General features: G+C 50.0%; 1 protein-coding gene across 1 annotated transcript; it reads left to right on the top strand.

Moving 5' to 3' along the window:
- The first annotated feature begins 2,152 nt into the window (after positions 1-2,152).
- Positions 2,153-46,069, top strand: SNPH (syntaphilin). Its single transcript, XM_029612773.1, has 4 exons — positions 2,153-2,215; positions 3,753-3,929; positions 36,839-36,988; positions 44,069-46,069. The coding sequence occupies exons 1-4, from the start codon at positions 2,172-2,174 to the stop codon at positions 45,195-45,197; spliced, it is 1,500 nt and encodes a 499-aa protein (XP_029468633.1). The 5' UTR covers positions 2,153-2,171; the 3' UTR covers positions 45,198-46,069.
- Positions 46,070-69,504: the final 23,435 nt, after the last annotated feature.

Below are 69,504 nucleotides of genomic sequence, written 5' to 3' on the forward strand. Positions count from 1 at the left end.
GCCTGCCTACCCTCCGACTGCTTCAAAGACCTCAGCTTCTTCCTGACCTGCCTGCCTGCCTCAAGACCTCAGCCTGCCTTTGACCTCGTCTGACCTCTGGTACCTGACGCCTGCTTTGCTGACCATTCCTCGGACTGACCTATGGATCTTGACCTTTGCCTACCTGACCTCGTCTCCAGATTCTGGCTTTGTTCCTCGCCTTGTCATCACCAATTCTGTTCTGGTTCTCCTTGCTCCAACCAGCAGCCACCTTTGAACCCGATCGCGCTCCCCCTGTGTCCGTGGGCACGCCGGACTTTCATTCTCTCAGGAGACCCTGCGAGGCCCACCTAAGTCCAAGCAGCCCGGGTCCCTACAGGCTCCTCCCAGGGGGGGACCTCAGGCTTCCAGTGGTGAAGCTCTTCCAAGCCTCTGTCTCATCCAGTGCTCCGCCCCCTGGGGGCAGTTGCCTCCTGTTCCCTTTCAGGAGGCGTTCCACCTCTACCCCAGGACAAGGGTCCACCCCAAGTGCAAAACCTAATATGGAACCCAACATTGTGTAGTTATAGCATGGGTTTTTTTTCCCTATATGCATCACCTTGCACTTATCCACATTAAATTTCATCTGCCATTTGGATGCCCAATTTTCCAGTCTCACAAGGTCTTCCTGCAATTTATCACAATCTGCTTGTGATTTAACTACTCTGAACAATTTTGTGTCATCTGCAAATTTGATTATCTCACTCGTCGTATTTCTTTCTAGATCATTTATAAATATATTGAAAAGTAAGGGTCCCAGTACAGATCCCTGAGGCACTCCACTGTCCACTCCCTTCCACTGAGAAAACTGTCCATTTAATCCTACTCTCTGTTTCCTGTCTTTTAGCCAGTTTGCAATCCACGAAAGGACATCGCCACCTATCCCATGACTTTTTACTTTTCCTAGAAGCCTCTCATGAGGGACTTTGTCAAACGCCTTCTGAAAATCCAAGTATACTACATCTACCGGTTCACCTTTATCCACATGTTTATTAACTCCTTCAAAAAAGTGAAGCAGATTTGTGAGGCAAGACTTGCCTTGGGTAAAGCCAAGTGATGTCCTTTCCTCGGGCTGTGGGTGTTGAGTTGGGGGTGCTGGCCCCTCTGGGACATGAGGTTAGAATTAGGGAGCCATTTCCTCACTTGGTGTCTGGGGGTGGTATTTCTCATATGATATCTGGGCTATGGGATGGAGTTGGGGTGCTGACTCCTCACTTGGTGTCTGGGGTGCTCTTTTCTCCTATGATATCTGGGCTGCTGGGGTGGAGTTGGGGTGCTGACTTCTCACTTGGTGTCTGGGGGTGCTCTTTTCTCCTATGACATCTGGGATATGGGGTGGAGTTGGGGTGCTGACTCCTCACTTGATGTCTGGGGGTGCTCTTTTCTCATATGATATCTGGGCTGCTGGGGTGGAGTTGGGGTGCTGACTCCTCACCTGATGTCTGCAGGGCTCTTTTCTCATATGATATCTGGGCTGTGGGATGGAGTTGGGGTGCTCTCAGTGTCTTGTCTCTTTGCTGCTGCTATTGAGCTCCCTGGGGCTGCCTCTGGAGACTTTAGGAGCACTGTTGCCTGTCTCTGCTTTTGAACTAGATCTGCAGGCAGTGACTGGAAGGAAGTTCCTTGGATGTGGCCAGAGAGATTGTGACAGCACTGCAGCACCTTGCAGCTACAGGTCACCCCCTTCAAATCCAGCTCAGACTGCTGGGGCTGGAACAGAAAGCCTGTCCGTTCAGTTTCAGGGAACAGAGGAGGAAAGTTCACATCACAGCCCCTGCGAAGTCTCTGCGTCCAGTTTGTGAAGAGGACAGGAAGGGAGAGTAGCCAGTCTCTCTGGGGCTTGCGTTGGCAATTTATTTTCTTGCGTACTTATGTTTCAGGCTGTGCAGGGTTTCCCCTGTTCCCAGGGAGCTCTCAGTCTAAGGGTTTTCTCCCGTTCTGCTTCGTGAATGGAGCCCTAAGTTTGTGACTTGGCCACAGTGGTCAGATTTCAGTCCTGGCATCCCTGGTTCTGTTCCTTGGGCTGCTTTAATTCGCATCTTGTGCTCCTCCCTTTTCTCAGGCCTGCAAGCTGCTTTCTCATGTTCCTCCTTTTTCTCTTTCTAAGCAGGATTGCTCTTCCGCTCCTGGTACTGACGAGGCACAGCACTGTCATGTCCTTGCCTGGTAATCGAAGACCATCTACTGCCTCTCGAAGGTGAGACTCCAGAGGGGGCTGCAACCCTCAGCTGGCCCGGCTCCTTTACATTTTCAGCTGAATCACAATGAGCCCTGATTCACAACTTCTCCTCGCTAAGCCCAGTCAGTGCAAGAGTGGTCCTTGGCCAGGGGCCACACACCAGGGCTCTCCCTAGAATCTTGCAATCGTGCCCTAAGCCCAGCCACGAGGGAGTCCTTCCCAGCCCCATCAGGGGATGTGAGCGCTGCTTCTGCAGCACACCTGGCCTCAGCCAGTTCTGAGAACTGAACCCAGATCTTCCACAAGGCTGCACACTAGGGATGTGCAGACAAAAAGTTTATGTTCATAAGTCCATAAGTCGAAAAGGGGGGTCAATTTCGGTCAATATGGACATATGGAGAATTCCATAAGTTGAGTCTATGTCCATATGTGCACCGGTTCCCTAAATAAAAATTTAAACCCCTCACCCTCCTTAATCCCCCCCCAAGACTTACCAAAACTCCCTGGTGGTCCAGCGGGGAGTCAGGAAGCCATTCCTCTATTCCTTTGCGAGGAGCATGTGACGGCCGCGTCACATCGATGACGCGGCCGTCACGTGGTCCACCGCGGTTCCGCTCCCGGACCCCTCCTTGGACACAAACGGAACTTTTGGCCAGCTTGGGGGGGCCTCCTGACCTCCCCAAGCTGGCCAAAAGTTCCGTTTGTGTCCAAGGAGGGGTCCGGGAGCGGAACCGCGGTGGACCACGTGACGGCTGCATCACTCCGACGTGACGCGGACGTCACGTGCTCCTCGCAAAGGAATAGAATAATGGCTTCCTGACTCCCCGCTGGACCACCAGGGAGTTTTGGTAAGTCTTGGGGGGGGGATTAAGGAGGGTGAGGGGTTTAAATTTTTATTTAGGATCAACGATCGCGATTTCCAACGTATTCAGCATAGCTATGTTGAATAAGTTGGAAATCCGATCGTTTTCGCCTCATCACTTTTTTAAGTTAAAAAAAAAAAAAAAAGTAGCGTTTTACATATAAGTTCAAAACGAATGCACACCCCTACCGCACACAGTGCTGACGGTTAGCCAGAGAGCTCCCAGGGCTACAGTGCAAATCCCCTCCTCTACCAGCGCCTTTTCCTTCACAGTCACGCTGTCGGACAGGGGGTCCCTAGCTGCCTCCCTCCTGTTTCTTTTCCTGTGCTCGGGTGCAGAGCCAACCCAAGGGAACTGCAGGATTCCTTTAACATGTTTTAAATAATTATAAGAGTTCATGGGGAAAAACCCCTCACAGGGCAGCTTCCCACACCCCCCTGCAATGCCCATTCAGATTCAGATTTACATGGAGAGAGAGAGGGCACAATCTGCCAGCGGTGCCCGCCTCTGCTCAGTGTTTGTGGGAAGGAAGGATGGGCTTCCTCTGCTTTGGGGTGAAGCTGTACAGCCCCGAGAATTTGTCTGCACTGCTTTATTCCTGCTATTCAGTGTTGGAGAGGAGGATGTGTGTCTGCTTTTATTTTGTACTTTTTTGTGTTTTTGGTTACTTGGTCATTTTATGGAAGGAACAGGTTGTCCTCAATCTTTAAGTCGTCATCACCATCTGCATCTGAGAAACAGGCTCTTCTCCCTGCCTGCAGGCGGCCCTCCCCACCCGTGACAGTGAGAGACACCTATGGCACGTCTTCTCTGAGCTCCAGCAGCAACTCTGGCTCCTGCAAGGGCAGCGACAGCAGCCCCACACCCAGGTAACACCACCCTCGCCTGAGGAATGACCACACCCAGGTAACACCATCCCCACCAGAGGAGTGACCACACTCAGGTAACACCATCCCCACCAGAGGAGTGACCACACCCAGGTAACACCATCCCCACCAGAGGAGTGACCACACCCAGGTAACACCATCCCCACTGGAGGAGTGACCACACCCAGGTAACACCATCCCCACCAGAGGAGTGACCACACCCAGGTAACACCATCCCCACTGGAGGAATGACCATACTCTCGTAGTACTACCTCCACCTGAGCAATGACCACACTCAGGTAGCACCACCCTCACCTGAGGAATGACCACACCCAGGTAACACCATCCCCACCAGAGGAGTGACCACACTCAGGTAACACCATCCCCACCAGAGGAGTGACCACACCCAGGTAACACCATCCCCACTGGAGGAATGACCATACTCTCGTAGTACTACCTCCACCTGAGCAATGACCACACTCAGGTAGCACCACCCTCACCTGAGGAATGACCACACCCAGGTAACTCCACCCCCACCAGAGGAGTGACCACACCCAGGTAACACCATCCCCACCACTGGAATGACCACACCCAGGTAACACCATCCCCACCAGAGGAGTGACCACACCCAGGTAACACCATCCCCACCAGAGGAGTGACCACACCCAGGTAACACCATCCCCACTGGAGGAATGACCATACTCTCGTAGTACTACCTCCACCTGAGCAATGACCACACTCAGGTAGCACCACCCTCACCTGAGCAATGACCACACCCAGGTAGCACCATCCCCACCGGGCGAATGACCATACTCTGTTGTACTACCTTCACCTGAGCAATGACCACACTCAGGTAGCACCAAGCTCACCTGAGGAATGACCACACCCAGGTACTACCACCTCCACCTGAGCAATGACCACACTCAGGTAGCACCACCCTCACCTGAGGAATGACCACACCCAGGTAATACCAACCCCACCACTGGAATGACCACACCCAGGTAACTCCACCCTCACCTGAGGAATGACCACACCCAGGTAACACCACCCTCGCCTGAGCAATGACCACACCCAGGTAACTCCACCCCACCTGAGCAATGACCACACTCAGGTAACACCAACCCCACCACAGGAATGACCACACCTAGGTAACACCATCCCCACTGAAGGAATGACCATACTCTGGTAGTACTACATCCACCTGAGCAATGACCACACTCAGGTAGCACCACCCTCACCTGTGGAATGACCACACCCAGGTAACTCCACCCCCACCAGAGGAATGACCACACCCAGGTAGCACAAACCCCACCACAGGAATGACCACACCCAGGTAACTCCACCCCCACTGGAGGAATGACCATACTCTGGTAGTACTACCTCCACCTGAGCAATGACCACACTCAGGTAGCACCACCCTCACCTGTGGAATGACCACACCCAGGTAACTCCACCCCCACCAGAGGAATGACCACACCCAGGTAGCACAAACCCCCACCACAGGAATGACCACGCCCAGGTAACTCCACCCCCACTGGAGGAATGACCATACTCTGGTAGTACTACCTCCACCTGAGCAATGACCACACTCAGGTAGCACCACCCTCACCTGTGGAATGACCACACCCAGGTAACTCTACCCCCACCAGAGGAATGACCACACCCAGATAACTCCACCCCCACCTGAGCAATGACCACACCCAGGTAGCACCATCCCCACCGGACGAATGACCATACTCTGGTAGTACTACCTCCACCTGAGCAATGACCACACTCAGGTAGCACCAAGCTCACCTGAGGAACAACCACACCCAGGTAGCACCACCTTTGCCTGAGAAATGACCACACGCAGGTAGCACCACCCTTGCCTGAGGAATGACCACACCCAGGTAATTCCACCCCCACATGAGCAATGACCACACCCAGGTAACACAACCCCACCTGAGGAATGACCACACTCTGGTAGTACTACCTCCACCTGAGTAATGACCATACTAGCACCACCCTTGCCTGAGGAATGATCATACCCAGGTAGCACCAACCCCACCTGAGGAATGACCACACCCAAGTAAGAATATAAGAACATAAGAACATGCCATACTGGGTCAGACCAAGGCCCCATCAAGCCCAGCATCCTGTTTCCAACAGTGGCCAATCCAGGCCATAAGAACCTGGCAAGTACCCAAAAACTAAGTCTATTCCATGTAACCATTGCTAATGGCAGTGGCTTTTCTCTAAGTGAACTTAATAGCAGGTAATGGACTTCTCCTCCAAGAACTTATCCAATCCTTTTTTAAACCCAGCTATACTAACTGCACTAACCTCATCCTCTGGCAACAAATTCCAGAGCTTAATTGTGCGTTGAGTGAAAAAGAACTTTCTCCGATTAGTTTTAAATGTGCCCCATGCTAACTTCATGGAGTGCCCCCTAGTCTTTCTACTATCCGAAAGAGTAAATAACCGATTCACATCTACCCATTCTAGACCTCTCATGATTTTAAACACCTCTATCATATCCCCCCTCAGCCGTCTCTTCTCCAAGCTGAAAAGTCCTAACCTCTTTAGTCTTTCCTCATAGGGTAGCTGTTCCATTCCCCATATCATTTTGGTAGCCCTTCTCTGTACCTTCTCCATCGCAATTATATCTTTTTTGAGATGCGGTGACCAGAACTGTACACAGTATTCAAGGTGTGGTCTCACCATGGAGCGATACAGAGGCATTATGACATTTTCCGTTTTATTCACCATTCCCTTCCTAATAATTCCCAACATTCTGTTTGCTTTTTTGACTGCCACAGCACACTGAGCCGACGATTTCAATGTGTTATCCACTATGATGCCTAGATCTCTTTCTTGTGTGTTATCCACTATGACGCCTAGATCCACTCTCACCTAAGAAAAGACCACAGCCAGGCAACACCATCCCCATCTGACCAATGACCACATCCAGGTAACACCACACCCACCTGAGTAATGACCAAACCCAGGAAGCACTATACTCACCTGAGGAATGTCCACATGCAGGTAGCATCACTCTAACTTGAGGAATGACCACACCCAGGTAACACCTCCCCCACCTATGCAATGACCACACCCATGTAGCACCACCCTTGCCTGAGGAATGACCACACCCAGGTAATTCCACCCCCATGTGAGCAATGACCACACCCAGGTAGCACCATCCCCACATGAGGAATGACCACACCCAGGTAGCACCACTCTCACCTAAGAAATAACCACAGCCAGGCAACACCACCCCCATCTGACCAATGACCACACCCAGGTAACACCACACCCACTTGAGTAATGACAACACCCAGGTAACACCACACCCACCTGTGTAATGACCACACTCTGGTAGTACTACCTCCACCTGAGCAATGATCACACTCAGGTAGCACCACACTTGGCTGAGGAATGACCACACCCAGGTAACTCCACCCCCACCTGAGCATTTACCACACCCAGGAAACACCATCCCCACCGGAGGAAGTACCATACTCTGGTAGTACTACATCCACCTGAGCAATGACCACACTCAGGTAGCACCACCCTCGTCTGAGCAATGACCACACCCAAGTAGCACTATCCCCACTGGAGGAATGACCATACTCTGGTAGTACTACCACCACCTGAGCATTTACCACCCCCAGGTAACACAACCACACCTGAGTAATGACCACACTCTGGTAGTAAAACCTCCACCTGAGTAATGACCACACTCAGGTAGCACAACTCTCGTCTGAGGAATGATCACACCCAGGTAGCACCATCCCCACCTGAGAAATGACCACACCCAGGTAACACCACACCCACCTGAGTAATGACCACACCCAAGCAACACAACCCCACTCGAGTAATGACCACACTCTGGTAGTACTACCTCCACCTGAGTAATGACCACACTCAGGTAGGACCACCCTCACCTAAGAAATGACCAAAGCCAGGCAACACCATCCCCATCTGAGCAATGACCACACTCTGGGAATACTACCTCCACCTGAGTAATGATCACACCCAGGTAGCACCATTCCCACCTGAGGAATGACCACACCCAGGTAGCACCACTCTCACCTAAGAAATGATCAAAGCCAGGCAACACCATCCCCGTCTGAGTAATGACCACACCCAGGAAGCACCATCCTCACCTGAGGAATGTCCACACCCAGATAACACCTCCCCCACCTATGCAATGACTTCACCCAGGTAGCACCATCCCCACTGGAGGAATGACCACACCCAGGTAGTATTACCTCCACCTGAGTAATAACCACACTCAGCACCATCCCCACCTGAGTAATGAGCACACACAGTGTTGCGGTCCCGGTCACGACGGTCGCGACCCGGCCCTTACCTCCTTGGTCCCATTCCGCCTCTGAGAGCCTGCGGCCTGTTTCGCGGCATCCCCACGGGGAAGACGCCACCGAGAAACCCTTCCTGGACGCCATTTCCTTAGGCACGCACACGCGCGCAGCAGCAGCCTCGCTTATGAAGGCCTTTTCCCGCCACTGAAGGCTCCGCCTTACCCCTGACGTCAGACGCCGCGGCCTATGTAAGGCCGCCGCAGAGCCCAGAACTTTGCCTTGCATCGGGGTTCCTTGTGGTTCCCAGTTGCTCCAAGCCCCAGATCGTGCTATTGCGTTAGCAGCTCCATTCCTGCCTAAGACTTGCTACGCTTCTGTGTCCAAGTCCTGTCTTTGTTTCTGCCTGGTTCCAGTACCTGTCCTGCTTCAGTTCCAGCTTGGATCCAGTACGCTTCTGTGTCCAAGTCCTGTCTTTGTTTCTGCCTGGTTCCAGTACCTGTCCTGCTTCAGTTCCAGCTTGGATCCAGTACCTGTCCTGCTTCAGTTCCAGCTTGGTTCCAGTACCTGTCCTGCTTCAGTGCTTGCCTGGTTCCAGTAACCTGTCCTGCTTCAGTTCCAGCTTGGATCCAGTACCTGTCCTGCTTCAGTTCCAGCTTGGATCCAGTACCTGTCCCGCTTCAGTGCTTGCCTGGTTCCAGTACCTGTCCTGCTTCAGTTCCAGCTTGGTTCCAGTAACCTGTCCTGCTTCAGTGCTTGCCTAGCTCCAGTAACCTGTCCTGCTTCAGTGCTTGCCTAGCTCCAGTAACCTGTCCTGCTTCAGTTCCAGCTTGGATCCAGTACCTGTCCCGCTTCAGTGCTTGCCTGGTTCCAGTACCTGTCCTGCTTCAGTTCCAGCTTGGTTCCAGTAACCTGTCCTGCTTCAGTGCTTGCCTAGCTCCAGTAACCTGTCCTGCTTCAGTTCCAGCTTGGATTCAGTACCTGTCCTGCTTTAGTGCTTGCCTGGTTCCAGTACCTGTCCTGCTACAGTTCCAGCTTGGTTCCAGTACCTGTCCTGCTTCAGTGCTTGCCTGGTTCCAGTACCTGTCCTGCTTCAGTTCCAGCTTGGATCCAGTACCTGTCCCGCTTCAGTGCTTGCCTGGTTCCAGTACTTGTCCTGCTTCAGTTCCAGCTTGGTTCCAGTACCTGCTCTGCTTCGGTGCTTGCCTGGTTCCAGTAACTTGTCTTGCTTCAGTTCCAGCTTGGATCCAGTACCTGTCCTGCTTCAGTGCTTGCCTGGTTCCAGTACCTGTCCTGCCTCAGTTCCAGCTTGGATCCTGTACCTGTCCTGCTTCAGTGCTTGCCTGGTTCCAGTAACTTGTCTTGCTTCAGTTCCAGCTTGGTTCCAGTACCTGCTCTGCTTCAGTGCTTGCCTGGTTCCAGTACCTGTCCTGCCTCAGTTCCAGCTTAGATCCAGTACCTGTCCTGCTTCAGTGCTTGCCTGGTTCCAGTAACTTGTCTTGCTTCAGTTCCAGCTTGGTTCCAGTACCTGCTCTGCTTCAGTGCTTGCCTGGTTCCAGTACCTGTCCTGCTTCAGTTCCAGCTTGGTTCCAGTACCTGTCCTGCTTCAGTGCTTGCCTGGTTCCAGTAACCTATCCTACTTCAGTTCCAGCTTGGTTCCAGTAACTTGTCCTGCTTCAGTTCCAGCTTGGTTCCAGTACCTGTCCTGTTTCAGTGCTTGCCTAGCTCCAGTAACCTGTCCTGCTTCAGTTCCAGCTTGGATCCTGTACCTGTCCTGCTTCAGTGCTTGTCTGGTTCCAGTAACCTGTCCTGCTTCAGTGCTTGCCTGGTTCCAGTAACCTGTCCTGCTTCAGTTCCAGCTTGGTTCCAGTATCTGTCCTGCTTCAGTGCTTGCCTAGCTCCAGTAACCTGTCCTGCCTCAGTTCCAGCTTGGATCCAGTACCTGTCCTGCTTCAGTTCCTGCCTGATTCCGGATCCCTGCCTGCCTGCTTCAGTTCCAGCTTCCGTGATCTCCTAAGTCCCAGTGGCCGGGCTCCTTCCGGGGGAGCTCCGGCTTCCAGGGTGAATCCCCTAAGTCCCGAGCGGCTGGGCTCCTACGGGCTCCTCCTGGGGGAGTACCAGCTTCCTGGGTGAAGCTCACCATCCATCGCCTGCCTGGTATCGGCCTCCCGGCCTGCCCTCAAACAGAGACTATAGTCCATCTCTCCCCAGTCTCCCGCAGGCCGGCCCAAGGGTCCACTAAAACAGCTAATTCACAACAGATTGCAAGGCCATGGACTCAGCCGAGGTACCAGGACCCCAGGATCTTCCTGGGTTGGCGCTGCAGCTACAACAGCAGCAGCAATACCTGGATGTCCTGGTCGGTTCCGTTGGGCAACTGGCCGCCCGAATGGATGCCAGCGAAACTCGCCCTTCAGCTGCTGTGGACGCAGCCTCACCTGTGACTCAGCTGCCGGCACCCGCTCGCTACGCTGGAGATAATAGGACCTGCCGAGGGTTCCTAAACCAGTGTTTTGTACGCTTCTCCCTGTTGCCTCGACAGTTCCCTACGGACTCCATTAAAGTAGTGTACATCCTCTCATTGCTTGATGGGAAGGCCCTGGTGTGGGCCTCTCCCCTTTTGGAGCGTAATAACTCCTCCCTGGAGGACTTGCACCAGTTTGTCTCCAACTTTCGTCAAGCCTTTTGACGAACTGGCCCGCCAGGCCTCGGCTACCTCTGAGTTGCTACAGCTTCGCCAAGGATCCCGTTCTCTAGCGGACTACGCAATGGACTTTAGAACTCTTGCTCAGGAAGTAGGCTGGCAAGACAGCAGCCTCAAGGCGATCTTCTTGGAAGGATTGTCTGGGCGCATCAAAGACGAGATCGCCGCCAGGGATCTTAATGCGCTCATCGACATGGCTGCTCGGATCGACCGCCGTCTGCAACAGCGAGCCCGAGAGTTACGCACAACGAGGGTCAGTCCTGCCCATGGTTCTTCACGCCCGCCATCTCTTCCGAGGCCTGCCCGTCCTGATGTTCCCACCTCTGAACCTATGCAGTTGGGACGTGCTCCACTCTCCACCGAGGAGAGACAACGTCGCTGCTCGATGGGCCTGTGCCTGTACTGCGGGCAGAAAGGCCACTTTTGGCACGCTGCCAGGAGCGTGTGGAAAACTCCAGAACCTAGGAGGTCGGGAGGAGCTCCTCCTAGGTTGTACTACAGCTCCTCAAAGCACTATACCTATTACCTTGGAATTTCCTGGAGGGTCTTTGGAAACCCTCACCTTCCTGGATTCCGGAGCCGGGGGTAACTTTATCCAGCAATACTTGGTCTCTCAGCTGCGGATCCCGACACAGAAACGAGAGGTTCCGCTTCGAATTACCTCCATTCTGGGAACGCTCCTTCCAGGTCTTTTTGTGACATCCACGGTGCCCATCACTGTCCGCACTGGGGCGATCCACTCAGAGGAGATAGCCTTTCTGGTCCTAGAAAAGGCTGTCCACCCCGTGGTGCTAGGGCTGCCGTGGCTCCAGAAGCACTTGCCTATAATCTAGTGGGATACGCTGCAGATCATCAAGTGGAGTCCCTATTGCCTCACTCACTGTATGAAGGTACCTAAGCCTCCAGTATTCCTGTTTCTGCACTCTGCCCTAGGACCTCCAGCTCCTTATGAGGACTTTACCGACGTCTTCTCGAAGGCTAAAGCAGAGATTCTCCCGCAGCACCGTCCGTACGACTGTGCTATTGACTTGCTGCCCGGAACCATGCCTCCTCGAGGTAGGATGTATCCCTTGTCCTTGCCCGAGACTCGAGCAATGTCCGAGTATGTTACAGAGAACCTGGCGAAAGGGTTCATTCGCCCGTCAAAATAGCCCGCCGGGGCGGGCTTCTTTTTTGTTAGCAAGAAAAATGGCTCCCTGAGGCCCTGTATCAACTACCGAGGACTCAACGCGATTACAAAGCGGGACCACTACCCATTCCCACTAATCCCGGAGCTACTTGATAGGCTCCAAGGCCCGAGAGTCTTCACCAAACTGGACCTACGCGGGGCCTACAATTTGGTTAGAATCCGCCCCGGAGATGAATGGAAGACTGCGTTTAACACCAGGAATGGGCATTACAAGTATCTCGTAATGCCCTTCGGCCTTTGTAATGTCCCAGCGGTCTTCCAGCACCTGATGAACGAGGTGCTACAGGATCTACTCAACACCTGTGTGATCGTCTACCTCGACGACGTCCTGATTTACTCCCGTGACCTGCCTATGCATCGCCACCATGTCCGCCAGGTGCTCCAAATACTCAGGGAGCACAGCCTGTATGCTAAACTTGAGAAATGCAGTTTCGAAAAAACTTCCCTGCCGTTCCTGGGTTATATTGTCTCGGCAGATGGCTTCCAGATGGACCCGGAGAAAGTCGCTGCAATCAGGAACTGGCCATGGCCGAGGGGCCTCAAGGCATTACAACGCTTCCTCGGCTTTGCCAACTTCTATAGGCACTTTATCCCTGGGTACTCTCGTATTGTGGCTCCCCTGACTGCCCTCACCCGGAAAGGAGCCGATATGACGGACTGGCCTGACCAAGCCTGCCAAGCCTTCGAGGACCTTAAAAATTCCTTCCTACTAGACACATGCCTCCGCCACCCTGACCCCAGTCAACCATTCGTAGTGGAGGTCAACGCCTCGAACTGGGCAGTCGGAGCAGTTTTGAGCCAACACTCCGACACAGGACAACTTCTCCCGTGTTCTTACTACTCACGGAAGTTTTCCCCGGCCGAGAGTAATTACTCTATAGGGGACAAAGAACTCCTCGCCGTAAAACTTGCCCTGGAAGAATGGAGACAGTGGTTGGAGGGAGCCAACCATCCCTTCACCATTTACATGGACCATAAGAACCTATCATTCCTACGCCAAGCCCAGCGTCTGAACCCGAGGCAAGCTCGGTGGTCCTTGTTCTTTGACCGGTTTGATTTTACACTGCGATATCGTCCTGACTCAAAGAACATACGCACAGATGTCCTGTCATGGTCCACAGAGGTTGAAGAGACTCCGGAGACGCCTCAGTACATTTTAGATCCCAAAAATGTGTGTCTTGCTGCCACCTCTGTCTCTGCCGAAGAAAAGGTCATCGTCCCACGCCGCTCCTGAAGGGCCGTGCTACTTTGGGCCCATGAATCCCTCCCCGGGGGTCTTGCGGGTCGCGCCGCGACTTTGGATCTTCTTAACCGGTACTATTGGTGGCCGACGGTAAGGCAAGATGTTCGTCTCTTCGTGGACTCTTGCCCCACCTGCGCACTACAGAAACCACTTGTCGGGAAACCAAGAGGACTGCTACAACCCTTGCCCATTCCAGTAGAGCCGTGGATGCATATCTCCATGGACTTTGTGGTGGACCTCCCAGCATCCGCCGGGAACACGGTCATCTGGGTAATAGTGGGCTGGTTCTCCAAAATGGCGCATTTTGTCCCTTTGTCAAAATTGCCTTCAGCTCCTGACCTGGCTAATCTGTTCAACCAACATGTGTTTCGACTCCATGGTCTCCCTCAAGACATAGTGTCTGACCGAGGTCCACAATTCACCACCCGCTATTGGAAGGCTTTATGCAAGCGCTTCAATATACAACTGAGTCTCTCATCTGCCTTTCATCCCCAAAGCAATGGGCAGACAGAAAGAACAAACCGGACCTTAAAAACCTTCCTACGATCCTTCGTAAATGAAAAACAAGATGATTGGGCCAAGGTACTCCCATGGGCAGAGTTTTCTTACAACAACCACACACATTCCGCCACAGGAAGCTCTCCCTTCCTAGCAGTTTATGGGAAACAGCTGCGGCCACCCTTGCCTTCACCCGAGCCTAGTGCGCTGCCTGCAGTGCAGCTTTCCGCCCACCAGTTACTCGCTCTATGGAAGCCCATCCAAAGAAAGATGGCAGAAGCTGCCCGGTCCGCCAAAAAATGGGCAGACAGCCATCGCCAGCCAGCGCCAGTCTACCTCCCTGGAGACCGCGTGTGGCTGAGTACAAAGAATTTGCAACTTCGGATTCCATCCCGCAGACTCGCCCACAAATTCTGTGGACCATTCCGTATTGCTGAGCGTGTAGGGGCTGTTTCCTATCGCTTGCGCCTACCCTCCTCGATGCATGTGCACAACGTCTTCCAAGTGTCACTCTTGAAGCCTCTCATTCTTTCCAGGTACCATCCCTGGGCTCCTGATGCTCCAGATCCTTCCGTGCCAAGAGATACCACCTATCAAGTCCGGGAGGTCCTTGATGTAAGGTTCCATCAATGCAGGTGGGAGTATCTAATTGCCTGGGAAGGCTGTGGACCTGAAGATAACACATGGGAGCCTGCCCGCAACATTCTTGTTAAAGAGTTGTTGAAGACATTCCATCAAGACCACCCAGGTAAACCCGGACCTGCTAAGAGGGGGCGTAAGAGGGGAGGTACTGTTGCGGTCCTGGTCGCGACCCAGCCCTTACCTCCTTGGTCCCGTTCCGCCTCTGAGAGCCTGCGGCCTGTTTCTCGGCATCCCCACAGGGGGGACGCCGCCGAGAAACCCTTCCTGGACACCATTTCCTTAGGCGCGCGCGCAGGAGCCGCACTTCTGAAGGCCTTTTCCCGCCACTGAAGCCTCCGCCTTACCCCTGACGTCAGATGCTGCGGCCTATGTAAGGCCGCCGCAGAGCCCAGAACTTTGCCTTGCAGCGGGTTTCCTTGCAGTTCCCAGTTGCTCCGATCCCCGGAGTGTGCTATTGCGTTAGCAACTGCCTAAAGACTTGCTACGCTTCTGTGTCCAAGTCCTGCCTTTGTTTCTGCTTGGTTCCAGTAACCTGTCCTGCTTCAGTTCCAGCTTGGTTCCAGTAACCTGTCCTGCTTCAGTTCCAGCTTGGATCCAGTACCTGTCCTGCTTCAGTTCCAGCTTGGATCCTGTACCTGTCCTGCTTCAGTGCTTGCCTGGTTCCAGTACCTGTCCTGCTTCAGTTCCAGCTTGGATCCAGTACCTGTCCTGCTTCAGTTCCAGCTTGGATCCAGTACCTGTCCTGCTTCAGTTCCAGCTTGGATCCTGTACCTGTCCTGCTTCAGTGCTTGCCTGGTTCCAGTACCTGTCCTGCTTCAGTTCCAGCTTGGATCCAGTACCTGTCCTGCTTCAGTTCCAGCTTGGATCCAGTACCTGTCCTGCTTCAGTTCCAGCTTGGATCCTGTACCTGTCCTGCTTCAGTGCTTGCCTGGTTCCAGTACCTGTCCTGCTTCAGTTCCAGCTTGGATCCAGTACCTGTCCTGCTTCAGTGCTTGCCTGGTTCCAGTACCTGTCCTGCCTCAGTTCCAGCTTGGATCCAGTACCTGTCCTGCTTCAGTGCTTGCCTGGTTCCAGTAACCTGTCCTGCTTCAGTTCCAGCTTGGATCCAGTACCTGTCCTGCTTCAGTTCCAGCTTGGTTCCAGTACCTGTCCTGCTTCAGTTCCAGCTTGGATCCTGTACCTGTCCTGCTTCAGTGCTTGCCTGGTTCCAGTAACCTGTCCTGCCTCAGTTCCAGCTTGGATCCTGTACCTGTCCTGCTTCAGTGCTTGCCTGGTTCCAGTAACCTGTCCTGCCTCAGTTCCAGCTTGGATCCTGTACCTGTCCTGCTTCAGTGCTTGCCTGGTTCCAGTAACCTGTCCTGCCTCAGTTCCAGCTTGGATCCTGTACCTGTCCTGCTTCAGTGCTTGCCTGGTTCCAGTAACCTGTCCTGCTTCAGTTCCAGCTTGGATCCTGTACTTGTCCTGCTTCAGTTCCTGCCTGATTCTGGACCCTTGCCTGCCTGCTTCAGTTCCAGCTTCCGTGATCTCCTAAGTCCCAGCAGCCGGGCTCCTACGGGCTCCTCCCGAGGGAGTACCAGCTTCCTGGGTGAAGCTCACCGTCCATCGCCTGCCTGGTATCGGCCTCCTGGCCTGCCCTCAAGCAGAGACTATAGTCCATCTCTCCCCAGTCTCCCACAAGCAGGCCCAAGGGTCCACTAAAACAGCTAATTCACAACACCCAGGAAGCACCATCCTCACCTAAGGAATGTCCACATGCAGGTAGCATCACTCTAACCTGAGGAATGACCACATCCATGTAGCACCATCCTCTTCTGAGCAATGAACACACTCAGGTAACACCTCCCACAGCTGAGCAATGACCACACTCTGGGAATACTACCTCCACCTGAGGAATGACCACACCCAGGTAGCACCACCGCCACCTGAGGAATGACCACACCCAGGTACTACCACTCCCACTTGAGGAATGACCCTACCCTGATAATACCACTTTCATCTCAGGAATGACCACACCCTCAATGTCTAGTTAACACCAGCAGTGCCTGATTAATGAACATCCCTATTACCAGGTAACAGCATACTCATCTGAGTAATGACCATACCCAGACAACAGCACCCTCACATGACTAATAATCACAACAGTACACACAGGTAACACTATCCCTGCCTGAATAATGACCACAACTCTATGCATAGGCCAGATTCATCTGAGTAGTGACCACTCCCAGGGAATAGCACCTTGACATATCTAATAACTACAACCCTATGCCCAGGTAATATTATCCTTTGGAGAATAGACGGCTGAGGGGAGATATGATAGAGGTTTATAAAATTATGAATGGAATGGACTGAGTAAACATTAATCAGTTGTTTGCTCTTTCTAAAAGTACAAAGACCAGGGGACACACATTGAAGTTACTGGTAATACATTTAAAACTAAAAAGAGAAGATATTTTTTTACTCTTGCATAATTAAGCTCTGGAATTCATTGCCAGAGGTTGTGGTTAAAACTATTCTACGAGAACAAGTAGGATGACAGTCCTCTCACACATGAGTGACATTATCTGATGGAGCCTGGCTTTGAAAACCTATGTTATATTTTCTAGAACTTTGATTGAGCCTTATGGAGCATGCATTATACCTCGTGTCATGCGGCGTCCACTTCAATCTTTTCTTTTCCTCTGAACCTTTCTTCTTGTGGTCAAGTGAAAGCCTCACTTTTCTAACTTTTTGGCTAACTTTTGAAAAAACGTTTTTGCGATTTTTACTTCACTGCCTTGTGCAGTTAATGCAAGGTTCCCTTGGTTCTCCTGTTAGCATCCTAGGTAGGTTTTTCAACGTTTATTGGTAAGTTTCTTTTCGTAGTCAGTACCCCCAGGGTGACAGTGCATTCGATGCCCACTAGCCATCGACTTCTGCCATCATGCATTTTGATCTCAAATCCCTTTTATTTCATAACAATATGTCCCCTTTGGGATTTAAGTGATGCTCCTGGTGCACGAGGACTATGTCATTCACAGACCCCCATGATAGATGTGTCCTCTGCCTTAGAGCATCGCATGAAGTCTAGGGTTACAACAAGTGCACCAGGATGACCCTGAAGGGATGTAAGATCCAGCTTGACAAGATAAAGCACTTCTTCGGGCTGGAGAAGACCAATCCATCAGCATCAGAGGCATCAACATCAAGGGACCTTGAAGCCACACTGATGGACACCAAGCTATCAACATTGGTGGACCATTGGTTCCGTCGATGTCATTGGATGAAAGTGACACCAGAGATTGGCCATCCTTGGGTTCCTCCAGGTAGAGGATGTTGGGTTCCTTGTCATCAACCTTGGCACCGGGGAAGTACTGTGCCGAGCATCGAGGGAAGCTGAAGAAACATCAGCATCGATCTCTAATGGTGCATGCGCGAGGCTTGGGCTTGCACCAGCTTCTGCTATGATGCCCCAAAACGACCCTATGGCAAGGAGAGACAGTCCTCTATCTATGCTGGGGGTGTGCCATGGACTCCATTGGTCCCGATGACATCCACTGATCCTCCTCTCAGTTCCAAAGAGGATTTGGTTACACCTCCTCCATCCCAGTCTGTGTTGGCATAGGTGATGTTCGAGGACGACCTGGAGATGCGTGTGTAACTGGCCATAAAGAAGGCGATGCGTGGCCTCGACATCATGGCATCAATGGTGTTTGCACTGGCACTGTTGCTCCTTGATCCGCTGCTGGAATCCCTGTATGTGCTCATGGGTGTGTTACTGACCCAGCCAATGTCAGTTCCCGGGATGGTATTGATGCCCTGTGGGGCACCGCCACTGCCTCCTGTAATCTGGTTGTCATTGCCAGGTCCTCAGAGGATGAAGCTCCCCCAGATTTGCAAGAGCACCAGGGCCTGCAGCCCCACATCCAGTTCCATCAGTGCCTGCAACACTGGGCAAAAGCCGAGCGCCCAGGGCCCTATCCCCAGTCAATGACAGAGGGGATGAGAGCATGTATGACCCCTGGGGGATTATTAATCTGTGGTCTCTGATGTTAATTCTGATGGTGTCCCCTCAGATCCATCTCCTCTAGAAGAGTGAAAGAAGTCTCTACTAGGAGGACTTCTTCACAGGGTTTGTTTGGTTGAATCTACTTTCAGTTAATGACTAAAGAAGGTACCAGGCATAAAATGCTCAATATCCGCCAGTTCGTGGAGCCTCCCAAGGAGATCGTGTCAGGCCTAGTGCATGAGATCCTTGTGGAGTTGCTTTGAGAATATGGGAACAACTCCTCACAGTGCCTCCCATGAACAGGAAGGCAGACATGATTTATCTCATCGAGAAGGCTCTTGGATTTGACAAGCGTCAGCTGCTCCTCCAATCAGTGGTAGTTGAATCTGCTCTCAAGAAGGCCAAGCATTCTTGGACCCATTCCTCGGCCTCCCCAGGGAAGAATGACAAAGAGATGGACACTCCTGGGAGAAAGGTGTTCCAGGGGCTTATGCTTATTGCTCGCATAGCCGCTTACCAACTCTACATAGCCAATATATGTGGGACATCTGGAAGCAGGTGCAGGATGTTGCTGAGCAACTATCTCAACAGCAGCAAGACACACTCCTGTCACTGGAGCATAAGGGCCTGGAGTGTGGAAAACACGAAGTCTGCTTGACCTATGATGTTTTCAAAACGGCATCAAGAGTTTCTGCAGCGGGAATTGGTGCCAACAGCCTTGTATGACTGTGGGTCTCGGATCTCAGAACAGAGTGCAGGAATGACTCGCAGATATGCCATGCACTGGAGAGAATCTCTTCAAAGATAAGGGCAAGGACATGGTAGCCAAATCTGAGACCACCATGCGACAATTTAGCACTTCTCTGTCAACACTCCAGACCCGGCCTCCTTTTTTAGGAGGTCATCAAGGTCTGGGCTGAGGAAGTCCTTCTTCTGCCTGAGGAAGTACTTCCTTGGTCCTGTCAGTCTCATCAGGGCTCTTGTGGCTGCCCCAGGCAGCAAAGAGCCCTGAAGCCCTAGCCAGCTCCTCAGTCTACCCCAGAGATGGGGTTTTGACTGGATCGTAGGGAACATAGCCCAGTCACCCATACTCGGGTCAATGGATCTGCCCGTTGGACAAGCCTACGGTTCTTTGCAAACTGGTGGCCCAGTGTAACCTCGGACCAGTGGGTTTTATCCATCGTTCACCAAGGGTACAGATTGAACTTATTGAATGCCCCACCAAATTGCCCCCCCCCCAAGCCCATTCTGGGGCCCAGTAGCACATCAGGAGATACTAATAGCGGAGCTCTTCTCCCTCTTAATGGCCAGAGTGATTGAACCTATTCCATCAGGGCAAAGAAGGTGAGGATTCTACTCCCAGCACTTCCTGATAACAAAGATGACAGGGGGACTCCTTCCTTTCCTAGACCTAAGGGCCTTGAACAAGTTCATCAAAAAAGAAAAGTTTAAGATGGTTTTCATGGGCACCCTGATCCCTTTCTTGCAAAAAGGGGACTGGCTATGCTCCCTGGATCTCAAAATTGAGTACACCCAGCCATTACCATAAACTGGTGAACTGGGATGAACGGGGCCAAGATGGCGGCATGAACCAGTCGAGGTTCAAATGCTCTCCTGCTTCTTAATGATTACCTCAGCAATGCCGTCCAAACGAAAAGGGAGAATTTGTGTCTTTCCTCCGGACACCTCTCTCACTAGTGGTCAGCACTTGATAACATCTTATTCGTCTGGCACGGCAGTAATTGAGGGGGTAATGAGCCCATTGTGATGTCTGATGAGGGAGCACCGGTATCACCTGGGGAAGTCAAACTGAGTTCCCCGGATCCTCGGCTCCCACTGGCACTGATCATCGCTGATTTCTCTCAGACCTGCAGTGCATGGAGATGACGTAATCCAGGCGTCTGCGGAGGGGGGGGGGGGGCGGAGTGGAGTTCTGTCAGCGTCTTCTCCACTCTGAGCCTGCCGGAGGCTCTGTTTCCATCGGATGTGGCACCTTCTATGGCTTCCCTTTCTCCAGCGGTTGTTCAGGGGGATCATGAGAAGATCAATACAGCATTGGCGAGTGGTGTTCCAGGAGTAGTTTCTCCTGAATTTCTGGGTGAGTTTTTTTTTTTTGCAGTGCCTTGGAACAGGAAGATTCCTCAGTTCTGCTCCCCCCTCAGCCGTGGAGAAGAGATGGCTGAGGGGGAATATGATAGAGGTGTTTAAGATCATGAGAGGTCTTGAACGAGTAGATGTGACTCGGTTATTTACACTTTCGGATAATAGAAAGACTAGGGGGCATTCCATGAAGTTAGCAAGTAGCACATTTAAGACTAATCGGAGAAAATTCTTTTTCACTCAACGCACAATAAAGCTCTGGAATTTGTTGCCAGAGGATGTGGTTAGTGCAGTTAGTATAGCTGTGTTTAAAAAAGGGTTGGATAAGTTCTTGGAGGAGAAGTTAATATTGCAACTGCTCAATCTCTCAGAAGATGTGTCTTGGGTCATTGTGGCTTCCAGAAAGCCTTCTACTAGGACGTTCTGTGGACTGAAGTGGAGGAGGTTTTCTGTGTGGTGTGAGCAGAAGGCCCTAGATCCATTTTCCTTGCTCCTCACAAAAACTGCTTGACTACTTTCTACCCCTATCGGAGGCTGGCTTAAAGAACAACGCTGTTAGAGTTCATCTAAATGTAATTGGTGCATACCACCGTGGTATAGATGGAATGCCCATCTCTATACAGCCTATAGTTGTATGTTTCATGTGGGGCCTGCTTCAGTTGAAGTCTCCCCTAACGCTTCCTGCTCTGTCTTGGAACCTCAATGTGGTGTTAGCTCAGCTGATAAAAGCTCCCTTTGAGCTGCTGTGCTTCTGTGATTTGAAGTTCCTGACCTGGAAAGTCATATTTTTGGTGGTGGTCACTTCAGCATGCAGGGTAGGCAAGCTCCAGGCCTTAGTGTTTATCCACCTTAAACTAAGTTTTTCCATGACATGTTGGTCTTATGTACGCACCCTAAGTTCCTGCCTAAGGTGGTGTTGGACTTCCATCTTAACCAGTCCATCATCCTGCTAACATTCTTTCCCAGGCTCCATTCACACCAAGGCAAATGAGCCCTGCACAGTTTGGACTGCAAAAGAGCCTTAGCCTTCTATATGGAGTGGACAGAACCTATAGCCCACCCAACTTTTTATTTCTTTTGATAGGAATAAGTTGGGTGTTGCCGTTGCCAAACAGACACTATCCAGTTGGCATCGCCTTCTGTTATGCCCAGGCGGTATTGTCTCTTGGGGACCATATCAAGGCTCACTCTGTCAGTGCCATGGCAGTGTTGGTGGCCCGCTTGTGAGAGGTTCCCATGGAGGAGATCTGCAGAGCTGCGATGTGGAGTTCTCTCTACACATTCACATCGCATTACTGTTTGGCTAGTGATGGCTGAAGAGACAATAGGTTTGGCCAATCTGTCCTGCGGAACTTGTTTTGAGTGTAGATCCCAACTAGTTTGCACCTAGGGCCAGTTGTTTGTGTTCAAGCTACGCCCCTGCCCCCATTACCAATAAAACTAGTTGCCGTGCCCGTTGGCACCTAATTTTGTGTTTGACATTTGGTCCCATTTTATGTTGGGGGCAATTGTACCTAGGGATTCACCCACGTGTGAGAACTACCATCCTGCTTGTTCTCAGAGGAAGCAGAGTTGCTTACCTGTAACAGGTGTTCTCCGAGTACAGCAGGATGCCAGGTCTTACAAAACCTGCTTGCCTCCCCTGGGAGCTGGGCTTCCATTATGTTGGTTTCCTTATTTTATTTTCTCCTTGAATTTTATACTGTAAGACTAAAGAGAACCCTGAGTGGACACGTGGAATAATGCTTACTGAGCATGCTCAGAGAGGTTCAATCAAAGTTATAGAAACTTTGACATAAGTTTTCTGTGCCGGGCTCCATCTGATGTTGTTACCCATGTATGAGGAATAACATCCTGTAGTCCTCGGAGAACACCTGTTACAGGTAAGCAACTCTGCTTTAGTGTAGTTGCGTTTAAAAATGGTTTGGACAAATTCCTGGAGGAAAAGTCCATAAACCATAAACTACTAACAGCACCTTACTAACAGCACTGCTATGCACTCTATTTTCACAAATCCGCCCCCTCCTCCTCACTCATTCGTGCCTGCAGTTTTATAGACCTAAAGATTAAGCTATTGTCTAAGTTCCTATGTTATACTTTGTTACACTACACTTAGTTACGTTATAATCTATTATGTTAATCGTATGCGTTTACTCTCTACTCTCCCACTCTGTAAACTCCTGTTCATTGTAACTTTATCTTCCTAGTTAATTGGTTACCCCTTGTTTCAATGTAAACCGGTATGATAAGACACTAGTCTTGAGTATCGGTATATCAAAATTATTTAAATAAATAAATAAGGTGCAGTTGCAGATATTCACTGGTTATTCTTAGGATAAGCAGCTTGGGATCCTTCCAGGTACTTGTGAGCTGGATTGGCCACTGTTTGAAATAAGATACTGGGCTTGATGGACCCTTGGTCTGACTCAGTATGGTAGGTCTTATATTCATGTGTAATAATGACCACATCTCTATGCACAGATAACACCACATTCATGTGAGTAATGACCGCACCCAGGTAACACAATTCTTGCCCTTATCATGAACATGATCCTATGTCCAGGTAACATGACCATCATCTAACTAATGACCATGCTCAGGTAGCACCACTCTCATCTAACTAATGACCATGCCCAAGTAGCACCACATTCATCTAACTAATGACCATGCCCAGGTAGCACCACTCTCATCTAACTAATGACCATGCCCAGGTAGCACCACTCTCATCTAACTAATGACCATGCCCAGGTAGCACCACTCTCATCTAACTAATGACCATGCTCAGGTAGCATCACCCTCAGTGAGTTAACACTACTCTCATCTAACTAATGACCATGCCTAGGTAGCACCACTCTCATTTAACTAATGATCATGCCCAAGTAACACCACATTTATCTAACTAATGACCATGCTCAGGTAGCACCACTCTCATCTAACTAATGACCATGCCTAGGTAGCACCACTCTCATCTAACTAATGATCATGCCCAAGTAACACCACATTTATCTAATGACCATGCCCAGGTAGCACCACATTCATCTAACTAGTGACCATGCCCATGTAGCACCACTCTCATCTAACTAATACCATGCCTAAGTAGCACCACTCTCATCTAACTAATGATCATGCCCAAGTAACACCACATTTATCTAACTAATGACCATGCCCAGGTAGCACCACATTCATCTAACTAGTGACCATGCCCATGTAGCACCACTCTCATCTAACTAATAGCCATACCTAGATAACACCCAGGTAACAGCACACTAACTAATGACCATGCTCAGGTAGCATCACCCTCAGTGAGTTAACATTATTCTCATCTAACTAATAGCCATACCTAGATAACACCCAGGTAACAGCACACTAACATGAACTATCACCACACTCTCTATGCATAGGTAACACCACCCTTTCCAGAGTAATAACCACAGCATACCACCCCCAACAAGTACCATCCCCCGCATCTGAGTAGTGACCATGTTCAGGTAACATCACCTTCACCTCAGTAATTACCATACCCAGGTAATTCTACTCTCAGCAGAATAATGAGCACAATCCCACACCCAGGTAATTCAATTCACTCCTCAGCAGGGACCAGTAATTTATGTTATTATTTATGTCTGATTGCCACAAGCTTCAGTTTCATCATCATTTCTAAACAACAAAAACCCCACTACTCATCCTTCTCTTCATATGCAAGTAATAAAAGAATATACCTGACCCATCGTATACAGCTCTAGACGTTAACAAAAATATTAAGGAAGAGAAGATTTCGTTTTCTGAAAGAATCTCTCCGCTGCTTCCCTGTACCCAACTCAGCCTCCACACGGTTTAGCTGACAAATCCCCTGTCCACAGGGAACACGACCCAGGTCCCCCAAACACTTAGATAACACCACTTCCTCTCCAACACCCACGTAGCAGCATTTACGCCCTCACTCGCCCAGATAACACCATCGTCATCTGAATAATGACCACACACCCCCCCTACACATAGGTAACACAATCACCGCTCACCCGTGTCCAGGCAAGACAACCTCGTCTGAATAACGTCCCCACCACCACCATCCCCTTCTCATGCCCAGGTAACACCTGAGTAATAAGAGTACCCAGCACTCTGACCTAAGAAAAGCTCTCACCCAGAGAATGAGGTGGGCACACAGGGCGCTAGAGTAAGGGCAGGGATGCTAATAGGATATTGGCATGGGGACAGTAGTAATAGGGTATTATTTTTATTTTTATTTATTTAAATTTCTTATATACCGGCATTCGCGATGGGAGTCGCATCATGCCGGTTTACAAATAACAAGGTGTGACAACAGAATAAATACTTAATAACTTAATAACTTAATAACTTAATAATTACTGCAGGAAAGGATGGTGATAGGGTATTGGCCCAGGGCGGGGCAGTAAGGATGGAGTGGGGACAGTAGTAATAGGGTATTACTGCAGGAAAGGATGGTAATAGGGTATTGGCACAGGGCGGGGCAGTAAGGATGGCGTGGGGACAGAAGTAATAAGGTATTACTGCAGGAAGGGATGGTGATAGGGTATTGGCCCAGGGCGGGGCAGTAAGGATGGCGTGGGGACAGTAGTAATAGGGTATTACTGCAGGAAAGGATGGTGATAGGGTATTGGCCCAGGGCGGGGCAGTAAGGATGGCGTGGGGACAGTAGTAATAGGGTATTACTACAGGAAAGGATGGTGATAGGGTATTGGCCCAGGGCGGGGCAGTAAGGATGGCGTGGGGACAGTAGTAATAGGGTATTACTACAGGAAAGGATGGTGATAGGGTATTGGCCCAGGGCGGGGCAGTAAGGATGGCGTGGGGACAGTAGTAATAGGGTATTACTACAGGAAAGGATGGTGATAGGGTATTGGCACAGGGCGGGGCAGTAAGGATGGCGTGGGGACAGTAGTAATAGGGTATTACTGCAGGAAAGGATGGTGATAGGGTATTGGCACAGGGCGGGGCAGTAAGGATGGCGTGGGGACAGTAGTTATAGGGTATTACTGCAGGAAAGGATGGTGATAGGGTATTGGCACAGGGCGGGGCAGTAAGGATGGCGTGGGGACAGTAGTAATAGGGTATTACTACAGGAAAGGATGGTGATAGGGTATTGGCACAGGGCGGGGCAGTAAGGATGGCGTGGGGACAGTAGTAATAGGGTATTACTACAGGAAAGGATGGTGATAGGGTATTGGCACAGGGCGGGGCAGTAAGGATGGCGTGGGGACAGTAGTAATAGGGTATTACTGCAGGAAAGGATGGTGATAGGGTATTGGCACAGGGCGGGGCAGTAAGGATGGCGTGGGGACAGTAGTAATAGGGTATTACTGCAGGAAAGGATGGTGATAGGGTATTGGCCCAGGGCGGGGCAGTAAGGATGGCGTGGGGACAGTAGTAATAGGGTATTACTACAGGAAAGGATGGTGATAGGGTATTGGCCCAGGGCGGGGCAGTAAGGATGGCGTGGGGACAGTAGTAATAGGGTATTACTACAGGAAAGGATGGTGATAGGGTATTGGCCCAGGGCGGAGCAGTAAGGATGGCGTGGGGACAGTAGTAATAGGGTATTACTACAGGAAAGGATGGTGATAGGGTATTGGCCCAGGGCGGGGCAGTAAGGATGGCGTGGGGACAGTAGTAATAGGGTATTACTGCAGGAAAGGATGGTGATAGGGTATTGGCCCAGGGTGGGGCAGTAAGGATGGCGTGGGGACAGTAGTAATAGGGTATTACTACAGGAAAGGATGGTGATAGGTTATTGGCCCAGGGCGGGGCAGTAAGGATGGCGTGGGGACTGTAGTAATAGGGTATTACTGCAGGAAAGGATGGTGATAGGGTATTGGCCCAGGGCGGGGCAGTAAGGATGGCGTGGGGACAGTAGTAATAGGGTATTACTGCAGGAAAGGATGGTGATAGGGTATTGGCCCAGGGCGGGGAAGTAAGGATGGCGTGGGGACAGTAGTAATAGGGTATTACTGCAGGAAAGGATGGTGATAGGGTATTGGCCCAGGGCGGGGCAGTAAGGATGGCGTGGGGACAGTAGTAATAGGGTATTACTGCAGGAAAGGATGGTGATAGGGTATTGGCCCAGGGCGGGGCAGTAAGGATGGCGTGGGGACAGTAGTAATAGGGTATTACTGCAGGAAAGGATGGTGATAGGGTATTGGCCCAGGGCGGGGCAGTAAGGATGGCGTGGGGACAGTAGTAATAGGGTATTACTTCAGGAAAGGATGGTGATAGAGTATTGGCACAGGGCGGGGGCAGTAAGGATGGCGTGGGGACAGTAGTTATAGGGTATTACTGCAGGAAAGGATGGTGATAGGGTATTGGCCCAGGGCGGGGCAGTAAGGATGGCGTGGGGACAGTAGTAATAGGGTATTACTGCAGGAAAGGATGGTGATAGGGTATTGGCCCAGGGCGGGGCAGTAAGGATGGCGTGGGGACAGTAGTAATAGGGTATTACTACAGGAAAGGATGGTGATAGGTTATTGGCCCAGGGCGGGGCAGTAAGGATGGCGTGGGGACTGTAGTAATAGGGTATTACTGCAGGAAAGGATGGTGATAGGGTATTGGCCCAGGGCGGGGCAGTAAGGATGGCGTGGGGACAGTAGTAATAGGGTATTACTGCAGGAAAGGATGGTGATAGGGTATTGGCCCAGGGTGGGGCAGTAAGGATGGCGTGGGGACAGTAGTAATAGGGTATTACTGCAGGAAAGGATGGTGATAGGGTATTGGCCCAGGGCGGGGCAGTAAGGATGGCGTGGGGACAGTAGTAATAGGGTATTACTGCAGGAAAGGATGGTGATAGGGTATTGGCCCAGGGCGGGGCAGTAAGGATGGCGTGGGGACAGTAGTAATAGGGTATTACTGCAGGAAAGGATGGTGATAGGGTATTGGCCCAGGGCGGGGCAGTAAGGATGGCGTGGGGACAGTAGTAATAGGGTATTACTGCAGGAAAGGATGGTGATAGGGTATTGGCCCAGGGCGGGGCAGTAAGGATGGCGTGGGGACAGTAGTAATAGGGTATTACTGCAGGAAAGGATGGTGATAGGGTATTGGCCCAGGGCGGGGCAGTAAGGATGGCGTGGGGACAGTAGTAATAGGGTATTACTGCAGGAAAGGATGGTGATAGGGTATTGGCCCAGGGCGGGGCAGTAAGGATGGCGTGGGGACAGTAGTAATAGGGTATTACTTCAGGAAAGGATGGTGATAGGTTATTGGCACAGGGCGGGGCAGTAAGGATGGCGTGGGGACAGTAGTAATAGGGTATTACTTCAGGAAAGGATGGTGATAGGGTATTGGCACAGGGCGGGGCAGTAAGGATGGCGTGGGGACAGTAGTTATAGGGTATTACTTCAGGAAAGGATGGTGATAGGGTATTGGCACAGGGCGGGGCAGTAAGGATGGCGTGGGGACAGTAGTTATAGGGTATTACTGCAGGAAAGGATGGTGATAGGGTATTGGCACAGGGCGGGGGCAGTAAGGATGGCGTGGGGACAGTAGTAATAGGGTATTACTACAGGAAAGGATGGTGATAGGGTATTGGCACAGGGCGGGGCAGTAAGGATGGCGTGGGGGACAGTAGTAATAGGGTATTACTACAGGAAAGGATGGTGATAGGGTATCGGCACAGGGCGGGGCAGTAAGGATGGCGTGGGGACAGTAGTAATAGGGTATAACTAAGGAAAGGATGGTGATAGGGTATTGGCACAGGGCGGGGCAGTAAGGATGGCATGGGGACAGTAGTAATAGGGTATTACTACAGGAAAGGATGGTGATAGGGTATTGGCACAGGGCGGGGCAGTAAGGATGGCGTGGGGACAGTAGTAATAGGGTATTACTACAGGAAAGGATGGTGATAGGGTATTGGCACAGGGCGGGGCAGTAAGGATGGCGTGGGGACAGTAGTAATAGGGTATTACTACAGGAAAGGATGGTGATAGGGTATTGGCACAGGGCGGGGCAGTAAGGATGGCGTGGGGACAGTAGTTATAGGGTATTACTGCAGGAAAGGATGGTGATAGGGTATTGGCCCAGGGCGGGGCAATAAGGATGGCGTGGGGACTGTAGTAATAGGGTATTACTACAGGAAAGGATGGTGATAGGGTATTGGCCCAGGGCGGGGCAGTAAGGATGGCGTGGGGACAGTAGTAATAGGGTATTACTACAGGAAAGGATGGTGATAGGGTATTGGCCCAGGGCGGGGCAGTAAGGATGGCGTGGGGACAGTAGTAATAGGGTATTACTGCAGGAAAGGATGGGGATAGGGTATTGGCCCAGGGCGGGGCAGTAAGGATGGCGTGGGGACAGTAGTAATAGGGTATTACTGCAGGAAAGGATGGGGATAGGGTATTGGCCCAGGGCGGGGCAGTAAGGATGGCGTGGGGACAGTAGTAATAGGGTATTACTGCAGGAAAGGATGGTGATAGGGTATTGGCCCAGGGCGGGGCAGTAAGGATGGCGTGGGGACAGTAGTAATAGGGTATTACTGCAGGAAAGGATGGTGATAGGGTATTGGCCCAGGGCGGGGCAGTAAGGATGGCGTGGGGACAGTAGTAATAGGGTATTACTGCAGGAAAGGATGGTGATAGGGTATTGGCCCAGGGCGGGGCAGTAAGGATGGCGTGGGGACAGTAGTAATAGGGTATTACTGCAGGAAAGGATGGTGATAGGGTATTGGCCCAGGGCGGGGCAGTAAGGATAGCGTGGGGACAGTAGTAATAGGGTATTACTTCAGGAAAGGATGGTGATAGGTTATTGGCACAGGGCGGGGCAGTAAGGATGGCGTGGGGACAGTAGTAATAGGGTATTACTTCAGGAAAGGATGGTGATAGGGTATTGGCACAGGGCGGGGCAGTAAGGATGGCGTGGGGACAGTAGTTATAGGGTATTACTTCAGGAAAGGATGGTGATAGGGTATTGGCACAGGGCGGGGCAGTAAGGATGGCGTGGGGACAGTAGTTATAGGGTATTACTGCAGGAAAGGATGGTGATAGGGTATTGGCACAGGGCGGGGCAGTAAGGATGGCGTGGGGACAGTAGTAATAGGGTATTACTACAGGAAAGGATGGTGATAGGGTATTGGCACAGGGCGGGGCAGTAAGGATGGCGTGGGGACAGTAGTAATAGGGTATTACTACAGGAAAGGATGGTGATAGGGTATCGGCACAGGGCGGGGCAGTAAGGATGGCGTGGGGACAGTAGTAATAGGGTATAACTAAGGAAAGGATGGTGATAGGGTATTGGCACAGGGCGGGGCAGTAAGGATGGCGTGGGGACAGTAGTAATAGGGTATTACTACAGGAAAGGATGGTGATAGGGTATTGGCACAGGGCGGGGCAGTAAGGATGGCGTGGGGACAGTAGTAATAGGGTATTACTACAGGAAAGGATGGTGATAGGGTATTGGCACAGGGCGGGGCAGTAAGGATGGCGTGGGGACAGTAGTAATAGGGTATTACTACAGGAAAGGATGGTGATAGGGTATTGGCACAGGGCGGGGCAGTAAGGATGGCGTGGGGACAGTAGTTATAGGGTATTACTGCAGGAAAGGATGGTGATAGGGTATTGGCCCAGGGCGGGGCAGTAAGGATGGCGTGGGGACAGTAGTAATAGGGTATTACTACAGGAAAGGATGGTGATAGGGTATTGGCCCAGGGCGGGGCAGTAAGGATGGCGTGGGGACAGTAGTAATAGGGTATTACTACAGGAAAGGATGGTGATAGGGTATTGGCCCAGGGCGGGGCAGTAAGGATGGCGTGGGGACAGTAGTAATAGGGTATTACTGCAGGAAAGGATGGTGATAGGGTATTGGCCCAGGGCGGGGCAGTAAGGATGGCGTGGGGACAGTAGTAATAGGGTATTACTGCAGGAAAGGATGGGGATAGGGTATTGGCCCAGGGCGGGGCAGTAAGGATGGCGTGGGGACAGTAGTAATAGGGTATTACTGCAGGAAAGGATGGGGATAGGGTATTGGCCCAGGGCGGGGCAGTAAGGATGGCGTGGGGACAGTAGTAATAGGGTATTACTGCAGGAAAGGATGGTGATAGGGTATTGGCCCAGGGCGGGGCAGTAAGGATGGCGTGGGGACAGTAGTAATAGGGTATTACTGCAGGAAAGGATGGTGATAGGGTATTGGCCCAGGGCGGGGCAGTAAGGATGGCGTGGGGACAGTAGTAATAGGGTATTACTGCAGGAAAGGATGGTGATAGGGTATTGGCCCAGGGCGGGGCAGTAGTAAGGATGGCGTGGGGACAGTAGTAATAGGGTATTACTGCAGGAAAGGATGGTGATAGGGTATTGGCCCAGGGCGGGGCAGTAAGGATGGCGTGGGGACAGTAGTAATAGGGTATTACTGCAGGAAAGGATGGTGATAGGGTATTGGCCCAGGGCGGGGCAGTAAGGATGGCGTGGGGACAGTAGTAATAGGGTATTACTGCAGGAAAGGATGGTGATAGGGTATTGGCCCAGGGCGGGGCAGTAAGGATGGCGTGGGGACAGTAGTAATAGGGTATTACTGCAGGAAAGGATGGTGATAGGGTATTGGCCCAGGGCGGGGCAGTAAGGATGGCGTGGGGACAGTAGTAATAGGGTATTACTGCAGGAAAGGATGGTGATAGGGTATTGGCCCAGGGCGGGGCAGTAAGGACGGCGTGGGGACAGTAGTAATAGGGTATTACTGCAGGAAAGGATGGTGATAGGGTATTGGCCCAGGGCGGGGCAGTAAGGACGGCGTGGGGACAGTAGTAATAGGGTGTTACTGCAGGAAAGGATGGTGATAGGGTATTGGCCCAGGGCGGGGCAGTAAGGACGGCGTGGGGACTGTAGTAATAGGGTATTACTGCAGGAAAGGATGGTGATAGGGTATTGGCCCAGGGCGGGGCAGTAAGGACGGCGTGGGGACAGTAGTAATAGGGTATTACTGCAGGAAAGGATGGTGATAGGGTATTGGCCCAGGGCGGGGCAGTAAGGACGGCGTGGGGACAGTAGTAATAGGGTATTACTGCAGGAAAGGATGGTGATAGGGTATTGGCCCAGGGCGGGGCAGTAAGGACGGCGTGGGGACAGTAGTAATAGGGTATTACTGCAGGAAAGGATGGTGATAGGGTATTGGCCCAGGGCGGGGCAGTAAGGACGGCGTGGGGACAGTAGTAATAGGGTATTACTGCAGGAAAGGATGGTGATAGGGTATTGGCCCAGGGCGGGGCAGTAAGGACGGCGTGGGGACAGTAGTAATAGGGTATTACTGCAGGAAAGGATGGTGATAGGGTATTGGCCCAGGGCGGGGCAGTAAGGACGGCGTGGGGACAGTAGTAATAGGGTATTACTGCAGGAAAGGATGGTGATAGGGGTATTGGCCCAGGGCGGGGCAGTAAGGACGGCGTGGGGACAGTAGTAATAGGGTATTACTGCAGGAAAGGATGGTGATAGGGTATTGGCCCAGGGCGGGGCAGTAAGGACGGCGTGGGGACAGTAGTAATAGGGTATTACTGCAGGAAAGGATGGTGATAGGGTATTGGCCCAGGGCGGGGCAGTAAGGACGGCGTGGGGACAGTAGTAATAGGGTATTACTGCAGGAAAGGATGGTGATAGGGTATTGGCCCAGGGCGGGGCAGTAAGGACGGCGTGGGGACAGTAGTAATAGGGTATTACTGCAGGAAAGGATGGTGATAGGGTATTGGCCCAGGGCGGGGCAGTAAGGACGGCGTGGGGACAGTAGTAATAGGGTATTACTGCAGGAAAGGATGGTGATAGGGTATTGGCCCAGGGCGGGGCAGTAAGGACGGCGTGGGGACAGTAGTAATAGGGTATTACTGCAGGAAAGGATGGTGATAGGGTATTGGCCCAGGGCGGGGCAGTAAGGACGGCGTGGGGACAGTAGTAATAGGGTATTACTGCAGGAAAGGATGGTGATAGGGTATTGGCCCAGGGCGGGGCAGTAAGGACGGCGGGGGGGACAGTAGTAATAGGGTATTACTGCAGGAAAGGATGGTGATAGGTTATTGGCCCAGGGCGGGGCAGTAAGGACGGCGTGGGGACAGTAGTAATAGGGTATTACTGCAGGAAAGGATGGTGATAGGGTATTGGCCCAGGGGCGGGGCAGTAAGGACGGCGTGGGGACAGTAGTAATAGGGTATTACTGCAGGAAAGGATGGTGATAGGGTATTGGCCCAGGGCGGGGCAGTAAGGACGGCGTGGGGACAGTAGTAATAGGGTATTACTGCAGGAAAGGATGGTGATAGGGTATTGGCCCAGGGCGGGGGCAGTAAGGACGGCGTGGGGACAGTAGTAATAGGGTATTACTGCAGGAAAGGATGGTGATAGGGTATTGGCCCAGGGCGGGGCAGTAAGGACGGCGTGGGGACAGTAGTAATAGGGTATTACTGCAGGAAAGGATGGTGATAGGGTATTGGCCCAGGGCGGGGCAGTAAGGACGGCGTGGGGACAGTAGTAATAGGGTATTACTGCAGGAAAGTATGGTGATAGGGTATTGGCCCAGGGCGGGGCAGTAAGGACGGCGTGGGGACAGTAGTAAAAGGGTATTACTGCAGGAAAGGATGGTGATAGGGTATTGGCCCAGGGCGGGGCAGTAAGGACGGCGTGGGGACAGTAGTAATAGGGTATTACTGCAGGAAAGGATGGTGATAGGGTATTGGCCCAGGGCGGGGCAGTAAGGACGGCGTGGGGACAGTAGTAATAGGGTATTACTGCAGGAAAGGATGGTGATAGGTTATTGGCCCAGGGCGGGGCAGTAAGGACGGCGTGGGGACAGTAGTAATAGGGTAATACTGCAGGAAAGGATGGTGATAGGGTATTGGCCCAGGGCGGGGCAGTAAGGACGGCCTGGGGACAGTAGTAATAGGGTATTACTGCAGGAAAGGATGGTGATAGGGTATTAGCCCAGGGCGGGGCAGTAAGGATGGCATGGGGACAGTAGTAATAGGGTATTACTGCAGGAAAGGATGGTGACAGGGTATTGGCCCAGGGCGGGGCAGTAAGGATGGCGTGGGGACAGTAGTAATAGGGTATTACTGCAGGAAAGGATGGTGACAGGGTATTGGCCCAGGGCGGGGCAGTAAGGATGGCGTGGGGACAGTAGTAATAGGGTATTACTGCAGGAAAGGATGGTGATAGGGTATTGGCCCAGGGCGGGGCAGTAAGGATGGCGTGGGGACAGTAGTAATAGGGTATTACTGCAGGAAAGGATGGTGATAGGGTATTGGCCCAGGGCGGGGCAGTAAGGATGGCGTGGGGACAGTAGTAATAGGGTATTACTACAGGAAAGGATGGTGATAGGGTATTGGCCCAGGGCGGGGCAGTAAGGATGGCGTGGGGACAGTAGTAATAGGGTATTACTGCAGGAAAGGATGGTGATAGGGTATTGGCCCAGGGCGGGGCAGTAAGGATGGCGTGGGGACAGTAGTAATAGGGTATTACTGCAGGAAAGGATGGTGATAGGGTATTGGCCCAGGGCGGGGCAGTAAGGATGGCGTGGGGACAGTAGTAATAGGGTATTACTGCAGGAAAGGATGGTGATAGGGTATTGGCCCAGGGCGGGGCAGTAAGGATGGCGTGGGGACAGTAGTAATAGGGTATTACTGCAGGAAAGGATGGTGATAGGGTATTGGCCCAGGGCGGGGCAGTAAGGATGGCGTGGGGACAGTAGTAATAGGGTATTACTGCAGGAAAGGATGGTGATAGGGTATTGGCCCAGGGCGGGGCAGTAAGGATGGCGTGGGGACAGTAGTAATAGGGTATTACTTCAGGAAAGGATGGTGATAGGGTATTGGCCCAGGGCGGGGCAGTAAGGATGGCGTGGGGACAGTAGTAATAGGGTATTACTTCAGGAAAGGATGGTGATAGGGTATTGGCCCAGGGCGGGGCAGTAAGGATGGCGTGGGGACAGTAGTTATAGGGTATTACTGCAGGAAAGGATGGTGATAGGGTATTGGCCCAGGGCGGGGCAGTAAGGATGGCGTGGGGACAGTAGTAATAGGGTATTACTGCAGGAAAGGATGGTGGTAGGGTATTGGCCCAGGGCGGGGCAGTAAGGATGGCGTGGGGACAGTAGTAATAGGGTATTACTGCAGGAAAGGATGGTGATAGGGTATTGGCCCAGGGCGGGGCAGTAAGGATGGCGTGGGGACAGTAGTAATAGGGTATTACTGCAGGAAAGGATGGTGATAGGGTATTGGCCCAGGGCGGGGCAGTAAGGATGGCGTGGGGACAGTAGTAATAGGGTATTACTGCAGGAAAGGATGGTGATAGGGTATTGGCCCAGGGCGGGGCCAGTAAGGATGGCGTGGGGACAGTAGTAATAGGGTATTACTGCAGGAAAGGATGGTGATAGGTTATTGGCCCAGGGCGGGGCAGTAAGGATGGCGTGGGGACTGTAGTAATAGGGTATTACTGCAGGAAAGGATGGTGATAGGGTATTGGCCCAGGGCGGGGCAGTAAGGATGGCGTGGGGACATTAGTAATAGGGTATTACTGCAGGAAAGGATGGTGATAGGGTATTGGCCCAGGGCGGGGCAGTAAGGATGGCGTGGGGACATTAGTAATAGGGTATTACTGCAGGAAAGGATGGTGATAGGGTATTGGCCCAGGGCGGGGCAGTAAGGATGGCGTGGGGACATTAGTAATAGGGTATTACTGCAGGAAAGGATGGTGATAGGGTATTGGCCCAGGGCGGGGCAGTAAGGATGGCGTGGGGACAGTAGTAATAGGGTATTACTGCAGGAAAGGATGGTGATAGGGTATTGGCCCAGGGCGGGGCAGTAAGGATGGCGTGGGGACAGTAGTAATAGGGTATTACTGCAGGAAAGGATGGTGATAGGGTATTGGCCCAGGGCGGGGCAGTAAGGGTGGCGTGGGGACAGTAGTAATAGGGTATTACTGCAGGAAAGGATGGTGATAGGGTATTGGCCCAGGGCGGGGCAGTAAGGGTGGCGTGGGGACAGTAGTAATAGGGTATTACTGCAGGAAAGGATGGTGATAGGGTATTGGCCCAGGGCGGGGCAGTAAGGATGGGGTGCCAGGGGAAGGAATGGTGATGGGGTAACACAGGCACTGGTGGCAATTGGGGTTGGCAGAGCTGGAATGATATGGACAGTGGCTGCAGTGGAGGGCGTTATGGGCGGGGAGAGTCTGTGCACCCGCACAGGGCGCCCTGCATGAGGACGAGCACTGCCATGCTAGTGCCCCCTCTCTATGCCCTTCCACATCACGGAGGCAGAGGTGGTCGAGGGGATATTGGTGCTGCAGAAAGGGAGGGGAATATTGTGAAGGAGCAAGAGAAAGGGGGATGTGCTGGAGCCACTACCACTGCTAATTGAGAGAGCGCCCAGAGCTGCCACCAAGAAAACACTGGTGGGTAGGGCAATCATTTCAGGTTGTGCACATGGCCCCTGTTAGCCTGGAGCAAGCCCGGGGATGGAAATGGGGGATTTGCACAGGGTGGGACACTAGAGCAGTAATGGTAATGGGGGTGTTGCCCCTGGGTGGGGCAGTAGGGACAGGAATGATAATGGGGTATTAGCACAGGGGCAGTAGGGGCAGGAATGGTAATGGGGTATTTGCACAGGGTGGGGCAGTAGGGACAGGAAAGGTAATGGGATATTAGCACAGGGTGGGCAGTAGGGGCAGGAATGATAATGGGGTATTAGCACAATATGGAGAGGTAGGGGTAGGAACGGTAATAGCGTGTTTTCACAGTGGGGGGTAGTAGGGGCAGGAAAGGTAATGGGGTATTAGCAAAGTATGGAGAGGTAGGGGCAGGAATGGTACTGGGATGTTTCCACAGGGTGGGATGGTAGGGGCAGGAATGATAATGGGATGTTGGCACAGGGTGGGGCATTAGGGGCAGGAATGGTAATAGGGTATTAGTTCAGGGTGGGGCAGTAGGGGCAGGAATGGTAATAGTAATTCATACAGGGTGGGGCAGTAGGGGCAGGAACAGTAATGGGGTGATAGCATAGGAAGTATCAGTATGAACAGGGATGGTAATGGGGTATTGGCACAGGGTGGATTGGGAGGGGCAGGAATATAATGGGGTATTAGCACAGTATGGAGAGGTAGGGGCAGGAACAGTAATGGGGTGATAGCACAGGAAGGGGCAGTAGGGGCAGGAATGGTAATGGGATATTGGCACAGGGTGGATTGGGAGGGGCTGTTGGCATAGGATAGGGCAGCTCAGGCAGGATAAGAATTGGGTTAATTATTGTTTTGTTTCTGCAGACGTCCAATGAAATACACTTTGTGTAGTGATAACCACGGAATAAATCCCCCCACCCCTGAACAGTACCTCACCCCCCTCCAACAGAAAGAAGTTTGTATCCGGCACCTGAAGGCACGATTGAAGGAAGCCATGGATCACCTGCAAGACAGGTGAGAGGCTGAGGGGGGAAGAGAATTTCTCCTGAGCTTCTAAGAGTAAAGGTAATGCTTTCCCTGCCGTGTTACCTCCAACTTCTGCAAAACCAAAACCAATCCTCAGCGCCCCATGCTGCCACCCACCCCCCCACACCTACCCCTGCTCTCAACAACCCTCAGACCTCCCACACCCCATTCATCCCTCTCCTGTGAACCCCAACTCTCATCACCCCCATCACCCTCCTGTGAATCCTCACCCTCATTAGCACCCTCATACCTCACTCTCCCTGTCACCCTCCTGTGAATCCTCACCCTCATTAGCACCCTCATACCTCACTCTCCCCGTCACCCTCCTGTGACTCCTCACCCTCATACTTCACTCTCCCCGTCACCCTCCTGTGAATCCTCACCCTCATTAGCACCCTCATACCTCACTCTCCCCGTCACCCTCCTGTGAATCCTCACCCTCATTAGCACCCTCATACCTCACTCTCCCTGTCACCCTCCTGTGAATCCTCACCCTCATTAGCACCCTCATACCTCACTCTCCCCGTCACCCTCCTGTGACTCCTCACCCTCATACCTCACTCTCCCCGTCACCCTCCTGTGAATCCTCACCCTCATTAGCACCCTCATACCTCACTCTCCCCGTCAGCCTCCTGTGAATCCTCACCCTCATTAGCACCCTCATACCTCACTCTCCCCATCACCCTCCTGTGACTCCTCACCCTCATTAGCACCCTCATACCTCACTCTCCCCGTCACCTTCCTGTGACTCCTCACCCTCATTAGCATCCCTCATACCTCACTCTCCCCGTCACCCTCCTGTGAATCCTCACCCTCATTAGCACCCTCATACCTCACTCTCCCTGTCACCCTCCTGTGAATCCTCACCCTCATTAGCACCCTCATACCTCACTCTCCCCGTCACCCTCCTGTGACTCCTCACCCTCATACCTCACTCTCCCCGTCACCCTCCTGTGACTCCTCACCCTCATTAGCACCCCTCATACCTCACTCTCCCCGTCAGCCTCCTGTGAATCCTCACCCTCATTAGCACCCTCATACCTCACTCTCCCCATCACCCTCCTGTGACTCCTCACCCTCATTAGCACCCTCATACCTCACTCTCCCCGTCACCTTCCTGTGACTCCTCACCCTCATTAGCATCCCTCATACCTCACTCTCCCCGTCACCTTCCTGTGAATCCTCACCCTCATTAGCACCCGCATACCTCACTCTCCCCGTCACCCTCCTGTGACTCCTCACCCTCATTAGCATCCCTCATACCTCACTCTCCCTGTCACCTTCCTGTGAATCCTCACCCTCATTAGCACCCGCATACCTCACTCTCCCCGTCACCCTCCTGTGAATCCTCACTCTCATTAGCAGCCCTCATACCTCACTCTCCCCGTCACCCTCCTGTGAATCCTCACCCTCATTAGCACCCCTCATACCTCACTCTGCCTGTCACCTTCCTATGAATCCTCACTCTCATTAGCACCCTCATACCTCACTCTGCCTGTGACTCCTCACCCTCATTAGCATCCCTCATACCTCACTCTCCCCGTCACCCTCCTGTGAATCCTCACCCTCATTAGCACCCCTCATACCTCACTCTGCCTGTCACCTTCCTATGAATCCTCACTCTCATTAGTACCCTCATACCTCACTCTGCCTGTCACCCTCCTGTGACTCCTCACCCTCATTAGCACCCTCATACCTCACTCTCCCCGTCACCCTCCTGTGAATCCTCACCCTCATTAGCACCCTCATACCTCACTCTCCCCGTCACCCTCCTGTGAATCCTTACTCTCATTAGCACCCTCATACCTCACTCTCCCTGTCACCCTCCTGTGAATCCTCACCCTCATTAGCACCCTCATACCTCACTCTCCCTGTCACCCTCCTGTGACTCCTCACCCTCATTAGCACCCGCATACCTCACTCTCCCCGTCACCCTCCTGTGAATCCTCACCCTCATTAGCACCCTCATACCTCACTCTCCCCGTCACCCTCCTGTGAATCCTCACCCTCATTAGCACCCTCATACCTCACTCTCCCCGTCACCCTCCTGTGAATCCTCACCCTCATTAGCACCTTCATACCTCACTCTCCCCGTCACCCTCCTGTGAATCCTCACCCTCATTAGCACCCTCATACCTCACTCTCCCCGTCACCCTCCTGTGAATCCTCACCCTCATTAGCACCCTCATACCTCACTCTCCCCGTCACCCTCCTGTGAATCCTCACTCTCATTAGCACCCTCATACCTCACACTCCCCGTTACCCTCCTGTGAATCCTCACCCTCATTAGCACCCTCATACCTCACTCTCCCCGTCACCCTCCTGTGAATCCTCACCGTCATTAGCACCCTCATACCTCACTCTCCCTGTCACCCTCCTGTGAATCCTCACCCTCATTAGCACCCTCATACCTCACTATCCCTGTCACCCTCCTGTGAATCCTCACTCTCATTAGCACCCTCATACCTCACTCTCCCTGTCACCCTCCTGTGAATCCTCACCCTCATTAGCACCCTCATACCTCACTCTCCCCGTCACCCTCCTGTGAATCCTCACCCTCATTAGCAGCCCTCATACCTCACTCTCCCTGTCACCCTCCTATGAATCCTCACTCTCATTAACACCCTCATACCTCACTCTGCCTGTCACCCTCTTGTGAATCCTCACTCTCATTAGCACCCTCATACCTCACTCTCCCCGTCACCCTCCTGTGAATCCTCACCCTCATTAGCACCCTCATACCTCACTCTCCCCGTCACCCTCCTGTGAATCCTCACCGTCATTAGCACCCTCATACCTCACTCTCCCCGTCACCCTCCTGTGAATCCTCACCCTCATTAGCACCCTCATACCTCACTCTGCCTGTCACCCTCCTGTGAATCCTCACCCTCATTAGCACCCTCATACCTCACTCTCCCCGTCACCCTCCGGTGAATCCTCACCCTTATTAGCACCCTCATACCTCACTCTCCCCGTCACCCTCCTGTGAATCCTCACCCTCATTAGCACCCTCATACCTCACTCTCCCCGTCACTCTCCTGTGAATCCTCACCCTCATTAGCACCCTCATACCTCACTCTCCCTGTCACCCTCCTGTGAATCCTCACCCTCATTAGCACCCCTCATACCTCACTCTCCCCGTCACCCTCCTGTGAATCCTCACCCTCATTAGCACCCTCATACCTCACTCTCCCCGTCACTCTCCTGTGAATCCTCACTCTCATTAGCACCCTCATACCTCACTCTGCCTGTCACCCTTCCTATGAATCCTCACTCTCATTAGCACCCTCATACCTCACTCTGCCTGTCACCCTCCTGTGACTCCTCACCCTCATTAGCACCCTCATACCTCACTCTCCCCGTCACCCTCCTGTGAATCCTCACCCTCATTAGCACCCTCATACCTCACTCTCCCCGTCACCCTCCTGTGACTCCTCACCCTCATTAGCACCCTCATACCTCACTCTCCCTGTCACCCTCCTGTGAATCCTCACCCTCATACCTCACTCTCCCCGTCACCCTCCTGTGAATCCTCACCCTCATTAGCACCCTCATACCTCACTCTCCCCTTCACCCTCCTGTGAATCCTCACCCTCATACCTCACTCTGCCTGTCACCTTCCTGTGACTCCTCACCCTCATTAGCACCCTCATACCTCACTCTCCCCTGTCACCCTCCTGTGAATCCTCACCCTCATTAGCACCCCTCATACCTCACTCTCCCTGTCACCCTCCTGTGAATCCTCACCCTCATTAGCACCCTCATACCTCACTCTCCCCGTCACCCTCCTGTGAATCCTCACTCTCATTAGCACCCTCATACCTCACTCTCCCTGTCACCCTCCTGTGAATCCTCACCCTCATTAGCACCCCTCATACCTCACTCTCCCCGTCACCCTCCTGTGAATCCTCACCCTCATTAGCACCCCTCATACCTCACTCTCCCCGTCACCCTCCTGTGAATCCTCACCCTCATTAGCACCCTCATACCTCACTCTCCCCGTCACCCTCCTGTGAATCCTCACCCTCATTAGCACCCTCATACCTCACTCTGCCCGTCACCCTCCTGTGACTCCTCACCCTCATTAGCAGCCCTCATACCTCACTCTCCCCGTCACCTTCCTGTGACTCCTCACTCTCATTAGCACCCTCATACCTCACTCTCCCCGTCACCCTCCTGTGAATCCTCACCCTCATTAGCAGCCCTCATACCTCACTCTCCCCGTCACCCTCCTGTGAATCCTCACCCTCATTAGCACCCTCATACCTCACTCTCCCGTCACCCTCCTGTGACTCCTCACCCTCATTAGCACCCTCATACCTCACTCTCCCCGTCACCCTCCTGTGAATGCTCACTCTCATTAACACCCTGATACCTCACTCTCCCCGTCACCCTCCTGTGAATCCTCACCCTCATTAGCACCCTCATACCTCACTCTCCCCGTCACCCTCCTTTGAATCCTCACCCTCATTAGCACCCTCATACCTCACTCTCCCCGTCACCCTCCTGTGAATCCTCACCCTCATTAGCACCCTCATACCTCACTCTCCCCGTCACCCTCCTGTGAATCCTCACCCTCATTAGCACCCTCATACCTCACTCTCCCCGTCACCCTCCTGTGAATCCTCACCCTCATTAGCACCCTCATACCTCACTCTGCCCGTCACCCTCCTGTGAATCCTCACCCTCATTAGCACCCTCATACCTCACTCTCCCCGTCACCCTCCTGTGAATCCTCACTCTCATTAGCACCCTCATACCTCACTCTCCCCGTCACCCTCCTGTGAATCCTCACCCTCGTTAGCACCCTCATACCTCACTCTCCCCGTCACCCTCCTGTGAATCCTCACCCTCGTTAGCACCCTCATACCTCACTCTCCCCGTCACCCTCCTGTGACTCCTCACCCTCATTAGCACCCTCATACCTCACTCTCCCTGTCACCCTCCTGTGAATCCTCACCCTCATACCTCACTCTCCCCGTCACCCTCCTGTGAATCCTCACCCTCATTAGCACCCTTCATATCTCACTCTCCCCTTCACCCTCCTGTGAATCCTCACCCTCATACCTCACTCTGCCTGTCACCTTCCTGTGACTCCTCACCCTCATTAGCACCCTCATACCTCACTCTCCCTGTCACCCTCCTGTGAATCCTCACCCTCATTAGCACCCCTCATACCTCACTCTCCCTGTCACCCTCCTGTGAATCCTCACCCTCATTAACACCCTCATACCTCACTCTCCCCGTCACCCTCCTGTGAATCCTCACTCTCATTAGCACCCTCATACCTCACTCTCCCTGTCACCCTCCTGTGAATCCTCACCCTCATTAGCACCCCTCATACCTCACTCTCCCTGTCACCCTCCTGTGAATCCTCACCCTCATTAGCACCCCTCATACCTCACTCTCCCCGTCACCCTCCTGTGAATCCTCACCCTCATTAGCACCCTCATACCTCACTCTCCCCATCACCCTCCTGTGAATCCTCACCCTCATTAGCACCCTCATACCTCACTCTCCCTGTCACCCTCCTGTGAATCCTCACCCTCATTAGCACCCTTTCATATCTCACTCTCCCCGTCACCCCTCTGTGAATCCTCTACTCTCATTTAGCACCCCTCATACCTGTCCACTCTGCCCTGTCACTCCTCCTGTGACTCCTCACCCTCATTAGCACCCTTCATTACCTCACTCTGCCCCATGTCACCCTCCTGTGAATCCTCACCCCTCATTAGCACCCCTCATACCTCACTCTCCCTGTCACCCTCCTGTGAATCCTCACCCTCATTAGCACCCGCATACCTCACTCTCCCCGTCACCCTCCTGTGACTCCTCACCCTCATTAGCACCCTCATACCTCACTCTCCCCGTCACCCTCCTGTGAATCCTCACTCTCATTAGCACCCCTCATACCTCACTCTGCCCGTCACCCTCCTGTGACTCCTCACCCTCATTAGCAGCCCTCATACCTCACTCTCCCCGTCACCTTCCTGTGACTCCTCACTCTCATTAGCACCCTCATACCTCACTCTCCCCGTCACCCTCCTGTGAATCCTCACCCTCATTAGCAGCCCTCATACCTCACTCTCCCCGTCACCCTCCTGTGAATCCTCACCCTCATTAGCACCCTCATACCTCACTCTCCCCGTCACCCTCCTGTGAATCCTCACCCTCATTAGCAGCCCTCATACCTCACTCTCCCCGTCACCCTCCTGTGAATGCTCACTCTCATTAACACCCTCATACCTCACTCTCCCCGTCACCCTCCTGTGAATCCTCACCCTCATTAGCACCCTCATACCTCACTCTCCCCGTCACCCTCCTGTGAATCCTCACCCTCATTAGCACCCTCATACCTCACTCTCCCCGTCACCCGCCTGTGAATCCTCACCCTCATTAGCACCCTCATACCTCACTCTCCCCGTCACCCTCCTGTGAATCCTCACCCTCATTAGCACCCTCATACCTCACTCTCCCCGTCACCCTCCTGTGAATCCTCACCCTCATTAGCACCCTCATACCTCACTCTGCCTGTCACCCTCCTGTGAATCCTCACCCTCATTAGCACTCTCATACCTCACTCTCCCTGTCACCCTCCTCTGACTCCTCAGGACTGCTAGTCACTATGTTCTTCCTCTTGCACCCTCTCATAGAGCCTGATTCTCAGCCCCTGCTCTCCACTGCTGTTTATATCTCTGGCATGCTTGAAATCTAAGCAACCATGGATGGAGGAGGCAGGGGTGTGATGACATTAAGTGAAAGGAAGAGCCTGTGGTGAGGCAGTGGATGTGGGAGTTGTTAAAACTAGAAGTGTGAACCTGCCGGCTGAGTGTAATCAGCACTCTACCCACCTTGCTCCAAGTTTTACCTGTAGAGCTCCCACTAAGCCTTTGACAGTACAGGGACAAGGTTGAAAAATAAAAAATGCAGGAGCAACCTAGGAAAAAGTGAGCAACTGCTCATTGTATGTGGGACGAGGGCTGCTGCCACCCTCTGCCCTGTATGAACTCAAGTCACTGCCGGCATCAGCGCTAAGAAAGCCTCTGACCTGTGATTGTCTGTCTGCAGGGACCTGGAGATTGACGAGCTGAGGAGCCAGTTGTCTCGTATGCAGGAGGACTGGATTGAAGAGGAGTGTCACCGTGTGGAGGCTCAGCTGGCACTGAAGGAGGCCCGCAAGGAGATCAAACAGCTGAAGCAGGTCATTGACACTGTGAAGAGCAATCTTCCGGAGAAGGACTCCGGCATCCAGAAATACTTTGTGGACATAAACATTCAGAACAGGAAGCTGGAGACGCTCCTGCACAGCATGGAGATAGCCCAGGATGGCAGCGTGAGGGAGGAGGGAGCGGCAGAGTCGGCAGGGGGCTCCCCAGCCCGCTCGCTCACCCGCAGCTCCACCTACACCAAACTCAGCGAGCAGCGCAGCACCGCCGACTCCCAGAGTGCCTCTGCGGAGGACACGGCCGACAGTGGCTTCGTGGCTGCGGACGAGACTTTAAACCAGACAGACTTCTTGGCTCAGGGCGGGGTGCTGAAGCTGGGGGTGGAGTGCTGCCTGGAGGACGGGTCCCTTCAGGGCCCCCTGTGCGAGAAGCTGCTGGGGGCCGGGCCCCCAAGCTGTGCCGAGGTTGCAGTGCAGGCCAGCTGCATGGCAGAGCAGGCAGTGCAGACGGAGTGCGTGCAGTACCACCCCAACCTGTGCAGCATCCTGGAGAGGGTGCAGGCCTCTGTCCTGGGCAGCCCCACCTCCATGTGGCTATCAGAAATGGAGGATATGAGCCCGACCAGTGACCTCAGGGCAGCAAAGGAGCTGCTTTCCCTCGACGCCGGGACTGTAGAGGTAGGTGAGCAAGCCCCATCGGGCACCTCTAGGAGTCACCCCGACACCCTTTGGCTGTCTGCCGCCAGCGCGCCCCCATCAGACAGTGCCACGTATACTGTGGAGGAGGAGGAGGAGAGTGCCGAGCCCAGCCTCGAGGCTGCCACCGCAGCACCAAAGAGCTACTGGAGCCGACATTTCATCGTGGACCTGTTGGCAGTGGTGGTGCCAGTGGTACCCACGGTGGCCTGGCTGTGCCGCAGTCAGCGCAGGCAGGACCAACCCATCTACAACATTAGCTCTCTGCTGCGCGGCTGCTGCACGGTGGCTCTGCACTCTATCCGCAGGATCAGCTGCCGCAGCACCCAGCCCTGACGCATCCCTGCACGCTGGCCTGACCATGAACTGCAAACGTCACACGTGGGGTGCGGTGCAATCCTTCTGACCTCTGAGCCGGCGGCTGTGGGAGATACTGGGATTACTGACGGTGGCCTTGGAGGCTTGCAGGGAGAGGGGGCTGTCTGTGCCTGTGCGTGTGTGTCTGTGCGTGTCTGTGCCTGTGCGTGTGCCTGTGCGTGTCTGTGCCTGTGCGTGTGTGTGTGCCTGTGCGTGTGTGTGTCTGTGTGTGTGTGTCTGTGTGTGTCTGTGCGTGTGTCTGCGGGGGGGAGGCTGTGTGACTTCACTCTTGTTGCTTCTCTGTCTTGGCACTAGTTACCTTTCCCCTGTGACCTGACTTTGCTTCTGTGCAGGAGAGGGGGGGGGGGGGTCCCCTGGGCTCACGCCTCTCATCCGAGGTGGAGTCTGTGATTTTTAGTACCTGTGACGCAAAGCTGAGTGGGTGGAAGTAAGGAAGCTATGAAAATCTGCCTCCCCCAACTCTTAGAGCCTGTCCTCAGCCCCCTCCGAGAAATTACACATAATGATGTGACCTGAATCTATGCAAAGGAAGCGGCTTACCCTTCAAAGCTTGGGGTTCAGAGCATGATTTCCTGTGCCGCAGCCCCTCCCCTGGCAGCCTGTGTGCAGCCCTAGAATCAGGGCCGGTGTGCGTGCAGGGGTTTGCAGCTGGAATCACAGAAACAGCTGGGGAGGCGTGAGAGGTTGTGCTCTGGCACGACAGCACGGCGACGTCGTGAAAGGAACGAGGTGCCCGGGACACACTCCTCCTACCAGAGGACACAGCTGGGGACTTTGCACATGTACAATAGATTAGCCAAACTTTGCCTAATGAAAAATATTATATTTGGAAAAGAAATGCTAATATAAATAAATAGAGATATTATATATATATATATATATAAAGTATATTTTGTCAGCTCTGGAGCTGTCAGCCTGTGCACTTCTCATTGCTTTCTACATCTGTGCCGCTGAGTGTAATAAAATGTGTCACTGCTCTGTGTGTGTCCCCTTTCCTCTGCACAGACTGGCGCTGCTTGCTGCAGGACAGACCCAGGCCTCCAACCAGGAACCAGGACAAACTGACAGGCCGATACGGTAAAAATCGCGGGAGAGCGCCTGCTCTCCTGTGCACGCGATGCAGTAAATTAGTGTCCCTAGCTCCTCTTTTCGGACAGGAGCGGCGGCTGTCAGCGGGTTTGACAGCCGATGCTCAATTTTGCCGGCGTCGGTTCTCAAACCCGCTGACAGCCACGGGCTCGGAAACCGGACCCCGGCAAAATTGAGTGTCCGGTTTTCAACCCGCGAGCCTATTTCAAATTTTTTTTTTTTAACTTTCGGGACCTCCGAAAGTTAAAAGTCAGAGGGTGCACAGAAAAGCAGTTTTTACTGCTTTTCTGTGCACTTCCCCGGCGTCGGCAGAAATTTACGCCGACCTTTGGGTCAGCGCTAATTTCTGAAAGTAAAATGTGTGGCTTGGCTGCACATTTTACTTTCTGTATCCCGCGCGCATACCTAATAGGGCCATCAACTTGCATTTGCATGTTGCGGGCGCTATTAGGTTCGGGGGGGTTAGACGCGCGTTTTCGACGCACTATTACCCCTTACTGAATAAGGGGTAAAGCTAGCGCGTTGAAAACGAGCATCCAATTGCGGGTTAATGTATCGGCCTGATAGTGAATGAAACAGGAGACTAAGAGAAGACTTTTCCTGAGGAGCGGCACGAGGAGCTAAGCAGCATGAGACACAGGCAGCGGATGAGGGGAAGTGGCATGGGGACTGTAACCCTCAGTGATGCTAGGAGAGGGGGTGTGTGAGGACTCTGCGCCTCAGTCACAGGCAGCACGGGGCCAGGGCAGGGATCTCACGCTGGGCCACAGCCCAAGCTTCACACATTGCTCTGCAGCTGCAAGAAATCTCGAGTCTACCTCCAGGGTCTGAAGCTGCCGTTACTGCGCCGTCCCTCACATCAGCGTCGCATGATGAAGAACGGCCAGGCAGCCCGGAGAAGGGACGGCAGAGGGGGATAGGATGGAAACTCATGCGCGGGGCGCAGGAACGCTTAGGGGTAGATTTTAAAAGAAGCGCGATCAGCCTACTTTTGCTTGCGCATCAGACTCAAGCAAAAGTACGCTGGATTTTAGTAGATACGCGCGGAGCCGCGCGTATCCACTAAAATCCTGGATCGGCGCGCGCAAGGCTATCGATTTTGTATAGCCTGCGCGCGCCGAGCCGCGCTGCCTCCCCCCGTTCCCTCCAAGGCCGCTCCGAAATCGGAGCGGCCTTGGAGGGAACTTTCCTTTGCCCTCCCCTCACCTTCCCCTCCCTTCCCCTACCTAACCCACCCGCCCGGCCCTGTCTACACCCCCCCCTTACCTTTGTCGGGGGATTTACGCCTCCCGGAGGGAGACGTAAATCCCCGCGCGCCAGCGGGCCTGCTGCGCGCCGGGCCGCGACCTGGGGGCGGGTACGGAGGGCGCGGCCACGCCCCCGGGCCGTAGCCACGCCCCGTACCCGCCCCCAAAACGCTGCCGACACGCCCCCGGAACGCCGCGACGACCGGGCCCGCCCCCCGACACGCCCCCCTCCGAGAACCCCGGGACTTACGCGAGTCCCGGGGCTCTGCGCGCGCCGGGAGGCCTATGTAAAATAGGCTTCCCGGCGCGCAGGGCCCTGCTCGCCTAAATCCGCCTGGTTTTGGGCGGATTTAGGCGAGCAGGGCTCTGAAAATCTACCCCTTATTTACTAGCATTAGGGGAAAGTTGCTGAAACTAACAGCTAACACTTTGAAAACAAATATAGGAAAGAACTTTTGCGGTCAGCACACAATTAAACTGTGGAACCTGTGGCTAGAAAATGTGGTTAAGGCGAGTGAAGCAGCTTTAAAAAGTCTGGAGAACGGGTCTGGAAATAATTATTAGGTAAACTTTGGTTTCTCCATCTCTTCCTTCTTTGGGATTTTTCGGGTACTTCCAGGTGACCTAGGCCTGCTGCTGGTGAGACAGGATGTTGGGCCTTGCTGGGTCAGACCAGTCTTATCTTCTTTAACATACATAACAAAACCCAAAAAAAGATTCTGGAAGTCCATCTGAGATGGTGAAAGAGAAAGCCACCAAGTCATCGTTTGCTGGGATCCTCAGAGAGGAAACACGATGCATGAGCCTTACTTGGCAAGAGAGAAATGAGGAGCAGGCAGTGCCCTTGTGGTGTGACAAACAGAGGACAGGAAGAGGGGGCACTACGGTTTGCTTCTATCAAGAGGTGCATGCATTAGTGAAGAAGGCTGCTGTGCAGTCACAGGCGCTCACCCTATATCATACACTGTGCCCATGAGCTATTCCCAGGCACCCGTGAGAAAAGGCAGCCACTCAGTTACAGGAGAGAGTGGTAGCCTAACATAACCCAGCTAATCTGGGCTCCAAGGCTCTCCTGGAGCATGGAGGAGTCCACAGCCCGTCGGGTTTTCAGGCTATGCACCATGAATAGGCAGGAGATGTATCTGCATATCATGGAGACGCAGTACATGCAGATATATCTCCTGCATATTCATGCTGGACAGCCCGACTGGCTGTGGGGCCTTGGCATAGGAACACAAGATCTCACTCTGGCTCTTATTGACATTTTGCCCATTCATCGGGCAGTAGGGCCGGATTTTGGGATGGGCGAGCTGGGCATCAGCATCACCACCTACCCCGCCACAGCCAGAGAGAGGCCAGGGAGGTGGAGGGCAGGCAGGGACATTTTTCACCCAGGGTGCCATTTTCCCCCAAATCTGTCCCCATCTGGCAGAGGTCATGGTCAGCCAGCAGTCGCCCCTGGCTATCAATGTGTCTTGCCCAAATGACATCAGCTTCCTCTTCATGAGGATGACGCAGACGTGATCAGTGCTGTTTTTGTACAGGCTGATGATAGAGTGGAAGGGTAACAGCAGATGCGGCTATTTCTTAGCATTACTGGGTCTGGCCGTGTGAAACTTTGCCTAAGGGTGACTCCTAGTGACCAAACTCAGGGCCCAGGACTGCAGGTGCCCAGCTGACCAAAAGAGAAATAAAACAGGGGAAAAACAGCCCAAGGAGCTGCAAATGAAGGCTCCTAGCAGCAGGTCCCAGGCCAGGAGCAGGAGGAAACCACCAGGTCAAGGAAAATCCCATTCTTGTAGTCCCACACTGATATCCCAAGACCCCCCCAGATAATGTGCTTCTCATCCATCCTGCCGGCCTGCTCACTCCTCTCTCCCTCTCCCTCCCTCCCATGTATTCCACATGACCAGGATCCCATTCTTGTAGTCCCACGCTGATATCCCAAGACCCCCTCAGATAATGTGCTTCTCATCCATCCTGCCGGCCTGCTCACTCCTCTCTCCCTCTCCCTCCCTCCCATGTATTCCACATGACCAGGATCCCATTCTTGTAGTCCCACGCTGATATCCCAAGACCCCCCCAGATAATGTACTTCTCATCCATCCTGCCGGCCTGCTCACTCCTCTCTCCCTCCCTCCCATGTATTCCACATGACCAGGATCCCATTCTTGTAGTCCCACGCTGATATCCCAAGACCCCCCCAGATAATGTACTTCTCATCCATCCTGCCGGCCTGCTCACTCCTCTCTCCCTCTCCCTCCCTCCCATGTATTCCACATGACCAGGATCCCATTCTTGTAGTCCCACACTGATATCCCAAGACCCCCCCAGATAATGTGCTTCTCATCCATCCTGCCGGCCTGCTCACTCCTCGCTCCCGCTCCCTCCCATGCATGTATTCCACATGACCAGGCTGATTCTGGCTTTCATCCTTCACCCAGCACAATTTCCCCCCTACAATCTGCAGTGATAAGAGAGAATTAACCTTACAAAAACAAAGACTTCCCGTCACAGGAATAGCAGACCATTAACAACTATCAAAAGCAGGGGATGCAGGCTGGCTGACTGAGCAGCTCGCTGTTGCCCATTCTCCTGCCGCTGTTTCTTTTTTTCTCTGAATTCTTTTCTTGGCTTATGGTCAGGAAACGTTCTTGGTGTTTTCCCCAAGCCACAAACTTCCCTAGTTTTGGACAGGTGTCTTCGGTCAGCTATATATATAGCCCTTGGATGTCATGGGACCCAAGGGAGTGCTGCACGTGTAAAGTTCACTTCCCAGCTCGGCAGGAGGGGCCTCCCTTAGTCTGAGTCTCTGCATCGGTACCTAGCACTATGACTGATCTACTGGTGGTGCACAGCACACTGCCAACCAAAGGGATAATCCTCTCTGCAATACCCGCACTCATTCTGCAGCTGCGGGAGCATTTCAGACCTCACTTAGCAAAATACATAGAAATGACGGCAGGAAAAGACCAATCGGCCCATCCATTCTGCCCAGCAGGCTCCCAGACTTATCTGTTTCACCGACCACAAAGTTCAGGGCCCTTGTTGGTAACTGTTTGATTCACGTTTCCTGCCACCCCCTGCTATTGATGCAGAGAGTAATGTTGGAGTTGCATCAAAGGTAAATCATAAAGCTTAATGGTTAAGGGTAGTAACCGCCACATCAAGCAAGTTACCCCGATGCTCGTTTACCCAGACTGCACAGATCCATGCCTTGTTGGATGTTGTCTGAATATAAATCCTGTTTTCCATGTTTCCCCCTGCCATTGAAGCAGAGAGCAATGCTGTATATGTATTCACTGGAGAATATACCCGAAAACAGATGCAATGAAATAGCAAGATTTTTCAATGATAAAATTGAGAGCCTAAGAAACAAAATACCTAAGACACCCAAACAAGAGATTAAAATGTGTAAAAGAGACGTGACACCATGGTCCGAATTTGACGATATAACCGACAACCAGGTTGAGAACATGATCAAGAAACTAAATCCCACCCCACACCAAATTGATTCATTACCCATAATGGAAATTAAAAAGCTTACTGAAATCACTGCTCCAACTCTTGCAAAAATTATAAACTACTCCCTAGAAGAAGGGTACGTGCCAGACACACTGAAAGGAGCAATCATCAAACCAATTATCAAAAAGAAAAACATGGACCCCCAAATACTAGCAAACTACAGACCAGTATCAAACTTACCTCTAATGGCCAAATTAATCGAAAAAACAGTACAAACAAAGCTATCCAAGCACTTAGATAATAACAATATCCTTTACCCGTCTCAGCACGGTTTCCGTAAGCACTATAGTACTGAAACACTCCTACTTGCTTTAACAGATAATATACTAAGAGGGTTCGATAACGGGAAACAATATATTCTGATATTACTAGATTTATCGGCAGCTTTTGACACAGTGAATCACATAACACTAATCAAAAGACTTGAAGAAATAGGTCTACAAGACAAAACAATCAAATGGTTCAGATCATATCTAAATAACAGAACTTTTCAAGTTCAAATTGAAAACACACTATCCGAAAAGATTACCTTGATAACAGGAGTCCCACAAGGGTCAGCACTGTCTGCTACGCTGTTTAACATATATCTGCTGCCACTATGCCATCTCCTCGCTGGACTGGGAATCATACACTACATCTACGCTGACGATTGATGAAACTATTGAAAAAACAATAGGCCTAGCCATGATGTATCTGGACATAATAAAACAACTACTAAACCAAATGAAGCTAATAATCAACATTGATAAAACCAAATTTATACACTTAGAAAGGAAAAGCATGAATATCACACAAACTCCAATATTTCTCAATAACCAACAAATTGACTTAGCAAAGAAAGTACGCAATCTCGGAGTAATACTTGACAATGAACTAAACCTACACATATCTTTAAAGGTTAGGGAAGGTTATGCTAAACTCATGATACTCAGAAAACTGAAACCATTATTATCCTTACCAAACTTTCGTACTGTACTCCAATCCCTGATTTTTGCCAGCACAGACTATTGCAATGCCCTGCTACTAGGCCTACCCAACACTACAGTAAGACCTCTACAGATTTTACAAAATGCTGCAGCTAGAATCCTCACTGGAAAAAACAAAAAAAAAGAGACCACATAACAGATACACTTGCCACCCTACATTGGCTTCCCATAGAACAAAGAATACAGTTCAAAGCACTGTGCCTAATACACAAACTTATCCACGACGATAAAGCAGAATGGCTGAACACAGCACTTAGAGTACATGTCCCAAACAGAAATCTAAGGTCAGCAAACAGAGCACTCCTTCCCATTCCTTCTGTGAAAACTGCAAGACTTACCCAAGTGAGGGACCGAGCATTGTCTCTAGCCGGTCCCATATTATGGAACTCCAATCCCCTTGATCTCAGACTCCAGAGCAATCATAAACTTTTCAAAACACAACTCAAAACCTGGCTTTTTATACAAGCCTTCAAGAAAGAAAAATGATGCAGGCAATTAATCAAGGATATGCGGCATAAAGCACCGAATGCCTAATTTAATGCTCCTTACTGAACTAGTTCAACCTATTTTAACTGTAGTCAACCATCAGGACATATTACCATGAAACACTCAATCCCCCAATTAAATGCCTTTTTGTTACCGAAAACGAATGGCACCCCCTATGTAATGTATGACCCATATTTATTTGATACAGGTGCCCTATTGTAAACCGTTATGATGGTGAATAACTTAATGACGGTATATAAAAACTCCTAAATAAATAAATAAATAAGTATTCAAAGTGAAGTATCAGGCTTAATTGGTTTAGGGTAGTAACCACTGTAATAAGCAAACTACCCCCATGCTTATTTGTTTACCCAGATTGTGAAGTTCAGTCCTTGTTGTTGTCTGAATGCAAATCCTCTTTTCTTCATTTCCCCCTGCCGTTGAAGCAGAGAGCAATGTTGGAGTTGCATTAACCATGCGAAGGCTTATTGAGTAAGGGTAGTAATCACCAGGTATGAGCCTCCTCTCCAGTAATCCACCCCCATGCACTCTTTTCTTCATTCCCATCCTCTAGCCTTTATGGATCCACAGTGTTTATCCCATGTCCCTTTGAAGTCCTTCACAGTTTTAGTCTTCACCACTTCCTCCGGAAGGGCATTCCAGGCTTCCACCACCCTCTCCTTGAAGAAATGTGCGTGTATGCGTGTCTGTGTCTGTTTGGGAGTGTGGTGTCTGTGTCTGTTTTTGTGTGTGTTTCTGTCTGTCTGTGTGTGGTGCGTTGGTGTTTCTGTGTGTGTCTGTATTTTTGTGTGTATGTGTGGTTTGTGTCTGTGGTGTGTTTCTGTGTTTGTCTTAGTGAATAGCCACTGCTATTAATTGCATCAGTAGCATGGGATCTTCTTAGTGTTTGGGTAATTGCCAGGTTCTTGTGGCCTGGTTTTGGCCTCTGTTGGAAACAGGATGCTGGGCTTCATGGACCCTTGGTCTGACCCAGCATGGCAATTTCTTATGTTCTTATTTGTGTGTGTGTGGTGTGTATTTTTCTGTGTGTGTGTGGTCTTGGAGGAGAAGTCCATTAACGGCTATTAATCAATTTTACTTAGGGAATAGCCACTGCTATTATTTGCATCAGTAGCATGGGATCTTAAGTTTTAAAAATTTCTCCAAGCAGTACTTCCTGATTCTTTCCAGCCACCAGCAAGATGACCCTTTTCTCTCAGTGCTCCCACTGAGGGTCCACTCGCCTGATTTAAGAAGAATTTCCAGAGGTCCATTTGGGGCAAATTCAAGATGACACAACGCTGCTGAGATCTGCTTAGTGCTATCCTTCTCTTTTGCTAGTATGGGAAATATTAGAACTTACCTGGTGGATTCTTCTGTACAATCTCTACTCTGTCCCATGGATATTTTTGTGCAGCGGCAAGGAGCACAGACATCAATAAACAACGCTGATGTAGCATCACTGGAAGTTATGGGAGTGGAGATCCCTCCTGTTCTCTCACTCCAGAGCCACATGAACCCAGCAGCAACTGGCAAAACCAGCCACTTCTGAGAGAAGACTTGTCATGTTTAGATAATAGCATGGCTGCCATGCTGGAGGAGTTGTTTCAATCTCCTCATGATGCCAAAGGAAGCAGCCCAGTTGTTGTGAATAAGGTTGTGGAAGGACATAAGAACATAAGATATGCTGTCCTGGGTCAGACCAAGGGTCCATTCAGCCCAGTATCCTGTCTCCAACAGTGGCCAATCCACATGTACCTTGCAAGTACCCAAATATAGATCCCATGCTACTAATGCTGGCAACAAGCAGTGGCTGTTCCCTATTGATTAACAGCAGTTTATGGACTTCTCCTCCAGGAATTTATGCAAACCATTTTTAAACCCAGCTGCACTAACTGCCTTAACCACATCCTCTGGCAACAAATTCCAGAGCTTAATTGTGGATTGAGTGAAAAAGAATGCCCTCTATCCTTGTATTATCCAAAAATAGTAAATAACCATTTCACATTTACTCGTTCTAGATCTATGATTATATAGACCATCATCATATCCCCCCTTAGTCATCTCTTCTCCAAGCTGAACAGCCCTAACCTCTTCAGCCTTTCCTCATAGGGGAGCTGTTCCATCCCCTTTATCATTTTGGTCACCCTTTTCTGTATTTTTTCCAGTATATCGTTTTTGAGATGTGGCGACCAGAATTGCACAGTATTCAAGAAGTGATCTGTAATTCTCATGTTGGTTTCTATGCTGGAGATTTGAGGAGTTGCAACTTCAAGATCAGCTGTGGCGAGCCATTCTCTGCCAGTGACTCAACAACCCAAGGTGGTTACTTTAGAGCAGTGGTTCTCAACCTTTTTCCCATCGTGACACACCGGACAGGCCATGCTCACATGTCTGACACACTGCTCATTACAATTCACGGTGGAAATAAAAAGTAAAGGTCCAGTAATTATTTTTATTGGTTAAAATGACACAAAGAAAGAATACATATTCTGTCTGAACAGAAATTGCATAAATAGTAAACAGCCCACACCAAAACAGCACCAATTTCCAGCACTTAAACGGTAACCACCTTACCTAAGAAAAGGCAACACTGAAAATATTACACCAGGCCTTAAGACACCAATACACCTCCTGTTAGGAAAACGGACCAAGTCAGGCTGCTATAGAGCCCTACACAGAAACTACCTGCCAGCAGAAAACCTCACCTGAATCACATGTGCTGACCCTCACCTAACAAAGAATAAAGAGACCAAAACGCATAACTAGAAGCATGCAGACAAAACTGAATTGGAAACTGCAACAAGCCAGTGTCTCTGTATGCAGTGTAACAAAGGAAAAAAGAAACATCACCCATCCTTATAAAACCAATCAAGAAATATAAAATCATCAGCAGTAAAACCATACTAACAAAAAGAACAGATTATTTCAAAACAGCTGATGAATGGAATATCCAATAATTAAAAACTCATATAAAACATTTCCAGATACCAACAAAATATTTCAAAATCGCAGACACAAAGACCCAGTAATGAAAAATAATAAGGATACAAAAATGTTTTTGCTCTGCATACCTGGGAACGTTTGATATCCAGGTGTCCTGAGATTGTTCTGAATTAGCAGGAGGAGGGGTGGTTTGCTTGGAACTTTCTCCTCTCTCAGTCACATACCAGTGCTCTCTCTCACACTGGCTCTCAATGACACACCTATACACACATGCTCTCAGTACTCACATATACACATGTTTTTTCTCTCTCACTTATATAGGCTCTTAATTACACATTTACACACATGCTGTCTATCTTTTCACGCTTACACACACAGGCTTTCAATCACACACATACATGCTGTCTTTTCTCTCACACACAGACTCTCATTCACATGCTTACAAACATGCTCTCTCTATTTCTCTCATTTACACACAGGCTCTCAATCACATACTCACATGCTCTCTCACCTAAACCAGCTCTCAATCACACACAGACACACATGCTCTCTCTTTCTCTCATTTACACACAGGCTCTCAATCACATACTCAGATGCTCCTCACCTAAACCAGCTCTTAATCACACACAGACCACACATGCTCTCTCTTTATACACACAGGCTCTTAATCATACATACACATGATTTCTCTCACACACAAAGAATCTCAATCATACACACATACTCTTTCACCCAAACAGGTTTGCAATCACAAACTTACACATACAGGTTCTCGGTCATACACTTACATCCATGCTCTCACACGCAGGCTCTCAATCACACACGTACTCTCTTTCACATATACAGGCTCTCAGTCACTCACACACATGCTTGCTTGCTCATTCTCTCTCTCCCCTTCCCTCCCTCCCCGGAACCAGCGGCAGCAGCAGCCTCCTCCCAACCCTAACCTTCATTTTCTGCCCTCGCGGAGGAGGAGTCCCATCGCCTGTGAGGGTTGATGTTGTTCCTCATTTTACTCCGAGCTGCGCTGCTCATTCTTCAGGCTGCCCCTCTCTTCTCTTCTTTGGGCCGCCGCTGACCACACCAGCATGGTCTCTTCTTCCCGCACACGCACCCGCTGCTCACCACTTCCTCTTCCGGGCCGCGGGGGTGGGGGCGGGAAGAAGAGACCATGCCGATGCCGCTGACTCCAGCTGTTCTGCCGCGTTCCGCCCGGGCTGACAGCATTTTAAGCCCAGGCGGAGGAGGACCGGGGAGCAGCTGGGTCAGCGGGGGACCGGGATGTGTCGCGACACACCGGTTGAGAACCACTGCTTTAGAGTACATGGGAAGCTAGAGCAGGCCTTTCTAATCAAATATCCCACTTTATGTCCCAATTCCAGATCTTTGAGCTAATGAGAAGGAACTGTCAATGCTCAAGCAAAAAATGTAATCCTTGGATGGGAAGATTTTGGCAGCAGAGGATTTGGAAAAATACTTTGGTTTTAGGGCAATCTCACCTTCAGAATAAAGTGGAAGCACTTGAGAGTAACTTTAAACTAAAAAATCTAAAGATGTAAATGTTCCTAAGCAAAAGTTTGTGATGCCCATGGAGGTGGTCAAGAAGTATCTCCCAGAGGTATTAAAAGTGCCTTTAAATTTAATTCACCCTGTTTCTAGAAACCATTATATGCCACCATATAAAAAATCTGAAGTTATGGATATGCTGGCGCAAGCATCATTGGATTTGTCCAATCTGACTGCCATTTTGGGAAAAATCTGGAGACAAGAAGGTGCAGATTCAGCCGCTAAGCAGCTAGATGTTAGCCAGATTCACCTATCGGATATTCAGCAGCACGGCTGCACCGCTGCATGTACCCAGCTATCTTTACATCTCCTGCAATGTGGCCAGTGTTAGCCAGCTCACTCCGCTCCTCCTCAAGAGGTTACCAAATCTCACGGCTAAATATCTACTCCAAAGCAGCTGTTTCTTCTACACTTGGATAGAGATTATTTGTTAAGACTTTCCTCAGAGAAATGGTTTAAAAGTGGCCATGTTCTCTGATGTACCTAAATCTACTCAGCTTAGGAGGAAATGTTTTCTCCTACTTGAGAACTAGGGTTCAACAATTGGGGAGAGGGGTTGATTACATTATTCTTGAAAGGGTATATATAGTCAAGTTATCTGGGATGAAGTAGGTATTTTATGACCTTGCTCAATTGAGTTGGTTTATTCATGAAAGCCAAGTCCTATCCAGACCTGAAGCAACACCCGCACTAAAGATTGCTTCATGAACGATACCAACAGATGTCTACAGGAGTGTTCTGCTTGTTTATAATATTCCTTAATTGGTTTATTTCTTTGGTATATATACAAAGGCTCTGAATGTAATCTGCTTTGAAGTGCAAAAAAGCAGAATATAAATCAAACAAAATGAAGACTTTACCCCCTAAATGGTAGGCTGGCATTCTATGAGCAATGCTCTTCATTGAATTGTAATGTCTGACTTGCTTTACTTTTCCTGTATTGGAAAATCCTATAAGAATTAAAAAAAAATAAGAATTTCACTTGGGGGATCCTGTGGTAAAGGAGAAAAAGCACCAGAACAGCACTGCTGCTAGAAGTGTCAGCCCCAAGCGACGAGAGAGATCCTCAAGTATCAAGTGATGCACTCAGGGACCAAGAAAATGTGGCAGACAGTTCAGAGATAAGTCCTAATTGTATTGGGTGCCACTGGCCTGATTAAAAAGAACTTTCTGGTGCATGCAAACATGGCCCCTGTACATATTACACCCTACAAACTCCAGAAGGAAGAAGAGTTAGCTCACCGTTCTTTTTTCTTAAAAGGTTTCATCATCCCGCTTTGGCCAGGATCCAAACCGTTAAATATCCTCAATGGAAGCAGGTGGCAGTGATGAACCCTCCACCCCATTATTATACAGAGCTCATCCTCAGCTAAACGACCAAGAGAAGCCTACCCCCAGCTCATGGCTCAGGTCTTGCACACAATTTTGGCTGAAAAACAATCTTCAGCTATTGCATGTGGCATGCTGTGAAGACCATCCAGTCCAGTGTCAGCATTTTACCTGTAACTGCTCTACATCCAACTTAGGAAGCCATACAACCAACAATTATCATCAAGCTCCCATGCTTCTAATTCTGTTCACTGCATTTTCTAAATAGGAACATTACTGGAGCAGTAGAAGGGAAAGACATTATGGGACCTAAAGATAGATGTCTAAGTGAGCCAAGTACAGGTTGTGTAGCTGGTTGGTTGAGACTAAAAGAAGCACAGATGTCCACAGTGAGCCCAGCTGTATTCTGGCTACGTAACAGCTCCATGTGGTAAACCAAAGCATTTTATTCTACCTGGGAGAGCTTGCTTTGGGGAATGACTGCTGTTGTATGCACATTGGAGTGGGGTGTATGCCATAACTGGTCAATCCTGTTTTTTCCGCACCACATCTACCCAACACGAGGTTCCCATTTCCCTACAAAAGGCAGCACTACAAGTCCACACATGCAGAGAAGTAAAACCAGAAGTGGTTCAACTTGACTCAGGGAACCCAATTCAAGATTTGCTCAGCGGTGATATCCATTGGTCAAGGGGTAGTACCTATGCTGACATCCCTCTCCAACCATGCTGCCAATTTTCAACCGTCAAATTTCCAAACACTTAGAGATGCTGTTTAAGATGTTCTCTGACGGGTTTTACACACGCGATGACTTTTGTTACTCTTCCTCATTAGAGAAACAGAGAATGTAATAGCAGATAAAGACCTCTCTCGTGTGCCCCCTCACGTCTTTACAATGAATGAGCCACTGTACTTCTTCCAGGCTTTCTTGAACTGTTATTGCTCTTGCTCCTTCGCTCGCTGCTGGGAGGTTGCTCCATGCTTTCACCATTCTGTGAAGAAATATTTATTTAAAAACATTTCTTGCCTGTCCTTCCTATGCTCAGGGCAGGATACAGCATAACATTCAGTTAATTAAGATAAAATAATAAATAAAACATATCAAATAAAATGCAAATAAAAGTTAAGTTGCAAATTATAAGACCATAATAAAACATCCTCGAACATCATAAAAACAAAACACAAGATAAGATTAACCTTTATAGGCTTGTTTAAAGAGATGGGTCTTTAGAGCTTTTTTGAAAAATTTGGGTTCCTTCAAGTTTTGACTCTTTTGGAAGCGAGTTCCAGGTGGTCAGACCTGCTCTTGAGAAAGCCTATTTTAGACGAAACCAGGGAACGAGCTATCTTCGGAAAGGGACTCCTAGAAGGTTTTGGTTGGATGATCACAGTGCTCTGGCGGGAGTGTGTATTTTCATTATTGCGTTAATCCATGGTATGGGTAAGTTATGAGAGAGCGTACAATGGAGGCTAATTTATATTGTATGCGGAAAGTTATTGGTAATCAATGAAGTAATTGTAATACGGGTGTGATATGTTCACAAACTGATGTATTGGTTAATAAACGGGCAGCAGCATTTTGAATCATTTGGAGCAGATGTATACCATAAATCAGGAGATCTATGCGTAAAGAGTTGCAATAGTCAATACCTGAAAATAGAAGTAAGACAGTACAGAAGTCTGAGATGTCAAGAAACAGTTTAAGGTGTCATAGCAGTCTTAATTTGTAATGTGAGATTTGTATTAATAATTTGATATGAATATTCATGTTTAGCCATGAGTCAATTATGACACCGAGATTTCAGACTGAATCAGTAAGTGAAATGTGTTGGTTTATTTATTTATTTAAGGTTTTTTTATACCGGCATTCATGAACTCGTTCACATCATGTCGGTTTACAGAAAACAGGGGTGCGGATAATACAACCAAAAAACATAAATAACGTGATGAAGAGAAGCAGTTACAATTAACAGGGGCTAATGAACTGGGAATGTAAGAAATAGAAAGATAGAGGAGAATAATTATATACAAAAGTTCAATATAAATATGGTGTCTCATATGTACAGTCTCTGAGTAGAGAGTTGTTTATGGTGCATATTAGGTAGAGTTCGAGAAGGCTTGCCTGAAAAGCCATGTCTTGAGTCTTTTCCTAAAGGTTAGGAGACATGGTTCGTTTCTGAGTTCTGGAGGGATGGAGTTCCATAACTGTGGGCCTGCGGTGGAAAGGGCTCGGTCTCTTAAGGTGCTGTGATTAGTGGTTTTCGTGGGTGGAACTATGAGGCATCCTCTGTAGGCTTCCCTGGTCGGTCTTGTGGATTTGTGGAAGCGGGGAGGAATTTGTAGATCGATTGTGGTATGTTGGTGAATGATTTTGTATATCAAGGTGATGGATTTATAAATGACTCAAATGAATTGGTAACCAGTGGAGGTCTTGTAGCACTGGGGAGATATGGTCTCTTTTCTTAGTGTTTGTCAGTAGACGGGCTGCTGCGTTTTGGACCATTTGGAGCGGTTTTGTGTATGAGGAGGGGAGGCCAAGTAAAGTGGAGCAGCAGTAGTCCAATTTTGAGAAAATGAGGGCTTGGAGGATGGTTCTGAAGTCTTTGGCATGGAAGAGTGGTCTTATCCTTTTTAAAACTTGCAGTTTATAGAAACAGTCTTTGGTGGTTTTATTGATGTGGGCTTTGAAGTTTAGTTTATTGTCGATTAGCACACCTAGATCTCTTACATGAGTGGTTTGTAGGTTGTTTGGCAGAGAGGTTGTGAGATTGTTATCAGGAGTTATGAGTAATACTTCAGTTTTGGCGGAGTTTAGTACCAGATTGAGGCTGTTGAGGAGGTTTTTGATTTCTAGGTGACAGGATTCCCAGTATTCAAGGGTTTTTGAGTATGATTCTTTGATGGGGATCAGGATCTGGATGTCATCTGCATAGAGAAAGTGTATTAATTTGAGGTTGATGAGGAGTTGACATAGTGGTAGGAGGTAAATATTAAAGAGTGTAGGGGATAAAGAGGAACCTTGTGGGACTCCGATGGTCGAGTCGTGGCGTGATGATTCTTTATTCTGGATTTTTACCTTGTAGCCTCTGTTGGTTAGGAACGATTTGAACCAGGAGAGCGCTAAACCAGAGATTCCTATCGCAGCTAGCAGTTTGATGAGGATAGCGTGATTTACGGTATCGAAAGCTGCTGAGAGGTCCAAAAGGATCAATAGAAAGGATTGACCTTTGTCTGTACCTAAGATGAGTAGGTCTGTTAGGGAGGTAAGTAGGGATTCTGTGCCCCTATTTTTGCGGAATCCATGCTGTGAGGCGGATAGAATTTTGTTGTCTTCGATGAAGTCCGATAGTTGGGCGTTCACAAGCCTTTCCATAATCTTAGCTATGATAGGGAGATTAGCTATTGGACGGTAGTTGTTGGGGTCTTTTAGGTCCAGGTTGGGTTTTTTTAAAAGAGGTTTGAGTGAGGCTTGTTTGAGGTCTTCTGGGAAGGAACCTTGGGATAGCGAGCAGTTGATGATGTCTGCTAAGGTTTCTGAAACAAATCTCCTTTGGAATATTGGAAGATGTAAATCTTGAAAAGGTACATTATTTCAGTTTTGTTGATATTCAGTGCTAACTTGTTTTGATTTAACTAGTTTTGAGTGACAAAGACAATGTATCAAAAATTGGAAAAATTACTTACCTGATAATTTCATTTTCCTTAGTGTAGACAGATGGACTCAGGACCAATGGGTATAGTGTACTCCTGATAGCAGTTGGAGACTGAGTCAGATTTCAATCTGACATCAGCACTACATATACCCCTGCAGGAAGCTCTGCTCTTCGGTATTCTCCTCGAAAAGCAATTGTGGATATATGTGTGTTTGGATAACTTGATTAACTTGAACTGGTTGATGTGAATTCTAGTTGGAGACCGCCAGTGCACTCAACCGAGAAACGCTTGCAGCAAAGGGAAATGGCGGGAGGCCTGACGGAGTCCCTCGAGGAGGGGGTTCGTCTTCGGTTCCCCTGTGGCACTTGTGCCTGGGATACCGAGCTCTTTCAAGCTGTGAGCATCGAGGTTTGATAGTTAGTCTTTGGCGAAGAACTGCCTCATGGTTCGGTAAGGTTCCGTTCCTGGAGGGATTTCCCCTTCCTCCACGGAATCTTGATCCTCGCCCGAGGTGTCTGTGTCCCCTATGTTGGGGCTTTGAGGTAAAGGGGCACTTCTCTGGGTTTAGAGGGTCCCGGGATGTTAGGGTCCTCTTGGGGAGGCTGTGGCTGTGTCATCGGGGGCACCGGTTGCATGTGGACAAAAGGTATGTAGGCCTTTGAAGAATACTACCCAGGAGAAATATGCTGGGACTAAATTGAGAGGCGCTGCATCCCCAGGGAGCTCTGTTTGAAGGAGACTCCCGCTGGGGGTAGCCAGATCCGGTTTACTGTCATAAGAACATGCCATACTGGGTCAGACCAAGAGTCCATCAAGCCCAGCATCCTGTCTCCAACAGTGGCCAATTCAGGTCTTAAGAACCCGGCAAGTACCCAAAACACTAAGTCTATTCTATGTTACCGTTGCTAGTAATAGCAGTGGCTATTTTCTAAGTCAACTTAATTAATAGCAGGTAATGGACTTCTCCTCCAAGAACTTATCCAATCCTTTTTTAAACACAGCTATACTAACTGCACCAACCACATCCTCTGGCAACAAATTCCAGAGTTTAATTGTGCGTTGAGTGAAAAAGAACTTTCTCCAATTAGTTTTAAATGTGCCACATACTAACTTCATGGAGTGCCCCCTAGTCTATTATCCGAAAGAGTAAATAACCGATTCACATCTACCCGTCTAGACCTCTCATGATTTTAAACACCTCTATCATATCTCCCCTCAGCCATCTCTTCTCCCAGCTGAAAAGTCCTAACCTCTTTAGTCTTTCCTCATAGGGGAGTTGTGCCATTCCCCTTATTTTGGTAGCCCTTCTCTGTACCTTCTCCATCGCAATTATATCTTTTTTGAGATGCGGCGACCAGAATTGTACACAGTAGTCAAGGTGCAGTCTCACCATGGAGCAATACAGAGGCATTATGACATTTTCCGTTTTATTCACCATTCCAATTCTAATAATTCCCAGCATTCTTTTTTGCTTTTTTTGACTGCCGCAGCACACTGAACCGACGATTTCAATGTGTTATCCACTAGGACGCCTAGATCTCTTTCTTCGGTTGTAGCACCTAATATGGAACCTAACATTGTGTAACTATAGCATGGGTTATTTTTCCCCAAATGCATCACCTTGACTTATCCACATTAAATTTCATCTGCCATTTTGATGCCCAATTTTCCAGTCTCACAAGGTCTTCCTGCAATTTATCAATCGGCTTGTGATTTAATTACTCTGAACAATTTTGTATCATCTGCAAATTTGATTCTCTCACTCGTATTTCCCTCCAGATCATTTATAAATATATTGAAAAGTAAGGGTCCCAATACAGATTCCTGAGGCACTCCACTGCCCACACCCTTCCACTGAGAAAATTGTCCATTTAATCCTACTCTCTGTTTCCTGTCTTTTAGCCAGTTTGCAATCCTCGAAAGGACATCGCCACCTATCCCATGACTTTTTTACTTTTCCTAGAAGCCGCTCATGAGGAACTTTGTCAAACACCTTCTGAAAATCCAAGTATACTACATCTACCGGTTCACCTTTATCCACATGTTTATTAACCCCTTCAAAAAAGTGAAGCAGATTTGTGAGGCAAGACTTGCCTTGGGTAAAGCCATGCTGACTTTGTTCCATTAAACCATGTCTTTCTATATGTTCTGTGATTTTGATGTTTAGAACACTTTCCACTATTTTTCTTGGCACTGAAGTCAGGCTAACCGGTCTGTAGTTTCCCGGATCGCCCCTGGAGCCCTTTTTAAATATTGGGGTTACATTAGCTATCCTCCAGTCTTCAGGTACAATGGATGATTTTAATGACAGGTTACAAATTTTTACTAATAGGTCTGAAATTTCATTTTTTAGTTCCTTCAGAACTCTGGGGTGTATACCATCCGGTCCAGGTGATTTACTACTCTTCAGTTTGTCAATCAGGCCTACCACATCTTCTAGGTTCACCGTGATTTGGTTCAGTCCATCTGAATCATTACCCATGAAAACCTTCTCCAGTACGGGTACCTCCCCAACATCCTCTTCAGTAAACACTGAAGCAAAGAAATCATTTAATCTTTCTGCGATGGTCTTATCTTCTCTAAGTGCCCCTTTAAACCCTCGATGATCTAATGGTCCAACTGACTCCCTCACAGACTTTCTGCTTCGGATATATTTGAAAACGTTTTTACTGTGCATTTTTGCCTCTAGGGCCAACTTCTTTTCAAATTCTCTCTTAGCCTGTCTTATCAATGTCTTACATTTAACTTGCCAACGTTTATGCATTATCAATTTTCTTCTGTTGGATCCTTCTTCCAATTTTTGAATGAAGATCTTTCGGCTAAAACAGCTTCTTTCACCTCCCCTTTTAACCATGCCGGTAATCGTTTTGCCTTCTTTCCACCTTTCTTAATGTGTGGAATACATCGGGACTGTGCTTCTAGAATGGTTTTGTTTTAACAATGTCCATGCCTCTTGCACACATTTTACTTTTGTAGCTGCTCCTTTCAGATTTTTTCTAACAATTTTTATCATTTTATCAAAGTTTCCCTTTTGAAAGTTTAGCACGAGAGCCGTGGATTTGCATACTGTTCCTCTTCCAGTCATTAATTCAAATTTGATCATATTATGATCACTACTGCCAAGCGGCCCCACCACCGTTACCTCTCTCACCAAATCCTGTGCTCCACTGAGAATTAGATCTAAAATTGCTCCCTCTCTCGTCAGTTCCTGAACCAATTGCTCCATAAAGCTATCATTTATTCCATCCAGGAACGTTATCTCTCTAGCGTGTCCCGATGATACATTTACCCAGTTAATATTGGGGTAATTGAAGTCTCCCATTATTACTGCACTACCAGTTTGGTTAGCTTCCCTAATTTCTCTTAGCATTTCACTGTCAGTCTCACCATCTTGACCAGGTGGATGGTAGTATACTCCTATCACTTTAGTCTTCCCCGACATACAAGGGATTTCTACCTATAAAGATTCAATTTTGCATTTAGTCTCATGCAAGATGTTTATCCTGTTGGACTCTATGCCATCCCAGACATAAAGCGCCACAACGCCTCCCGAGTGCTCCTCTCTGTCATTGTGATATAATTTGTACCCCGATATAGCACTATCCCATTGGTTGTCCTTCTTCCACCATGTCTCTGAGATGCCAATTAAGTCTATGTCATCATTCACTGCTATACATTCTAATTCTCCCATCTTACTTCTTAGACTTCTGGCATCAGCATACAAACATTTCAAAGATTGTTTTTTGTTTGAATTTTCATTCTGCTTTTTAATTGATAGGGATAAGTTAGAATTTTTTAGCTCAGGTGAGTTTTTAGTTACAGGCACTTGGACTACTTTTCTAATTATTGGAACCTCACTGTCGGGATGCCCTAATTCTAATACATCATTAGTATCCTTTAAAGATACATCTCTCCGAACCATGCGCTGCTGAGCGACTGTCGGCTTTCCCCTTTGTTCTAGTTTAAAAGCTGCTCTATCTCCTTTTTAAAGGTTAGTGCCAGCAGTCTGGTTCCACCCTGGTTAAGGTGGAGCCCATCCCTTCGGAAGAGACTCCCCCTTCCCCAAAAGGTTCCCCAGTTCCTAACAAAACTGAATCCCTCTTCCTTGCACCATCGTCTCATCCACGCATTGAGACTCCGGAGCTCTGCCTGCCTCTGGTGACCTGCGCGTGGAACAGGGCGCATTTCAGAGAATGCTACCCTGGAGGTTCTGGATTTAAGCTTTCTACCTAAGAGCCTAAATTTGGCTTTCAGAACCTCCCTCCCACATTTTCCTATGTCGTTGGTGCCCACATGTACCACGAAAGCCGGCTCCTCCCCAGCACTGTCTAAAATCCTATCTAGGTGACCCGTGAGGTCCGCCACCTTCGCACCAGGTAGGCATGTTACCAGGTGATCCTCACGCCCACCAGCCACCCAGCTATCTACATTCCTAATAATCGAATCACCAACTATGACGGCCGACCTAACCCTTCCCTCCTGGGTAGTAGGCCTTGGGGAGATATCCTCGGTGCGAAAGGACAATGCATCACCTGGAGAGCAGGTCCTTGCTATAGGATCCTTTCCTGCTGTACCCGGTTGATGCTCTCCAATCATGAGACCTTCTTCCTCCAAGGCAGCACCAGGACTGCCAGTCTGAAGTTGGGACTTGGCTAATATGTCCCTGAAGGTCTCATCTATATACCTCTCTGTCTGCCTCAGCTCTTCCAGGTCTGCCACTCTAGCCACCAGAGATCGGACTCGTTCTCTGAGAGCCAGGAGCTCTTTGCATCGCATGCACATGAACAACTTCTCAACGGCGGGTAAAAAATCATACATGTGACACTCGATGCAAAAGACTGGGAAGCCCCCCTCTTGCTGCTGCCTTCATCTCAATTTTGTTCAGTTCCTAATTAAGTTTTAGGTTGCTATGGGAGTAGGAATGTGTCTAATTAACATCCTTTAAATGTATTAGTGGTCCAGGAAATGCCCCTAATGCTTCCTTTGGTGGAAACTTGACGGGGTTTTTGGAAGACTCTACACTGGACGTAATTAGTAGAGGAACACTTTTAGTATCCTTCATATCTGTTAAAGATATAAGTTTTGTGATGAAAAAATATTTTGGGAAATATCCTGTGAATTTTCATGAGGCAGCAGTTAAGATTTTTCCTGACTTAGCTCCAGCTACTCAAGCCAGACGTCTGGGTTTTTTGAACCTCAGACAAGAAGCTAGAGGGCTGGGCTATAGTGTGAAAATATTATTTCCTTGTAAATGTTTTCTTACGAAAGGGAATGAGCGCTATGTATTTTTTACTGTAGAGCAGTTAAAAGAGTTTATAGAAGCGAGGAAATTGAACATACTTATTCAGTAAATAAATGATGCTGCTGTTATGTGCACCAATAATGCATTTATATTACTCTATAGGTTCCTTCTTTAAAGATTACTTGTTCTTCCCTCCCTTATCAATGATCTTTATCTGCTGGGAGTGAGTCTTAATAGCTGAAGAATGTTCAAAGAAATTGATTACAATTTCTCCTTTTGCCATTTCTGTAAAGACTATATATATTTGAATAGAGATTAGGTTTAAAGAAAAAATGTTTTCCTTTCTTGAAATGGCAGTAAGGAGATAAAAATTTATATTGTTTTGTGATTAAGAATACACTGTATTTCTGTATAAGCAAATTTATTTTTATGTTAAAAAATGAATAAAGAATTTAAAAAAAAAATGTATTAGTGAATTCACTATGTGTCTGGTAGTGGCCTACAAGGTACTGATCAAACTCTCAATAAAGTTTTTGTTGGGGGGTTTTGTTTTTTTTGTGAAAGTGGCACCTGCCTATAAATTAAGGGATGAGCAAGGGGTGGGTGGGCGAGGGTTGGGAAATACAAACAGTCTAACTTCAGTTAATCAGCCAGAGTGACTCACTGCTTTCTTGATTATCAAATGTTGGTGCCTAATCAAACCAAATCACACTACCTCAACACCTTTCCAAGGTGAGTAACTGAACTGAACTTTTCAAGTTTTAACTTAGGTATACACTTATTTCTAGCTTCTGGCTACTTTTTTTTTTTTTTTTAAATACAAACACTCAGTTTTGCTTACTAACTGCCTTACAGACTTTTAAAAATAAACACCCTACCTACTGCTTACTAGCTGCCTTATTGACTGACTATTTAAAAATATAAACAGTCTAACTTGTTTATTCGCTGCCTTATTGACTATTAAAAGCACAAACACACAGACTAAATAATATTCCCAAATAGTTAACTTTGCCCCAATATTTTTGAAAAAGAATGTCCCAAGCAAAAAAAAACTTACTGATTCCTTTCAGTCATCAGCAAGGTGATCCTCTCCTCTTAGTGCTCCCACTGGATCCCAGTGCTGGCTGGAGAGGACCTTGGCCTAGTTCACCCAGAGCCTTCTCGCACTGTAGACACCGGCTGTGGCCTCTTCGTGTTGCGCAGCTCTAATGTGGCGTGCTGGGCAGAGGCCCTGAGCCTTGAGCTTCTTGTGCGATGGTGCCATGGTTTGTGTGCGTAGGCTTGCAGAAAACTCCGGCTTGTGCGTTCAAGCGTATGCCGAGAGGTTGCATTATGCGCTCTGGGTTGGATGCACACTCAAAAAGATGCGTGTGTGGCTGTGCGCGTGCCGGTGTGCGTACAAGTAATTTTGTGCGCATGGCTCACCTCTGAGCACACTGATCGAATCAGCGGACAGGGCAGCCCATCAAGTGAAAATGGCGACGGCGACCACGCGAGCAATATGGCGACCATCTCGGAGGGTCTCCACTTGGGAGGACCCTTGTATCGGACCGGAGTCTATCCCAGGATAGGGCTGATCAACCCAGTAGCACTGTCGCCGGCTGGCAATCTGTGCAGCCATTCGAGCCTCGGAGACTTTTAAGAAGTTTTCTACCTTATTTATTTTTATTTAACAGCTTTTAATAAACCGACGTTCGTAGGACACATCAGGCCGGTTTACAAATAACTCAAAGAAGGAGGAATTACAATGAACAGGGGGCAGGGGATGGGAGCAGGCGAGAAAAGGGAGAGGGGCAGGGGAGATAAGAGAGAGGAAGGAGAGAAATGCAGGTAGAGCGAGAGAGGGAAAACCAACCATAAATGCAGAGAGGAACTTATTTACAACAAATCGTTATATTGCCACAGGTTGGGGGGGAGACCACCGGTGTTTCCCGGTCTCGTTCCGGGTGGTCTCTGGCTGCGGGGGGGGGGGAAGAGGAAAAAGAACCTTCACCACCGCGCTCCAATTTGCACCCGCTGCCTCTCAGCCGCGCCCGTTGCCGGGGGCTAAGTCCACGCCAGGAACCGGCTGTCGGACAGAGGCCTACCTCTGAGGGATCTTGGAAATCACCTCAGGAATTCTCAACTGGGGGAGGGACCCGTAGGTATCACTGCAGGAGAGTGGGGCTCTGTCTGTAGAGGTAAGATTTCTTCTT

This window comes from Rhinatrema bivittatum, chromosome 8 (genome assembly GCF_901001135.1).
Source record: "Rhinatrema bivittatum chromosome 8, aRhiBiv1.1, whole genome shotgun sequence".
Lineage (NCBI taxonomy): Eukaryota > Metazoa > Chordata > Amphibia > Gymnophiona > Rhinatrematidae > Rhinatrema > Rhinatrema bivittatum.

What these genes read in the sequence shown, in the direction of transcription:
- SNPH (XM_029612773.1), top strand. Translation starts at nt 2,172, where the DNA reads ATGTCCTTGCCTGGTAATCGAAGACCATCTACTGCCTCTCGAAG. An exon ending in CCATCTACTGCCTCTCGAAG is followed by an intron (nt 2,216 to 3,752) that starts GTGAGACTCCAG and finishes TGGAAGGAACAG; the next exon opens with GTTGTCCTCAATCTTTAAGT. An exon ending in ATGGATCACCTGCAAGACAG is followed by an intron (nt 36,989 to 44,068) that starts GTGAGAGGCTGA and finishes GTCTGTCTGCAG; the next exon opens with GGACCTGGAGATTGACGAGC.